General features: G+C 41.8%; 4 protein-coding genes across 7 annotated transcripts in view; 2 read left to right on the forward strand and 2 right to left on the reverse strand.

The window, feature by feature from the left end:
- Positions 1-23,276: 23,276 nt before the first annotated feature.
- Positions 23,277-24,368, reverse strand: phlda2 (pleckstrin homology-like domain, family A, member 2). Its single transcript, XM_084363763.1, has 2 exons — positions 23,751-24,368; positions 23,277-23,637 (listed from the first exon to the last, which is right to left on the reverse strand). Exon 1 carries the CDS (start codon positions 24,208-24,210, stop codon positions 23,794-23,796), a length of 417 nt encoding a protein of 138 aa, XP_084219889.1. The 5' UTR covers positions 24,211-24,368; the 3' UTR covers positions 23,277-23,637; positions 23,751-23,793.
- A 12,741-nt stretch (positions 24,369-37,109) lies between these two features.
- Positions 37,110-48,007, reverse strand: nap1l4a (nucleosome assembly protein 1-like 4a). Of its 4 annotated transcripts, XM_084365320.1 has the most exons (15): positions 47,861-48,007; positions 46,821-46,858; positions 46,133-46,205; positions 45,262-45,406; positions 44,661-44,747; positions 44,127-44,261; positions 43,974-44,045; positions 43,732-43,871; positions 43,343-43,488; positions 41,001-41,020; positions 40,758-40,877; positions 40,535-40,570; positions 40,276-40,329; positions 39,294-39,328; positions 37,110-38,929 (listed from the first exon to the last, which is right to left on the reverse strand). In XM_084365320.1, the coding sequence occupies exons 1-14, from the start codon at positions 47,995-47,997 to the stop codon at positions 39,323-39,325; spliced, it is 1,209 nt and encodes a 402-aa protein (XP_084221446.1). In that variant the 5' UTR covers positions 47,998-48,007; the 3' UTR covers positions 37,110-38,929; positions 39,294-39,322. The 4 variants fall into 4 exon arrangements, with proteins under 4 accessions (XP_084221446.1, XP_084221445.1, XP_084221448.1 ...); XM_084365319.1 differs by lacking the exon at positions 39,294-39,328; XM_084365322.1 differs by lacking the exons at positions 39,294-39,328; positions 47,861-48,007 and adding an exon at positions 47,742-47,778.
- Positions 48,008-60,527: 12,520 nt separating this feature from the next.
- On the forward strand, positions 60,528-69,169 carry th (tyrosine hydroxylase). Its single transcript, XM_084363975.1, has 13 exons — positions 60,528-60,691; positions 61,174-61,377; positions 62,944-63,118; positions 63,228-63,316; positions 63,445-63,512; positions 63,615-63,665; positions 65,164-65,309; positions 65,391-65,526; positions 65,926-65,995; positions 66,082-66,138; positions 67,549-67,644; positions 67,789-67,922; positions 68,544-69,169. Exons 1-13 carry the CDS (start codon positions 60,608-60,610, stop codon positions 68,701-68,703), a joined length of 1,470 nt encoding a protein of 489 aa, XP_084220101.1. The 5' UTR covers positions 60,528-60,607; the 3' UTR covers positions 68,704-69,169.
- A 2,416-nt stretch (positions 69,170-71,585) lies between these two features.
- Positions 71,586-72,089, forward strand: part of igf2b (insulin-like growth factor 2b) — an 8,304-nt gene continuing 7,800 nt past the window's right edge. Inside the window, exon 1 of the mRNA XM_084364907.1 lies at positions 71,586-71,788. Coding sequence (XP_084221033.1) covers positions 71,714-71,788 — 75 coding nt within the window. The 5' untranslated portion in view covers positions 71,586-71,713. The remainder of the gene's footprint in view (positions 71,789-72,089) is intronic.

Here is a 72,089-nt window from a genome sequence, read left to right on the forward strand (position 1 = left end):
TCTCATAATTCTGACTTTTTGTCCCATAATTTCAACTTTTTGTCTCATGTTTTCACTTTTTGTCCCATAATTTCAACTTTTTGTCCCATAATTTCAACTTTTTGTCTCCTAATTTCAACTTTTTGTCTCATGTTTTCACTTTTTGTCCCATAATTTCAACTTTTTGTCCCATAATTTCAACTTTTTGTCTCATAATTTCAACTTTTTGTCCCATAATTTTAACTTTTTGTCTCACAATTTCAACTTTTTGTCCCATAATTTCAACTTTTTGTCCCATAATTTCAACTTTTTGTCTCAAAATTTCAACTTTTTGTCTCATAATTTCAACTTTTTGTCTCATAATTCTGACTTTTTGTCCCATAATTTCAACTTTTTGTCTCATAATTTCAATTTTTTGTCCAATAATTTCAATTTTTTGTCCCATAATTTCAACTTTTTGTCCCATAATTTCAATTTTTTGTCCAATAATTTCAATTTTTTGTCTCCTAATTTCAACTTTTTGTCTCATAATTTTAACTTTTTGTCTCACAATTTCAACTTTTTGTCTTATAAATTTCTGACTTTTTGTCTCATCTCAGGATGGAGCTGGCCTTCTTGATAAGTTTATCAAGTCTCTTCCTACCTGCTGCCCAGAGGCTGCTGCTCCACCAGACTACTCTATAGACAATAGTGCAGGTAGTGTGGCCGAGTGGTCTAAGGCGCTGGATTAAGGCTCCAGTCTCTCAGGAGGCGTGGGTTCAAATCCCACCACTGCCATATGACAGTGTTAGTCATCTGTTAAATAGATGTTATTACACAATTCAAACATGTGCAGGGCTCTTCCAAATCCTCAGTCTATGAAGAAGAGTGTATACTGCAACCTATATCTTTGATAAAGACATTTGCAGCTGATTATGCTGGCAAATGCTTGTCTCACAATTTCAACTTTTTGTCTCATAATTTTAACTTTTTGTCCCATAATTTCAATTTTTTGTCTCCTAATTTCAACTTTTTGTCTCATGTTTTCACTTTTTGTCCCATAATTTCAACTTTCTGTCCCATAATTTCAACTTTTTGTCTCATAATTTCAACTTTTTGTCCCATAATTTCAACTTTTTGTCTCATAATTTTAACTTTTTGTCTCACAATTTCAACTTTTTGTCTCATAATTTTAACTTTCTGTCCCATAATTTCAATTTTTTGTCTCCTAATTTCAACTTTTTGTCTCATGTTTTCACTTTTTGTCCCATAATTTCAACTTTTTGTCCCATAATTTCAACTTTTTGTCCAATAATTTCAAATTTTTGTCTCATAATTTCAACTTTTTGTCTCATGTTTTGACTTTTTGTCTCATAATTTCAACTTTTTGTCTTATAAATTTCTGACTTTTTGTCTCATCTCAGGATGGAGCTGGCCTTCTTGATAAGTTTATCAAGTCTCTTCCTACCTGCTGCCCAGAGGCTGCTGCTCCACCAGACTACTCTATAGACAATCGTGCAGGTAGTGTGGCCGAGTGGTCTAAGGCGCTGGATTAAGGCTCCAGTCTCTCAGGAGGCGTGGGTTCAAATCCCACCACTGCCATATGACAGTGTTAGTCATCTGTTAAATAGATGTTATTACACAATTCAAACATGTGCAGGGCTCTTCCAAATCCTCAGTCTATGAAGAAGAGTGTATACTGCAACCTATATCTTTGATAAAGACATTTGCAGCTGATTATGCTGGCAAATGCTTCATGCAAGTTTGTGGTGGCTGTGGCTCAGGGGTAGAGCCAGCGTGGTGTAATTGAAGGTTGCTGGTTTGGTTCTCCTCGTCTGTGGATTTTGTCTCAAAATTTCAACTTTTTGTCTCATAATTCTGACTTTTTGTCCCATAATTTCAACTTTTTGTCTCATGTTTTCACTTTTTGTCCCATAATTTCAACTTTTTGTCCCATAATTTCAACTTTTTGTCTCCTAATTTCAACTTTTTGTCTCATGTTTTCACTTTTTGTCCCATAATTTCAACTTTTTGTCCCATAATTTCAACTTTTTGTCTCATAATTTCAACTTTTTGTCCCATAATTTTAACTTTTTGTCTCACAATTTCAACTTTTTGTCCCATAATTTCAACTTTTTGTCCCATAATTTCAACTTTTTGTCTCAAAATTTCAACTTTTTGTCTCATAATTTCAACTTTTTGTCTCATAATTCTGACTTTTTGTCCCATAATTTCAACTTTTTGTCTCATAATTTCAACTTTTTGTCCCATAATTTCAATTTTTTGTCCAATAATTTCAATTTTTTGTCTCCTAATTTCAACTTTTTGTCTCATGTTTTGACTTTTTGTCTCATAATTTCAACTTTTTGTCTTATAAATTTCTGACTTTTTGTCTCATCTCAGGATGGAGCTGGCCTTCTTGATAAGTTTATCAAGTCTCTTCCTACCTGCTGCCCAGAGGCTGCTGCTCCACCAGACTACTCTATAGACAATAGTGCAGGTAGTGTGGCCGAGAGGTCTAAGGCGCTGGATTAAGGCTCCAGTCTCTCAGGAGGCGTAGGTTCAAATCCCACCACTGCCATATGACAGTGTTAGTCATCTGTTAATATGATGGTATTACACAATTCAAACATGTGCAGGGCTCTTCCAAATACTCAGTCTATGAAGGAGAGTGTATACTGCAACCTATATTTTTGATAAAGACATTTGCAGCTGATTATGCTGGCAAATGCTTCATGCAAGTTTGTGGTGGCTGTGGCTCAGGGGTAGAGCCAGCGTGGTGTTATTGGAAGGTTGCCGGTTTGATTCTCCTCGTCTGTGGATTTTGTCTCAAAATTCATTTCAACTTTGTGTCCCATAATTTCAATTTTTTGTCTCATAATTTCAATTTTTTGTCTCATAATTTCAATTTTTTGTCTCATAATTTCAACTTTGTGTCCCATAATTTCAATTTTTTGTCTCATAATTTCAACTTTTTGTCTCAAAATTTCAACTTTTTCCCCATAATTTCAACTTCTTGTCCAATAATTTCAACTTTTTGTCTCAAAATTTCAACTTTTTGTCTCATAATTTCAACTTTTTGTCCAATAATTTCGACTTTTTGTCTCAAAATTTCAACTTTTTGTCTCATAATTTCAACTTTTTGTCCAATAATTTCAATTTTTTTGTCTCCTAATTTCAACTTTTTGTCCAATAATTTCAATTTCTTTGTCTCCTAATTTCAACTTTTTGTCTCATGTTTTGACTTTTTGTCTCATAATTTCAACTTTTTGTCTCATAATTCTGACTTTTTGTCTCATCTCAGGATGGAGCTGGCCTTCTTGATAAGTTTATCAAGTCTCTTCCTACCTGCTGCCCAGAGGCTGCTGCTCCACCAGACTACTCTATGGACAATAGTGCAGGTAGTGTGGCCGAGTGGTCTAAGGCGCTGGATTAAGGCTCCAGTCTCTCAGGAGGCGTGGGTTCAAATCCCACCACTGCCATATGACAGTGTTAGTCATCTGTTAATATGATGGTATTACACAATTCACACATCTGCAGGGCGCTCCAACCTCAGTCTATGAAGAAGAGTGTATACTGCAACCTATATTTTTGATAAAGACATTTGCAGCTGATTATGCTGGCAAATGCTTCATGCAAGTTTGTGGTGGCTGTGGCTCAGGGGTAGAGCCAGCGTGGTGTTATTGGAAGGTTGCCGGTTTGATTCTCCTCGTCTGTGGATTTTGTCTCAAAATTCATTTCAACTTCTTGTCCAATAATTTCAACTTTTTGTCTCAAAATTTCAACTTTTTGTCTCATAATTTCAACTTTTTGTCTCAAAATTTCAACTTTTTGTCTCATAATTTCAACTTTTTGTCTCAAAATTTCAACTTTTTCCCCATAATTTCAACTTCTTGTCCAATAATTTCAACTTTTTGTCTCAAAATTTCAACTTTTTGTCTCATAATTTCAACTTTTTGTCCAATAATTTCGACTTTTTGTCTCAAAATTTCAACTTTTTGTCTCATAATTTCAACTTTTTGTCCAATAATTTCAATTTTTTTGTCTCCTAATTTCAACTTTTTGTCCAATAATTTCAATGTCTCCTAATTTCAACTTTTTGTCTCATGATTTCAACTTTTTGTCCCATAATTCTGACTTTTTGTCTCATCTCAGGATGGAGCTGACCTTCTTGATAAGTTTATGAAGTCTCTTCCTACCTGTCTACCGGTCTGTGTTTTTTGTCTCATAATTTCAACTTTTTATTTAATCTCATCTCTGACTAACACTAGATGACTAACACTGGCATATGACAGTGGTGGGATTCGAACCCACGCCTTGTGAGAGACTGGAGCCTTAATCCAGTGCCTTAGACCACTCGGCCACACTACCTGCACTATTGTCTATAAAGTAGTCTGCTAGAGCGGCAGCATCTGGGCAGCAGGTAGGAAGAGACTTGATAAACTTATCAAGAAGGCCAGCTCCATCCTGACATGAGACAAAGAATTTGAGACAAAAAATTGAAATTATGAGACAAAAAATTGAAATTATTGGACAAAAAGTTGAAATTATGAGACAAAAAATTGAAATTATTGGACAAAAAGTTGAAATTTTGAGACAAAAAGTTGAAATTATTGGACAAAAAGTTGAAATTGTGGGACAAAAAGTTGAAATTTTGAGACAAAAAGTTGAAATTATGAGACAAAAAGTTGAAATTTTGAGACAAAAAGTTGAAATTATTGGACAAAAAGTTGAAATTGTGGGACAAAAAGTTGAAATTTTGAGATAAAAAGTTGAAATTATGAGACAAAAAGTTGAAATTTTGAGACAAAAAGTTGAAATTATTGGACAAAAAGTTGAAATTGTGGGACAAAAAGTTGAAATTTTTAGACAAAAAGTCAAAATTTATTGGACAAAAAGTTGAAATTTGGATTTGGATTTGGAAGAGCCTTGCACATGTGTGAATTATGTAATACCATCTTATTAACAGGATGATGGATAAGATGTCAGAATTACGAGACAAAAAGTCAAAATTATGAGACAAAAAGTCAGATTTACGAGACAAAAAGTCAAAATTATGACACAAAAAGTCAAAATTATGAGACAAAAAGTCAGAATTATGAGACAAAAAGTCAAAATTATGAGACAAAAAGTCAAAGTCATGAGACAAAAAGTCAAAATAATGAGACAAAAAGTCAGAAGTATGAGACGAGAAGTCAAAATTATGAGACAAAAAGTCAGAATTATGAGACAAGAAGTCAAAATTATGAGACAAAAAGTCAGAATTATGAGACAAAAAGTTGATATTATGAGACAAAAGTCAGAATTATGAGACAAAAAGTCGGAATTATGAGACAAAAAGTCAAAATTAAGAGACAAAAAGTCAAAATTATGAGACAAAAAGTCGGAATTATGTGACAAAAAGTTAAAATTATGAGACAAAAAGTCAGAATTATGAGACAAAAAGTAAAAATAATGAGACAAAAAGTCAGAATAATGAGACAAAAAGTCAAAATTATGTGACAAAAAGTTAAAATTATGAGACAAAAAGTCAGAATTATGAGACAAAAAGTCAAAATAATGAGACAAAAAGTGACTTTTATTCATTTTGAAAAGCATCATAATCATGATTTATTCTAATCAAGGCTTGTTTTCATCATTTTGTTTCGTGGCTGGCAGAATTGGACTGAGCTCGTGAGTCCAGCGGCTCTTTATCCTGAAAACAAACGGCCGTTGTTCCAAAATTACACACAAATGTTCCACTGGGACATTTTTCAGACTATATCGGGGTTTTGTAACAATGAGCAGCTCCTGTGAAGACCTGAGGAGGGAACTGACACTTTCATCAGAAGCATGTAAATCCAACACTGTCGAACTGTACCTTTCAATTTAAGCCGACATGAGACTGATCATCTGATAGAATAAAAGATGGACTTCCTGTCATGGGCAGAAATCAGTTTTGAATCGCTATCATTGTTTAATGTTTGAGCTTTTATCCCTGCAAATTTCAACATCACTGAGCCAAACTTAGACATCAATAATCCCTTTATTCTCTGTCTGTGAGCCGCGGCCTCTCCGCCCTCTCCTCCTCTGTATTTCCTCCCCAGGTAGGTGAGCGGGGAGGCCAGCTGCTCTGAGGCGTGTGCTGCTTGTTTTGGCTGAAGGGCAGCGGCAGCAGCAGCAGTCGGGTCGGATGTTTGCTCTGCGGGCTGCAGCTCTGTTTTGCAGCTCGGGCAGGCCCGGCCCGAATGAGGCAGAGACAGAGGACTTGTCTGGACTTGCCTTTCAGAGAGCAAACAAGAGAAGATGGAGAGCAGAGGGAGGGAGGCTGGCAGTGTGGAGCAGCCTGAGGCTAATGTGTCATGTGTCTGTTCCTTCATGCAGGAGAAGATGACAGGCTGTCAGGTGAATGATTCAGTGATTTACTGATGATCCTGATTTCAACAAAAGTCCCTTTATGAAGTGAACTCTGTGCAGCTGTTTGTCTGTTTCTTTACTGGTGCAAAGTTAAGACAGTAATTAAAGTATTCCAGTTCATTAAACACATCTACCTGCGCTTTACTTTACTTTGTAGCTTAAGATTTCTCTTAAGCTACTTAATGCTTCTGACAAAACAGTCTCCACTCAAGGTCCACCTTCCTGCTTCATCTGGAGCTCTCAGCCCCGTCACATGAGCTGAACTTTATGCTGTATGTTATACTTGCACTCCACTAGTTTTCAAAACCAACTATTTGTTTTACTCTTACTTTACAGCTAGCTTCCTTTTAAAAAAAAATATTTTTACATACACAATACGATCAGCTTATCAAATAGTGATATGGATTCAGCTAATATTGGATATTTAAAGTGTATTTTTTATTAAAATAGGTGTAAATAGCTCTGTAGTCCAGCAATAATCACTGTTACAGAGTGTCTAAGGTCTCTGAATACTTGCTGACACTGAGTCCCTTTTAATGCTCAGGCCGGTGGTTCTCAAAGTGAGGTCCTGGGACCCCCTGGGGTCCTTGAGGGGGGGTTCAATGGGATCCTCAGGAAAAAGGGAAATCATTTCTGTAATACAACAGAATGTATTACACTGATGTGAACGATCGCTAAGAGCTTGTGTCCACTTAGCATTTTACCGGGTCAACATGTGAGACATGGATGTTGTTTAAAGGGGCACAATGTAGCTTTGGGAGAAGAAATTCAAATCAAAAAGTCAAAATTATTTGATAAAAAGTTGAAATTATGAGACAAAAAGTCAAAATTATTTGATAAAAAGTCAAAATTATTTGATAAGAAGTTGAAATTAAGAGACAAAAAGTCAAAATTATTTGATAAAAAGTCAAAATTATGAGAAAATTTCAAAATTATTTGATAAAAAGTTGAAATTATGAGACAAAAAGTTGAAATTATTTGATAAAAAGTTGAAATTATGAGACAAAAATTTCAAAATTATGAGACAAAAAGTTGAAATTATGAGACAAAAAGTCAAAATTATTTGATAAAAAGTCAAAATTATTTGATAAAAAGTTGAAATTAAGAGACAAAAAGTCAAAATGATTTGATAAAAAGTCAAAATTATGAGAACATTTCAAAATTATTTGATAAAAAGTTGAAATTATTAGATAAAAAGTTGAAATTATGAGACAAAAAATTCAAAATTATGAGACAAAAATTAAAAATTATTTGATAAAAAGTCAAAATTATTTGATAAAAAGTTGAAATTATTAGATAAAAAGTTGAAATTATGAGACAAAAAGTCAAAATTATGAGACAAAAAGTTGAAATTATTTGATAAAAAGTTGAAATTATTTGATAAAAAGTTGAAATTATTTGATAAAAAGTCAAAATTATGAGACAAAAAGTTGAAATTATTTGTTAAAAAGTCAAAATTATTTGATAAAAAGTCAAAATTATAAGACAAAAAGTCAAAATTATTTGATAAAAATTTGAAATTATTAGATAAAAAGTTGAAATTATGAGAAAAAAAGTCAAAATGATTTGATAAAAAGTCAAAATGATTTGATAAAAAGTCAAAATTATTTGATAAAAAGTTGAAATTATGAGAAAAAAAGTCAAAATGATTTGATAAAAAGTCAAAATTATGAGACAAAAATTCAAAATTATTTGATAAAAAGTCAAAATGATTTGATAAAAAGTTGAAATTATGAGAAAAAAAGTCAAAATGATTTGATAAAAAGTCAAAATTATGAGACAAAAAGTTGAAATTATGAGACAAAAAGTCAAAATTATGAGAGAAACTAAAATGTATTAGATAAAAAGTTGAAATTATGACTACTTTGACTTCAGATTCTGCTTCGTTCAAACAACTTAAATCAGTTAACCTGAATTAAAAAGCTTCTCAAGGTCATCTGATGAGTGTTTTTAATGTTTTCACAGTCGTATTTTTTTCTTCTTCTCTTGTTTGAAGGAAGGATCGACATGTCAGAGTCCAGATAACGCCCTCAGGTTAATGATGTAAGCTCACTCAGTTTGATTTAATTCAATCCAATAATTAATGTGACGTGTATCTGGGCCTTGAGACTACAGCGCTCTGAAACATCGTCTGTATTTAGTGTGTGATCATCCGTCTAAGTTTCTTTATTTCATTAGTGTTCACTGACCATGAACAAACTCCACTTCCTTATAAAGATGAAAACCAAACTCAGACTTTTTGTTTCCTCGTTAAACTCCCGATGATTCAAAGGATGAATCATTGTGTTTCACTATAAAAGGAAAACTCTGTAAGGCGAGTGCTGATTTGTTTGCGGTGGCTGTCGGCGCTGCCCTGCCTGTCTGCTGCCGTGCCAACCCGCCCACAGCATGTGATGTGATCGTGAGGAAGAAAAGGATGCGGGGTCGTCTTCCTGTGCAGACAGGTAAGACGCGACCTGTTAAAACACAGACGTGAGGAGGTCTCCTTTCAACCTCCCAGGATGCATCCTCAGTTGAGAGAAAACATTAAAAAACCGTTGAGGCGTGATGATGGACGGCCTCTCGCTCTGTTCTAATGTAAGAAAATCACCACCGAGCAGCAATTACATAACTTTCAATCACAGTTATTACCGGCTGCACGGTGTCACGCCGCCCGCCTGTCAGGTTTCCAAGTGGAGCTGCTGCTCATGTCGAGTCTTGTCCCGGTTTTTACGAGACACACACACACACACACACACACACCCATCAGCACCTCCCTGTAACTCACAGTCTCCTCGGAAATAAAAAAGGCCACCGCGTCGCGTCTGTTCAAACACAACGGAGATCAGGTGTGACTGCAGGGAGAGGGAGGATCGATCGTTTTTAATCGCTTCTCTTAAACTTTTATGAACTGCCGTGTCACTGGAGGAGTGACCTTTGACCTTTAGAGCAATGCGGGCAATCCTGCGGTCGCATGAGGATGTATGGTGTCTAAATATAGTCGTGGCATCTATGTATGGAGCGCAGTGCCGGGGTCGTGTTTGTGTTCGAGCCTGTTTGATCGTGTTCCTCTGTGTGTTAAAGCTGCTGCTGACTGATCTCAGCTTCCTGCTTCCTGTCTGCGTCTCACTGTTTCGTCCTTTCAGCATCGGTCAGTAACTGAAACTCACGGAGGACTGATTGTTCGAGCTGCCGCCTTCGTCTCTTCTCTTCTCCGTCCGTCAGTCAAACAGTTGCTCATGATCTAATAAACCGGAGAGTGAAAGCTGTGACATGAGGTCACAGCTGGTGTGTATGCTGAATGTGTGTGTGTGTGTGTGTGTGTGTGTGTGTTTGAAATCCTATACGCACTTGCTTCCTATACTTGCTACCAGCAGCAACATTAGCTGAGAGTTGACACAGTGATGTGACACAAGAGAGTCTGCTGCCAGCAGGTTGTTGTTGTGTTATTCAAACAAACACAAGCTTGTCTCCGGGTCGAGGGACGTCACACGACAGCATGAAAACCAGACGAAGAGACGTTAAAATGAGGCGCTCTCTTCCTGAACAATTAAAATACTTTTATGGTCGTGTAAGACCTCAAAACAAACTATAAGAGCACGTCTAACAAAGTCCAGAGGTCCAGGAAACACTCCTGCCCTTGCATCTTTTGATAAAGATGAGTTAAAGGATTGCTAAAGGATAAGTTGAGCCAGGAATGAATATTCAGTCATTATCTCTTCACCCACATACTGATGGAAAGTCCCACGAAACATTTCTGGAGCAAGACAGAGCTGGAGCATTCTCCTGAACAGCTGAAGGAGACGGGAATTTTGTTTTAAAAGTAACAAAACAACTGAAAAAAAGATGAAATGGCTCCGTACAGCTCACACAGCGTAATCCAAGTCTCCTGAGATCCCAAACTGATCTGAAAAGACTTTATTTACAACCCTTGACATGTTCTCGAGCAAAGTGCATGTAAAAACTATCCCTGTCTGCTTATTTTGCTGTGAAGCTCCAGATATGTTTCATGGACCAAAAAAAAACGTTTTATCTGCTCGAGGGCAAGTAGATAGTTTCATTTTTGATCATTTAGGTTCAGAATGAGTCCACACAAAACTGAAACTGTGTTCGGCCCCACGCTCGATCATACAAGCCACAGCTTCACGGCGTGTAAAGCAGCTCGCTATGGAAAGATAATAAATTGCGTTGCACTTACACAAAGTACAGACACAGTACACACTGTCTATGCACCCTGCAGATATTCTACAGTAGAGGTCTTTGTTGCAGGGGCCACATCCTCTGCGACGAGATCCTGACCCTAGTTAGAGAGACAAGAAGTGTGTGTGTGTGTGTGTGTGTGTGCATGAGTGCATGTGGCCTGCCCACTCAGCTCTTCCATCCATAGGCCCAGATTCCAGCGGACCTCCCTGCTCGGGTGTCGGGGTTGGAGAGCAGGCTTTGAAGGAGGCTCCAGTGACTCATTACCCAACAATCCACCCTCCCTCCATGTCCTCTACACCCCCCAAACATCTCCATCCTCGCCCCTGCCCCTGCCCCGGCCACCGCCCCTGCCCCTTGTCCTCTGGCACAGTTAGCCGCAACACACACTGACACACACACACACACACACACACTCGCTGATCGTGAAGAAAAGAGATTCTGTTTCAGTGTAACAGGGATTGTGTGGATCGAACCGCTGTGAAAGACTCCTCTGTGTGTGTGTGTGTAGATGTTGTACTGTACGTCAGTGTGCATGCATGCAGCTAATGCATCGACTCGTCTAATACTTCTCAGGTTTTATCAACATGTGGAACGAGTTTTACCAGACGCAGATCTCAGTTTTCATATGTAATCTTTTAACTTTTCATGTATAAACCTGACATCCTAATCTGTGCCTCCAGATCTGCTGGAGCTGTTTCTTCATGTTTCCTTGGGGGGTTTGTGTAAACCTACACCTCAAACTCCCGTTCCCACAGCCTCACACTGGTCATACCCCCACCTTTAACTGGTGTGAACACACATCTGCGACATATCTCGTGGGGGGACGAATCCAGACATCTGCGCCCCATGTTTTAGCAATCGGGTCCGGGAGAAGTGTATGTTTTTAACATACTGCTGGGTGTCTGTGTACGAGCGTGCTCATTAGAGATGACATCCGTAGGAGGTGACATCACTCAGCCTTTCCTGTCTGGAGCACAAAGAGCAAAATTAGATTTTTAAAATACGTTCTGCTTCACCAAACGTTCCTCTGCATCCATGGGAAAATGTTTTCAAGAAAGCTTGAACACATTGCATTCATAAATGAGCATGAAGTGTAATGTGAAACTCCCGCCTCACAGTCTGCGCTCGGGCTGATTCAGCGTTAATCACGAGGCAGGGTGGAGAACAAGTGGAGTCGGTGAGGCGGCTGTGCAGCGCAGGGCTTTCAAACCTCTCGTCCAAAATCAAAACTAAAGTAGAGTTTCTAAAGAAAAAGTCAACAGTTTGCTAAATTAAAAGCTTCAATAACCACAACTCAAGATGTAAGTTGTGTTCCTCTTGGCACATCATAAATGACTGTGTGATGTTAGTAAGGGTGAGAAAGATTAAGGAAGCTGTTGTTGACGAGGTGCCGACAGATGTAACAGGTCTGTGTCAGTGCTGTGTTTACATTGCTGGAGTGCGCTCGTGCTGCATTTTAAGCGTGCTGTCTAATTTGATTCACGCTGACCTCCAACACAACCGTAGCCCATTTGGCAAAAGGTTTGCCACTGTGCTCAGTCGCAGGGGCAGCGTGTGGACAGAGAGGACCATTGTGAGTCTCCCTGCTCCTTTGGGAAAGACCCTTGAGCCATGACAAACAGGATTTCCTCTTATTTCAGGCTTCAGTCTTCCCATGTCCGTCTTCTATGGGGGATTTATGGAGCAGCTACTTTAGTGTCACATAAATTCAGCTTCGGGCAGCGGCCGGGTTTGACGAGGTCGGAGCGTTGCTGAGTTATGTTCTGCTCAGATTCGTGTGACAAAAGTTTTCGCAGCAGACACTTTGACCTGTCGTAGCATGTGAAAAGAACAGGTGTATTTAATGACAGATATGTTGGCGAGGCCCTGTTAAACACGATGAGTCATTAAGGTAATTAGTTCCCCCTGTGCCTCTCCTGGCTCCTGTGAGAAGGCCCCACAGTCTATTAAAGACGTTTAACTATTCAACTAAACCACGAAGCAAAAATAAAAAACACTTTATGTGGACTGTGCTGGAATTATCAATGGATGAGCAGCAGTTTAGCTCAAATTAAAGCTTTATTAGTGTTGATGTGCTTCATGTTAACTGATAATCAGCAGCTAGATCCCAACTGTACACTGAATTACTCTACCTATCATTATATCAGTATTTAACGGTGGCTGCTCACCCCTACAGGGCTCATTTTACACCGACCTTGAGTTGTGCCACAGGACTTCTTTTTCTTTTTTGGTTGGTCATTGTTCTGAAACCATCATAATTAGATTTGATTAGATTTCCATGGGTACACAACAGCCTGAGGTATAAATAGCAACTATTATTAGAAACAAAAACACTTTTACTTTGCAGTAAACTAATCATCTTACCCCGTTCTCCCCTCGTGTGAAGGAGGCCGCACATTAGCTGCTAAAAAGCTACATTTCTATATATCTTCTTATCTATGTATAAGGAGCCGATGGTGACAAAATACAAACAAAAACACATAAAATACAGGAGGAGTTATTGAAATACATTTGTAAGTTGGCCTGAAACATGACTCTAAATTAATGCTAATGGTGCTCCAGCCATTGCTATCGCAGTATTACTAACAGGACTGCTAGTTGCCCTAGTTTTATATAGGCCAGCTAGTAGCTAGCTAATGCTACAACTGTCTACAAAGTTTTTTTTTAAACCTGTATTAAACAAAAACTATGGTTTACTTTGCCATGATAGAGCTTCTTTTCAGCCGTGTAGCCATGCTTTGAGATCTCAGCATTTATTTTGTTGAATGCAGTATTATCAGAACTGATAGCTGATGATCAGAGCTGTGAAAGTAATAATACCCAGGCGGTAATAAATCTAAGTCGTCCTGTAATAAGAAGAAAAAGAAATAAGAGAAGCACATGTGAGACCTGGTGTTTCCTTTGTTTCCACCCTCCTGCCCTCCATCCATCCATCCATCTGTCCACCAGATCAACATATCCACCCACACAGGCGTCCAGTTCCTGGTGCGGCTGCTGAGAGATCACCTCACCTCAGTTAAAGGTATGCAGACTCGGAAACACAAACCTACACCCTGATCATCAGTGTTTAAACACCCTTTGAACAATACGCCCCTGCTGCGTCCTGCTATGATTGATGGAGACATTTGTTGCTGGGTCAATACCACGCTGCTGAAGTGATCAGGGAGCCGGAGCCAGGCAGCGAAACAATACATAGGACCTGGGACTAACAGGAATGCATTGTGTGAGAATCTGTAGTCTTATAAAGGGACTTTCCAGCTTCCCCCGGCCTGCTCCTTGTGGCCTCATTACACTGAAAGAGACATTTTCAGACAAAACAGCCCCTTAATCTCCCAGTTGTACACTCAACACTAAATGTCCAGTAAAATATAGCGTTTTCCAAATGTTTCTCGCACAGTGTTGCAGTAATAAATAAATAAAAAGTAAAAATATCATCACTTATATGGATAGTTATTGAGTCCTTAAATGTGCTGAAGTATCAAAAGGACAAGTGAATTATAACATGTATGTACGGTTATACTACGTGTTGATGTTTTTTGTTTTCTTTGCAATTTACAGCCAATTAAATACATTAATTAAAAAAAGAAGCTACTTTGCCTCTGATGCAGCGTTAAATCTGCAAATTAAGTAGCAACTAAAGATATAAAGTAACTGTTCTCTCTCCACAGGACTCTCTGAACAAAGGTAAATAACAGATACGTCTCTCTCTCACTCTTCTTTTGTTATAAGTAATAACATGTAATTATGGAATATTGACAAAATAGTCTTTGGAGACGGATGAAACTAATTAACAATGAAGTAATTAAAGTTTGTGGTTTCTTCAAAAAGCAAACAGTGATTTCCTGAACCTCCAGCGCCGACTGTTTTGTACACAAAATGCCAAAACCAGAACCTAGACCAACCCTAACGGCAAAATAAATGTTGCCAGTCTTTGTTTTTTTTTTTAAGGTTGCATATACAATTTAATGTTGTGAAAACGCTGTGTTTATGTTCTGGTTAGGTTTGAGAAAACATCAAGGAAATGTTGAAACACAGTCGTGAACAGTGGTCTCTGGCTCGGCCTAAATCCCCCTCTACATCACCACACGGTGTGTCCGCAGATGACTGTGAGGAACTAGGATCATAATTAACTTATAAACATCTTTCTTCAACTCATTATGGTTAAAAAAACACCGATGAGCTTCCGATGAACAGATCGTAAAACGCTCTTCTCATAAAGGTTCGTCATTCTTCATTATGTTCCATTTCTTTGCTCATGTCAAGACATTTCCTAAGAATAAACACAGAGTCAAAGATAGATTGATAATCATTTAGCCGACTGTTTGTGCAGGGTGCAGTATCCCTGCTGAGTTACCCGTTGATTAGATCCTGGCTGATGCGTTGTTGGCTTTGGTGCGGCACCGGGGGAATTCCTGCGTCCATTTTTTTTTTTTTTCTCTGACTCGTAATCTTCTCTGTGCTGGAATTTTTTCCTCCCTCCCTTTATGCGCTCATTTATCTTTATCTTTCTCTTTCGCTCGCTATCCTCTTGTGCAATATCTGCAGTGAACTCATTTCCTCCCGCCCTGATAGCAGCTCTGGACCCGGGGTCATCATTACAGGTTATTACAGCCATTTATTTCACCTTCAGTTTCGTGTCAGGTAGCGTCCATCATGTCGGAGCCTTATTTGGTTGCGGCAACAGTCTGACGTAACTGTCGGTGAATCATGTGACAGACGATCGGGCGCCGTGCAGTTATTAAGTTGCACTTTGAAGACGCATCATGACATATCATGACACGGTCTGACCCGCACTTTGCCCTCAGATTTAAAGTCTTTTTGCTTTGTTCTCATTTGATTTCTCAAACTAGGCACTCATGATTATATCAGCTGCTATTTGTGCATAATGAACAAAGAATCTGGAGGATTAATCAAAAATCTCATCCATTATGGGTTCATCTTTTCTCCAGACATTGTATCACCATGCATCACTGACTCTCCACACACACTTTCTGCAGAGATGGTCAAAACAGACATTTACTTAAAAGTCAAGGATTTGCCGTTCTGTGTGATGTCTAACATTAGACTTCCAGGCTGGGAAATGTAATGTTATTGTAATCTGTTCTTGGTCATCTCTTCACACACCCACTCAGGCAGGTGCTGGTAACCAAACCCCCCCCTCAGGAGCCCAGTTGTGATCAGACTCATGAACCCCAGCTGCTCGGCTCCACCGCTCACAGTCTTATCATCGTCCTGCTGTGATCCGCATCTCTCTGCTACACACAAGTCGAAGGATTTGGTTTCGCCGTAATGTAATCAATTACCTCTCACGCAGTTTCCGTCTTACTCATCCAGTATTGTTTTGTTTAACACAAAGGGGAAAAGGCAGACAACAAAAACAGGAGTAATCCAAGAGCCAAAAACACACAACAATGAACAAACCGCAAGGACTCAGGAAGCAAACGCAGGAAAACACGACATGTCGACAGGACGAGGAAACACATGAACCAAACAAACAAACAGAGACTGAGGGGAAAACACTGGCTCAGTATACGGGTGGTGATTAACTAATGAGACACAGGTGTACAAAGAAAAAGGGCAGGAAAACAGACAAAGGGAGGAAGTGGAAAGTGACACACGAGGAGAGAAAATAAAACAGAAAATAACTCAACCAGAAACTGAAACCATGACTGAGTTTCTAAGAAATCGTATGTTAAGTTCACAGCTTTGAAAAATACATGAATATGTAAAATATCTCCAAATGGATCAGCACACGTTTTTGTGAGACAGTCGTCTTCCCAGGTGACGAATCCTCGTGACTTTGGTGAACCTGACCTTTTATTTCTTCACCATGAGGGAGGGTGGCATTTTGTGATTTTGAGCAATTGCTTTTAAATTTGACACAGATGTTCATAACCACCTTCAGGATGAGTTGCAATAACTTCAGTGATCCCCTGACATTTCATCGACCTTTAGAAAATGTCATTTGTCCAACATTTTGCTCTTTTCCCATCAGCCTCAGCTGTACTTTGTTCTTAGTGATAAATAGCAAATATTTGCATGTGTGAACATTATACAACTTTAAACAGCTGATAAGACAGACTCTTGTGAAAACTGCTTACGTGTAATTTAATTGTATGTTTCCGTAACTCAACAGACAAACAGTTGCTACTGCTGTAGCCGCGTTATTTTAGATCACACTACCTTGCTCGGCATGACCCGCCCTACTCTGCCTCTGATTGGCTACATCCTGTCCGTTAAGTAATGCGCATGTGCAACTCTCACCAAAGATTGAACAGAGGCGAGATGTCTCACTCTGTGGCTAAAACAGAGCGTTCAAGACACAGTGTGAAAAGGGACGCTGCAGCAATGAACCATATGAGAAAAATAATGTGTTTTTAGAAAATTAAAGTATGTAAATCTATTCTACTAGGACCCCCAAATAAAAGTATGAACCTGAAAATTAGCATAATATGACCTCTTTAAAAAGCAGAAGCTAAAACGTCAGGTAGGTCGGACCATTGTGCAAATCAACCGCCACTCGTCTACCCGGAGGTGACTGTTGTTGTTGGCGCGACATCACAGAGATCCGGTCTGTTAGTGTGAATACATGGTAGGGGAAGGTAGGTCAGTCTAAGCCCAAGTCTAACCTCTAACGTCTGGATCTGATACTGATCTTTGCCTCCCACTCAGGCCACAGAGTGCACGTGGAGCTCCCTCGTCCTCGGCCGTCCGCCCCCTCGCTGCCTTGTAGACATTCCTGACAGCGTCTCCTCTCTCTGTCTGAGGCTTCTCTCCGGACAGCTGGGTCTTAAGCAACATGATCCCACTCAGCAGTGCAGCCCCTGCCGACACTTTGTGTGTGCATATATACAGCATGTGTGTGTGTGGTTGCGTATATCCAATACAGACGCATGTCTTACATATGAGAGGTGCCACATTCGTAAGATTCTCACTGAAAACAGGCCTACAAAGACAGAGACTCCAGCTATATTTGGGAAAATATCGCCTTACTCTGACATGTGTTGAGTTTCTTGTTGTTGTAGGTTTTTTTTCTCGGAGCAGCGGAAGTGGTCTGGACGTAGAGAGCGATTGGGTTGCATCAGGGGAATGTCCCACAAACACAAAATGACGAGTCAGACCCTCTGCTGATATTTTGTTGTTGTGATCTGCGACAGGAGGGTTTATAAAGATGTGTTGAGTCTGAGTGTATAGGACATAATATACACTAAGTTACAGGTTTGTGATTGTGGGACGATGGACCTGAAGATGCGGGTCTGGAGATTTCTTTCCCAGTGACTCAGCAGACAAAAATGGATGTCTGAAAAACACAAACACTGTTGACATGGCAACAGCCGATTAGGAGAATGACGCCTTTGTGGCTAAAAATGAAGGGGGGAGGGGGGGATCGGTCAATTTTATCCACAACACCAGATCTGGGAATCGGATGACCTTAACTTGGATGAAGGAATGATGAATGGGAAACAGCAGTGATCCGTGGAGGGCTGGACGGTCATCTTTTTCCTCGTTGGAAGCCCGATTTCGATTCTCAAGAAGTTCTGTTTTACCCCAGTTTCCTCGCGACTGTTACCTCAGGCGTGGCCTCAGGGCGTGTGTCGCTCTCTGCTGAGGTATGCTCTCAGGTATGCGCTCACCTGAGCCATGCGTCACAAGCTGAAATACCGAGGGAGGTCATATTCCTGTAAAACAAGCCCATGAATAGCACATCTCTGAGATAATGCCATTCCTATGTTTTTTCAAAATACCGAGTGAAGTGCTGCAGGCCTGCAGAGACGGCTGCTGTGTTTGCTGCTCGCCACAGAGACACGACACAGATCGTGGAGGTTGTTAGTAATCAGACAATCTCTCAAGGCCTTGCATAATATCCTGGTAGCCTCCTGCTGTTTGGGTTTTAGGAGGTTTATATTTACACGAAGCACGAGTGTTGTGTCCTGACCCGCCTGCGTCAGATCGGTCTCTGACGGTAAGAGCGAGGGAGGAAATGACACAACAGGTCAACGTGAAAACAAAGACACGAGTTCCGACATCATAGCGGCTTACAGGAAGCAGGGCGATACCCTCAATCAGCGTGGAGAGCCGCGCCGATGACGCATACGTGAATGAACTGACGAGTCGGGCTGTGGAGTGAAGTGGTGTTAACGTGTCATCAAACTATGCAGCCCTGAAAGTGCTATAACTCTCTGAAATGCCCAGACATGCTTTTTAATGAGCTGCAAGGCCGCACAAGGTGAGATTTAATGTAAAAACAGACTCGTCATCACGACCTGAATCACAACTTGTCTATATTTAGAGTCTGAACCTCCCAGCTATGAAATCGAGAGCCTTTCATTCTCCGATCCAGAGGAAGATGATTCCACCACGGTGAGATCTTCACCTCCTTCATCCGTATCCTTTAAATCCAGAATAACCTCTGATCAAGGAGTTGTTAATATAAACATCTTCAGGTGTTATCATGTGATCTCAGTTTGTCACTTTCAGTCATGATATAATAAGATCACGAGAAGACTGAAGATGAGATGTGATTGAAAGATCTGCAAAAGCGAGTAGATGGACCTTTGAGATCAGAGCCAGCGGGTAAAACAGGACCACAACCAGGATTGTTTAGAAATAATGAGGTCTGTCATGGTCCTGTCATTTTGTTTCCTCGTGGTCTTCACCAGTCTGCATCTTCCTCTCTAGCACTTTCCCTCCTTCCAGTGTTTTTCTGTTCATTTCCCTCACCTGTGTTTTCTCCACCTGCTCCTCATCCCCTTGTTAGTTTTGTTTGTATTTAAGCCTTCGTGCTTCATTCAGTCAGTTCGTTCCCGTGTTCATCTTGTTCCTCCTCCGGTGTTTTCTCTCCCCACGGTGTGTTCCTGGTTTTATGTTCCTTGTGTTTTTACTAGTTTGTACTCTGCTCTTGGTTGTGCTTTGTTTAGCTTTTGTTTCACCATTAGCACTTCTTGTTTTCTGGATCTTGCAGCTTGTGATTAAAGCTTGTCTTTTGTTCCTGCCGGCCTCCTGAGTGTTTACTTCAAACCGTGACGGAGGTCAAAACTCCTCATCTGACAAAACAAAACAAACCCTGTACACTCATCATGAAGAAATCTCTTGGTACTTTTTGGGTGATCTGATTATTTATACAATGGAAATCTTAAAGCCTTTTGACCTGAATATAAATCTGGCAGCACAAATACATTTTTTAAGAGACGAAGAAGGTGATGCAAGCCCTCCGGATACACGGAAATGTAACAGACAAGGAATGAAATGCTAAATAATATTAAAATCGTTAAAAAAGTCAACACAGCAACACGTGTGGCCAATGAAATGACACGCATAATACCACAACAAACAACAAAACGACATCACATAAAATGAGCTATTTCAATATATGTACATGATGTTAGAAAATAGATATCCATACAAGAATATTGTATTTTTTTCTGTGTCTAAAAACAATCAGATGTAACTAACAAGGAAGAGTTTTATTGAAATGCTCCACATCTGGTCAAATATGGACTCAATATACATCATGAGGACAAATGTTACACTAAGATACCAGATACATTTTATTTTTTATCATTTTTGTGGTCGAGAATAACCTCGTCTCTTGTCTGCAGATTTCCAAGCTCCATATTTTTTTCTAGAAAACGAATAAAAAGTGTTGCTGTATCCGACTCTGACTCACTCCCATTAAACTAAACCCAAACCCACTCCTTAATCCTTTCCCTGCTCTGTGTACATTACAGTACTCTGATGGACTGAGTCTTTTGTCCCGCCGTGACAAACAATATAAAAGGTCGATACAAAAGTTTAATATCTGCGTATGGATTCACACTGACGTCCTGAGATGTTGTTGAGTTGAAGCCGTTGAGGATGTTTGTGTGGGAGTGCAGTGAGCTCTCTCCGAATGATGAAATGGGAGTGAGACATGTTCCCTCTGGCCTCCAACCTTCACCTCACAACACCCTGCTCAGCTGTTGCTACACACACACACACACACACACACACACACACACACACACACACACCCCCCCTCGGCTTGTCAGCAGCGCATCTCCTGTTTACAATAAACGCCTCTGAATCTGACATTTTTGTCCTGCTCGGTTTAAAAAACGAAGATTAATCGAAGATGTGTATATGGGTCGTGGCCCTGCTCACACACACACACACACACACACACACACACACACACACACACACACACACACATCTTCTCTATTTATTGCATTTATCTTCTCCTTGAGAACTTAACAATGCCTTCAGTGTTGCACAGCCGTGCCCCGTCCACATAATGACGGCCTATGGAGCGATGACGCCGAGGCTGCGAGTATGGCCTGAGTGTGTGCCAGTGCTGCGTCAGAGGATGTTTATACAGCCTGAGATCAGAGGGGTAGACTCAGTGTGTGTGTGACTCTCTGGGTGGTGGTGTGTGTTTGCTGTAAAGAAGACAAACCTTACACTTTGTGGCCAGACGTACATGAGGATTATGACGCATTTTATCATCCTCAGAGTCATGATAGATGCAAACAAGAAGCACTTTCCTCCATCGAAATGAAGAGTGTGCACTTGGTAACACAATCCCCTGTGTGGCCCTTGGCTCGGGGCCCAAAGGTGCGTATGTGTTTGTGTGAGATTAAAGTGGTGCCAATTTGTGAAGCGGTATTTTTAGAGAGGAGGCCCGTCCGCTCCGGTAATGCTCCTCAGATCAGTGTAACCCTTTGATGCGTTCATTGTAGTGCGATCCTACTTCAAAGCTGCACACATGGACGGGACGGGACGGGAGCGGAGGAGGAGGGGCGGCGACTCCACTATACACTTCATTACTTGCAGGCCCAGAGATTCAGCTTTCGGTCACCTCTGACCTTTTGGGCATTTGTGCACATAACAAACTTCCAATCCATAAGATCCTCGAGCGGAGGTATTTATGTGCAGGAGGGCTCTGCAGGTCAGAGAGGACACCTGGCTTGAAGATCAAACTACAGCGTCAGAATCAGATCAGCTCAGTCTTTAAAATAAAAAAGCATCTGATCGGACTGACATTTAACTTCTTCATCCAGCGGTGTCACTTTATCTCTCAGTGTGTTTCATCGTACACCTTTCCTCACAGGAACTAATTCAGAAGCAGTTTTGAGTAGCCTGCAGGCTGTTTACATGTCTGTCTTTGTTTATGTCTGATTTCTGTTAATGTCATACAGTCACGAAACTTTACAGGTGCGCTGATCCAAGGTGAGTTTGGTCTACGAGCTGTCACGATATCAGATTTTTGATCATCCTGGACAAAACAAATTCACGATATTATGGCGATAACTATCTGAATCTGAAGAGAAGATGCAATCAAATCTTTCTTTATCTTTGTTTACTGTGTGTTTTGTCTCCTTTTTGGCAAATAAATTAAAATTAAAATACAATTGTTGAGGTGGAGAGAGTCTGTAAACATAACTGTTAAAAAAAAGTGTAAATAAAAAAAGCACAGTTACTATCAACTACTCAATTACTAGTGAAAAGCCAACCAGATGAACTCATAACTAAGAGTTTCAAAGGCCGAACATATGTTATCTCATGTGTGATATCTATATCTCATTTTTTAATATCAGTCACCATATTGAGACACCTCTCGTTTTGTCTCAAGTAATAATGTAGTAATAAATATTGAGCAGTCATGTTTAATTTCTCTAAGTTTGATCATAAACAGAAATAGACTTTTAAAATGGTTTATATATATATATCTGTTTATATAGTGTTTGTATAGTTTTTCCTTATTTGAACTTGTTTTTTAACTGTAAGTCCACATTTATATCTTATTTAAAAAAAATGTTTTTCTACTTGTCTGTTTTTGGCATTTGGCAACCTCGCAACTCTTATTTTGAAAGGTGCAATAAAAATAAAGTCAGTAAAGTTAATAAAGTTAGTGCTCTGTCTTCTCTGCGTATCCAACCCCATGATTTAAAGGTTTATTGCTTCTATTTAGTACAAATACATTAAATAAGTCAGAGATTATGACACATCTGACATATTAAATGTAGCCTAACCAGCAACTGGCTATTATGTTATAAAGATAATTGTTTCACGTAAACCTTTTAATCTCTCTTTTATGAACCCTGTGAGGTTTTCTTGAGCATGACTGAAGCCGTGCTGACTGAGTTTACAACAGTAATCAAATAGGTGTGTAACTTGGTGCCACATCAAACCACTCAAACATGATAACAGGGCAGTAAAGTGGACTTCCTGTGTGTGTAAAGAACAGAGGCGTGTGATAAGGATGAACCCAACAGGACCACCTGTCAGAGAAACAGCCTGAACGTCAAGTCAAACCCAGTGTAGACTCTCTGTGTCAGCAACACCAGACGATAAAACAGAATAAAATGTTTAAATCTGAACTTTTTCAGCATGTCCATCCCATCTGAGGCTCAAATAAAACCCACCACACCCTGTAGGCAGTTAAAGGTGTGTTCAAAGGCGCCACCGTGTCTTTTAAGCGTCCCGTGCCTCTGACTAAATCTGTCCGCTTATCAGTCATGACTCAAGTCGAAAACCCTCCCAGTGACAATAAAGAGTCACATTCCACCTGACAGCAGAGAGGAAAGGGACTTTCCTGTCCTCCACTCCCTCTTTACTGCCGCATGTCAGGAATTTACTACAGAAATGCTGCTTCTGAAGCGTCAAACATGAGATGACTGACACTGTAATGATGTCATAACACGCTAACAGACCTGGAAACCAAGTGGGAAATAAAAAAAATAACCAGAGGAGAGCTTAACTTTATGTCAAAAATGCATGATTGTTTATTCAAATAAATACACACACTCAAACACACATTGAAACAGTAAATAATTTAAAAACAAAAGACAAAAAAGCTGTTTGCCAGTAACATCACGTCATATTCTGGAAAACAAATAAATTAACATCATGTGTTTTTCTTTTTTAGGAGACAGTCCCTCCCAGGAGAGCAAACTTGAAATAGTTTTGACAATTCAAGGGTTCAGTCCTGCGTGTGTGGAGCCTCTCAGCGCCTCCGCCTCTCTCAGAGAGCTCAGTCCCGAACAATCCTTCATCTCCGGACCGGACGACCTCGTCTTCCTTTTTGGTCCGCGTATTATTTCTGTATGGTCCACATTGACACTAGAGAGGAGATTAAATAAGAAACACGTCATTAGTTTCACGATTCTCCCGCTGCGTTATTTTTACTCATATTTGCCATCATGTCAGCTACATGTCACGGTGCGTCCGCTCACCATATTAGGAGTGGTTTAAGTGCCGGAGTGCCCTCCAGCCGGCTCAGGGCGCCCTCGCCATGCGCCTCTCCTGCTGTCCGGGCGACGCGCTCTCGTTGTCCTGCCGCGTTTTAAAGTCCTGGATGGCCTTTCTGTTCTGGAAATCAATCAGAGCCATGGTGATCACCGCGTTCCAGCAGTTCTCCTCTCCAGAGCACCGGAAATCGATCTCCTTATTGTCTGTGGTTACGATGGTGAAGTAGACGAACTTGCCGGTGCGCTCCACGCAGTCCACCTTCTTGATGGACTGCAGCTTGAGCTCCTTGCCCTTGGAGCGCTTCTGCGTGTCCGCGTAAATGTTGAGGCTGTCCGTGGTCAGGACGCACGTCTTCCTCTTCCAGAACTGGAGCAGGTTGTCGCTCCTCTTCTCCAGCTCTCCCTCCTTGAGGATCTGGCTGATCTCCTCCGCTGACATTTTCATCGTTTCCGGCGGGCAGGTTTGTGAACTCCCTGCTTCCCTGCTGCGTCGTCCGAGGAGCCCGAGTGAGGAGCTTCTCCACGAGCCGTGTGGTAATCCAGAGTGGCGTTGTGAATGAACCAAGGTAGCAGAGGACTTTTTATAGTCAACTCTTGCCCGAGCCCTTCCCACTTGACGTCAGATGATTTGGGAATGCATCAACAGTTGCCAGTGGAGTAATTCAAGGCTGTGTGGGCGGAAGCTGCGGCGCAGGCGGGAGGGGAGAGAGGGCAGAGGAAGTCCTAACGTGGACCTAATTACACCGCCAGCATGTTAATTACTAATCCACATCCTGCCGAGGAGATTAGTGCAAATATTTGCCCAGTGCGCATTAAGTGATTCAGTCTAATATGGTTAATTACCAGATGTTGCGCAGAGAGAGAGAGAGAGACCCGAGCACATGCGTAAAAATCAGCCGGCTGCTCCTGTAAACCATTAAGATCATCATTCATCTCAGATGGGTTTCTGAATTCACCCATAAAGTTTATGATCCAGACTTTTTCCATGACTGCCTGGTAATTCATTCCCTTTATAATCCTTCACTGCGCCAACGAGCTCCCTGGTGACTCCAGACTAAACCTGCTACATCTGAGTGGGTTTTTTCTTCTTTTTTTTTTTTACATAAACTCTGCTATTCCTGTCTGAGGATGTCAAAATTCACCAAAACAGCCCACAAGCACAGTTTCCACTCAGTGAGAGGAGGATTCATCATGTCAGCAGCTAAAAAAAAAGGGAAAGGTTACAAAGTTTAGTTTTCCTGCATTTTAGAGCCCAAAACACAGAGACAGAGAGCAGCCAAACATTTATTTAAGTCTCCCTGCTGCCGTCAAATATGAGTTCACTGAACTAAACTTGATTATTTAGTCTGAAGTCTCAGGAGGGCTGAACTTTTGTCTTTGTATGTTCTCAGTGTGAGACGGAGGAGAAACGCTGCTCCCTGCACTGCTGGGAGGGTTATTTTAAAAAAGTATTCGGATACAGTTACTAATTTTCAAAAATGTAGTCAGTAATCTAAGCCAAGTATTACAATATTCAACTAATGTAACTTAGTAATAAATGACTTTGATTTCATCTTAATACACTAAAAAAATGCAATCCACTGTTTTACTAAATGTACCTGTAATCTAATTACATCCTTTTCCTGTATTTTAGAATACAGTTACCTTTAGTTGGTATCCTGATTACATTCATTCCTTTACACCTCCAAGCCTTCACCTTGTTTTCTTTATTACTATAAAATCAAGGCTTTTAAAGAGAAACTTAAACTTTCCTCAAGATATAAAAAAAAAAGCTGCCGAGTCTTTGGATAGTTTTTGTGTTTTATTAAAAACTTGAGTCGTAAATTAATTCAACTCATGATTTCAGAGTCGGATAAACTCGTGTTTATGAGGGACTTGAAATGTGAAGTTGAATCAACTTTAAAAGATATTTGACTTTAAGTGAAAGACAAACGTTGAGCTGATTCCTGAGAGCGTTTAAAGAATGAAATGAGAAAGGTAAAAAGAAAGGTCAGCCATTGTTCAGGCCATAATGAAAGCTACACTGAGTGAGTCAGATGCCCTTTGATATCAGTGAATGAGGTGTGTCCAGCTCTGATATTATCCTCCCACGCTGAGCCGCTTCACTAACGACTGACCACGGTGTCACTCTGTCACTGCTCGGGCCTGGTCGCTCATGTCAGACCGACGGCAGCAGACTTTAGATGAGCGGATCGCTCTTCGAATGATCGATACTACGGATATAAAGTCTCGATTTGAACATTGATACTTGTACCACATCCTGAGCACACAAACCTTCTTTTTAGTGTTGCAATATTTGCATTTCCTCTACAGTGAAGCGATCACCGTCGTGTGTTTAACATAAATATGATCAAGTAATTAACAGAGAATAAATGTGTCATGTTTAGCAGATTATTTGGTGGTGATTAAGTAAAATGTGACATTAGCTGCTTTTAACGATACAAGTGATTGATATCTGGTGCTACTTTGCACAGGACAGAAACCAAACTCTGTGGTCTTGGCCTGTATGAATCAGCAGGAGGAGGTTGTGGTCTTCCCCCTGCAGCCTGCTAGTCCCGCTGAGGGATCACCACCCACGCACACACCTGACCCCCCAGAGTCCAGCTCAGATCATATCACTTGTGTCGCACAGTGGGCGAGCGAGCATCAGGCACCCACTTCGGGCCCTCCTGTCCGCCTCGCTATCAGTCTCCTCTTACAGACATTTTTGGAAACATCCCCCTTCAAGTTTCCCCTCAGGAAGTGACATAGACAAGACTCTCCACACACACACAGACACACACACACACACCAGTTGTTCCCAGTCGTCCAGTAATTACTCATATATCTGGGTGACCTCAAACTTCTTTTCGGAGAGAACCACCCAGAAGACACGAACGCCGCTGTGATCGTACAGACATTTGACAGCACCAGAGGCCGTAACCATGGTGAATCACTTCAAACCGAGCGCTGCCGAGCAACCCTGACTGACACCGGAGCGGGATGTGGCGACAAGTTTAATCCTCCTATCTCAAAGAAGAGGAAACCACATGTGTGTGTTCCGAGTCCAACAGCTTCTGTCTCGACCGGCCACTTTGTTTTGGGGGCTTTTCTCTTTGTTGCTTGGTAACACGCGTGTGTGTGTGTGATGTGTGCGTGTGATGTGTACATGTGTGCATACATAGGTTTTTGTTTGAAGGAAGACTGCGGTGGAGCCTCACAGACATGCCCAGGCAGTGACTCAGCAGGAGGTGGAGCGCCTTACTTTTGGAGGAGTTTGCTTGCCAAAGGCGGCCAGGTGTGTGTGTGTGTGTGTGTGCAAATGTGAGTGGCTGAATATGTTGTGTCTATCCTTGTGTGCGTGTGTGTGTGTAAGGATCGTAATTAATTGCAGCAGTAGTGTTCATGTTAGTACGTGTTACTGAGGAACAGCACTCCTGAATCTCAATAAATCTCACTTAACAGCTGACGTTTCTGCAAACCACTGATACGTACACATTAGCAGACGGCGTAGCTCACATACCATATTGACATTTCCTCAAAATGTGTCATAGCAAGTTCACATTACGTGTTGTTGACCTGCTTTCTTCTCTGGAAGTTTAAAAGGAAGGTGGTGGAGTTACAGGCGAGAAGGCTGCGGAGCCACTGACCACAGTTCAGGACTGTGTTTCAAACATCTGTCAGCGTGAAACCACTGGATATATTTGTGCTCCAGATCTGTAATTTCTCCCATTAATCTCACACATTCAAAGTGATTCAAATCAAATGGAAGTTTCTCAGTTTCTTCGTGGGATGGGTGTCGTGGTACCTGGTGACCCGACACAGACGCGAAGGCAAGTTAGCCACTAAAAAATGGCTGAAACAGGCGACAAGAGGAAGAAATACGCTTCAAAATGAGATAATCATAATAATTTAAGCTATAACGTGATCTTTCCTTCACCCTAACTAAGTGATTTTTGTGCCTAACCCGAACCAAAGCATGAAAATAGCCTTGTTACAACATAAAATAGAAAATTTAACCTAAAGAAACGTAAAGTTTTAACATGTCCACGGTTTGCAGAAACGTACATTGCCAACAGTTATCCTGCTGGTTGGTTTGCCCCACATCGTGACAGCTGAGCTTGAAAACATCATAAACAAATGTGCCAGCTGAGTAACAGCAGCAACAGCCAATGCGTCCCTGTTTTCCTGGTTTTTCCGGCTTGTGAGAAGGTACAAGTATTTCTGGAGGGAGTCAGACTTCGTGATGGATCTCAGGAGGTGTGTTGTGACAACCTCGGGGCTCAAATCAGCGATCTCACCGCCTCCGCTCAGACAAAACAAAACCCACAGAGGGAGGAAGTACAATAATGTGTCACCAGCAACAACCGAGGAGGGTTTTGATTTGTAAAATAAAGATAAAATGCGAGTTACTGAGCACAAGGATTAAACAAAACAAAACAATTACAGGATGTTCTTGCTTCAGCATGTGATAGAGCTGTGCAGCCGGTGGCACATGGGTGTGACAAGACAGCAGGTGGAAGGACCAGAAAGGCCTCAGAGTTTGTTGGTCGTGTCGGGGCATGAAGCTGCTGAGTGTTTATTTGTGAGTCACAGCACGCATAACACATAAATACAGAGAAAGTCAACTCACTGACCTGCAGGAGTCCCTTTGTTCAGCTTTAAAATAAGACTGTGTGTAAGAGATTAATATCCTTCTTTTTGGGGGATTTGGCAGTTTACATGAAACAGCAGCACAGAACAATGGAGACTAGATAAATCTACTTTGCAAACTAGTTAACAGGTAGTTGTATTTTCACATATAAACAGCAATAATTGCATTTATTTGTCTAACCACTGACTCTGCAGCAGCTAAATGTTCAGCTAGTTCCTAACTTCGTCCTGCTGTTTGGCGCTGAGCAGGTAAACAGTCTATCAGATGTTTTTGCCAAAAACAGCTGACTGCTGCGGGCAAAACCACACAACAAGAACAATGACAGTGAGCCGACAGTTGACAGCCGCTTACAAAAAACCCGAAACAATAAGTTGAAGGAAGTTGAAACGCTCTGCAGAGCGAGGATGAACTGCAGAGTCGGGGTTGTCCGTGTGATCCATTGCTTCTAAAAATATCGATTATAGCCGCTTTATCCTTTTAATTGGACTAATAAAGATTTAAAGTGTCTGATGAAAGAGTGTCGTGCCAGGACGGCAGCAATAAAGGTGGAGATTAACTATTAACAAACTGTCACACCCAGCAGTAACACTGAGAGCACACAGAGTTCAGAGACTTGAACATCCTGAGTACAAACGCTGAATAACCTCAACTTGGTAAAAGTTATATAGAACAGTGGATCACAACTTTTTCGAGTCGCGACCCCTCAGAAAAATTAGGTTGTCGCTCAAGACCCACCTTTACTCTCACAAACACACTTCAGAAAATACATGTTAGGGGAAATTATATGACTGGTGCAGGCAATGTGACATAAAAACTAGAGTTTTTAATAACACTGCTTATACTTTCATACTTGATAAATAAGACTTCAGGAAATCTAAAAAAAATAACTGGAGTTTTGCATTTCTGCTTAGGTCTCGGGGAGTACGGCTTTATATGTGAACGACAGCAGTAAAGAGACTTTTGTGGCTCCAGAAGAAGAAGCTGCATGCAATCAGATACATATCTTCACGCAGTGGCTAAGTTGCATTGTGGGTAGTAAAGTAGGTGCCAGGTTTTGAAAAGGAAGACGAATGCGTGGAATTAAAAGCGGATATCTCCGCTCATGTTTTATGATTTTAATCAGTTGTTTTCAAACTGTCCGTAGTGAGTCCAACAGTGTGATAGCAGCTTTACGAAACTGGGCACCCCCCATTTTTTTTTAAACATATGCAGTCGTATCTCTGAGACCTGTAAACACACTTTAATGTGTAAAACTGGCGGAGTTACCCTTTAAGAGTAATTTGTTAACCTCCCTCAGGCAGTGAACTATACATAGTCAAGCTAACAATGGGCAGCAGCAGTATGGATGAGCTGGCTGTGATGGGCCGCTGACAAGTACAGCAGAGCCGGCAGGTAACAGCTGCATACTGTGACACGTTTATGACGCACACACACACACACACACACACACACACACACACACACACACACACACACACACACACACACACACACACACACACACACACACACACACACACACACACACACACACACACACACACACACACACACACACACACACACACACACACACACACACATCCTCCTCTGCTCTTTTGCTCTTTGGTGACATGCCCTTGTGATGAGACTCCGCAGCTATTTGAGGCATTGTTCTGATAAGCCCTGTGTGTGTGTGTCTGAGGCCACGCTGGCATTCAGCAGCGTGGGAAAAAGAACAAATGGCTGATGAGGGCAGCGAGCAGTCGAACACACACAATGCTGCAGGAGGAACCGTCGTGGCGAACAATGAAAACAGATCAGACGCTCAAGAAGCACGGGACGGTTACTGTATGATGGCCGAGTTAAAGATGGCATCAAACATTGTTGCTGCATTAAGGTGCTGCGTATCATTTTAACCCTCGTAAACCCACATTTCTGTTGTTCCATATCTTTATGTTTTGCCTTATAAAGTTGTCAAACATCCCCCAAATCAGCACAATCAGAGTTGCTTGCATATGTCAGCCAATAAAACTTCTGTAAACTATAATAGGTGAATTTTTTAAACTAATTTATTAATATTGTAGCTGCTTGAGAGCTCCTTTATTGTAGTTTAATCTTTAAGATGTATCATAATTGATCATATATTTTGTTTAAAAGAGTAACTTGCAATAGTAAAAGTGAACTGAAACAATATAACTTACAAAACTAAATAGAGAAATATCTTATAAATTGTAATATAATATTAGATTGGAGGCATTGGATTGCACATGTTTTATTATACTGGGACTGGGATCTCTATGTGACTGGACTCTTCTCTGGACTTCACCCTGTGTTATGATTACAAACACTAAAGCTTAAACTAATAAAAATTAAACTAGAACAACAATAAAAACAGGAGTGAAAATGAGCAAACCTGATCTGGAAAGCTGAACTGAACTGAAAACAAAAACACACAAAACGTATTTTTCTAAAATGTTGTGAACTAGAAGCTCAAAGTCGAACACGAAGTCGAGTACTTATCTAAAAGTAACCAGTTACATTCCTTCGCTGGCCTCATTACCCTGGTATGTGTTTCCTGTTCACGCAGAGGAATCTCTCTCTTAATTGTCACCGCATATTAAACACCGAACTGAAATCATTGTGTCCGACTGTCAAAAAACACGACACACAGGTGTGTGAACTATGTGACTTGTGATAACCACGCTTCCTTCACACGCTAATGAGCCGTGCGGAGTCACTCGGGTGACAGTCAGAAGATGTGATCCAGCGAGCCGCTCTCAGAGTCTGAGTCCAGTCTGGTGAAGAATGGCAGGTATGCAGGTCTGCGATCCTTCTGCCGGTGCCAGGAATGCAGCGTTCACTGTGCCGTCTGCATAGCTTCACCGCGGCTTAGATGATAAACCTAAAGTCTTTCCATAGAACCTAAACTAATCTGCGTTGGGGAGTAGGGCCACGGACCGGACTTTTTGGGCTTTCAGGCCCGTGCCGTCCAACTCCACAACTCAAAGAATTGCTGGTTTGTCTGCTGTGGACTAAGACGATGTCTCATTGTCAGATAATCCACATAAAGCCAGAAGTGACAGTGAAAAGTTGATGAATAACTCGGGGAATTCTCCCATATGCTTCTACAGAGTTTGATTATGATGAATCACCTCTTCCTCCCCAGATGAGGTGAAAACCTGTCATGGTTTTTGTAACCTTGAAACAAAGCGGAGCATGGCCCTGCATTTATGTAACCTAATACCTGTCCATGTAATCCAGGTATGACTGGCAGCTTTATCAGCTCTCATGAAGGAGCGTGATTCAGGTTAAACACGCCACACCTAGCTCGCTATTCATTCACTGATTCATTCATGAATCCGGACTGAGGTGTGCTTCCCCTGGCGCTGCGCTGTGATTGGGTGTGAAGCTTGCTTTCCCACACATACCAAGGCTAGAAAAATAACTGGTGATAATGCAGTAAAGCCAATTAGATTAGCTCGGTAACAGTGGCCATTGTTTATAGATATTCATGTTAAGCACAGATAGATAAGCATAAAGGAACAAAGTGTGCCCGGTCACTCGACTGTGGCAGATAGCGATATAAATCTGCCGTTGGGTTTAGTGGTCTGCTCAGGTTTGACACCACGCTGCTCAGAGTTCCTCTCCACACTGCTTTTTTCTCCCACCATCCAAAGACATGCCAGTCGGATAGACCGGACGTGCTCCAGCCTTAAAAACAGGTTCGAAAAATGAATGCACGGACGGGATTTTGGCCAAAAGCTGTCACAATCCCTCCGCATTTCCACAGTTTTGGCTTGAGACGGTGGGAAAAGCTGTTGTGAAACCCACGCTGGAGTGTTAGTCACAGCCTTGTTTGGTCTCTCTCCTGGAGATTGTGAACTGCTCTCTCCAAGGACGCTGAACACAGTTTCACATGAGCCCTCAGCAGTGATTAGCAGGTCTTGTTTATACGAGGCAGGTGCTGTCAGGAGAGGTTACGGTGACAGCTGAACTGTTGCATTTGCATGTTTGTCCTAACCAGAGAGGAGGACTAGAAGCTCTTTTGGTTCAACCTTCTTGCTAATAACTGAGTGAACAGGCTCGTTTGTCTTTTTACTCCTCATCAATCAAAATCAAAGTTCAGTGGAGATCTGAGTGACCTCCCTTAAACAAGACTGAGAACTTACAGCCATGCTAGCCGTTCTGTGAGGCTGGGTTGTTTGAGCTAAATGCTAATGTAAGCATGCTAGCGTGCTCACAGTGACAAAATGTACATGTTAAGCAACTGACAGCACGACCGGGCTTGTTAACCAACTTGTGCTGCCTTCCGGACAACTCAGACCTCAACCTCCTACAATAAACCGCCACGTAAGGAAGGGGGCAGGATGTAGTTGTGGACGACAGTGTTTAGAATATTTGAAAGCGTTTCCAAGTACAAAAATGAATAAAAATGTATAATGCCGTCTGTTATCCTCATCATTTTCCTCCTTTGTTTCGTTTATACCATTTATGCTGTGAGGTTTGCGCTGCCGATTGCACAACTGTGTGCACACTTGCCAAAGAGATGTCATTTTGGTCACGGTCTGCCAAGATCCTAACTTTTGGCATTCTGCACCTGGAACGCCTCGAGGCCGGAAGTTTGGAAAATCCAACTTCCATCTTTGTCGCAGAGTCAGTTTAGTGTGTTAGGATGCAAACATTTGCTGATTAGCACTAAACATAAAGTAAAGCTGAGTCTAATGGCTATGTTGCCGACCCTCATTGGGAGTCTTCCTCTGGGTACCATGAACATCTGTGGGACACCTGATAGCAGTGTATCCAGCAGTTGTTGGGATATTCTCTCCTAGCTCCCACTGCCTCTCATATTGACGAATCTGGATCGTCATACTGCGTGACCCCCCTGTCCTCTTCCAGGTCACCACAGTTGAGTGGAGGTCATGTGCTTGGCGATGCCTTGGCCTGCTCAGTCGTCCTCCTGGATCCACACACTTCACATACATTTTATATCATTTCCTGGTATCAGATATTCTGTCAGTGAAATTCGTAAACTGTTATTTTGTTGTTCTGTTGTGTACATGCGACATCTACTGCATGTCTGTCCACCCTGGGAGAGGGAGCCGTCCTCTGTGGCTCCTCCATCGTTTTGTTCCCCAGAGGACGTCGCTCACTGTGCAGATTGTAAAGCCCACTGAGGCGATGTGATTGTGATTTTGGGCTTTATGAATAAATAAAATTCATTTGATATTTCAGCCAAAGCGGTGGACTGACCGGCCGTCAAAAAAAAGGAGCTGATAAACTGATGTAAAGATCAAAACGTGTGTTTTACCATCAGTAACATTATCAGATCTAAGAGGTAATGGGCTCTTTATCACACTGCCAGTTCAACTCATTCAGTTGTGCAGACCGACCCGGCGTCAGCAGCATAAAGCGCCTCTCTATTCCCTCCTTTTCTCTGGAACTCAGTCTGGCTCGCATCACTTCCGACTGGGCGAAGACGATACAAAAGACCCCACAGAGACAAACTCGTTCGCGGACAACAGCGTGCGCTCACGTACTCGGAGAGGCTCTGCCAAAAGCACCTTGGGGCCAAGAGTGGGCCAGCGGGTGCAGCTGCAGCTGGGAGGAAGAAGACTGCACCTCTCACACTCCTGCTGGACGAGGATGAGACGATGGCAGGAGGCGTCATTTAGGGATAATCCCAGCAGCGTGAATACTTTCCTTTGTTCTGCTGCTCTGGTCGTATCCACAGCTCACAGATCAGTCCACCAAACTGATTTCTGTTGATACGTGTTAAACGTCCTCTCCAAGCACATACGCACTCGACAAAAACATCAAACCGCTGAGGAGCTGCGTGCTGAGGATGTCAAAGAGAGCACATAAGATAAAGCCTCACTGTGGTGGCTCTTTTCCTGTCTGTCAGCGGGAACACATGAGTTGACTTGACATTTGTCTCGTGAAGGGCCAGCTCTGTTTCACCTTCCAACGCTGCAGCTGGGCGCTACGCTTGGGTTCACTTGTCGTCTAAATGTCCAAAGACAAAAATACTTGTCATAATACAGACAGAAGCTGGTGTAACGGAGCTTCGGGAGGCAGAAAGACACATCGCTTCACTGATCTCCTTTTCTAAATACATCGATTCACGTATTATAATTTGCAGTGGTGGAAGAATCGCTCGTAATTTCACTTAAAAGTGCAAAATGTAAGATTTTTTGTTGAAAAGATCACAAAATGAATGGAAATTATCAACAGAATGTAAAGAAATAATTGCCTACATTACCCACAATGCAACTTAGCTACTGAATGACATCACTGGAGGCAATTTATCAGGTTACATGCAGCTTCGTCAGGAGCCAAAAAAGTCTTTATCCTGCTTTTTTCCCCCACATATGCAGTACTCCCGAAGACCTGTAAACACACTGTAATGTGTAAAATTGGTGGAGTTACCTTTTTAGTAAAAGTAACAATACAACAGTGTGGAGGAAAAACTCAGCTACAAGGAAAACTATGAAGTATCAGCATCAAAATATACTTTAAGTGCCAAAAATAAAGGTAGTTGTTGGGCCGAATGACCCATTTCAGAATAAAGTGTGTTACATTTTTCAGTAACCACCGTATTTTGTGTATGTTACTGTCAGCAGGCGAGTGCATCGGCCCGACAGCACCGAGCGGTTCCATTTCTCCGGCCATGTTGTGGAAAGCACAGAAATTATTAAAGACACAATTGGACTCCCTGTTACAGTGAAGCAACTCTCAAACCCCCCACACAGCAGCCGGGGCATGAATAGCGTCTTGTTCACATTTCTGTAGAGCAGAATCTTAAAAATTACAAAAGGAGGCTGGTGAGAGATTACAGTTTATAGTTCACTGTCGAGGACTGAAGGACCAGAACATAAAAAACATAATTATGGATTTAGTGTTGACAGTGATCTCGTCCTTATCGTGAACCTGATCTAATCCAGCCCTCTGTGTTCTCACCTCTGCTCCCATGAAGACAGAAAACACACAGCTGTTAAGTGTCGCTGGATGAAGTGACAGGATAAGAAAGCACCCGTCTTTCAGCACTCTGCAGAAAAAAACCCTGGGTTGCTAGGACACAAGTGTCGCCATCCTCCTCCTGAAACTTCAGAGCACTCAGCCATTATCTCCCACAATGCATCACAAGGGTCTCTCAGTGGAGGGTACACGCTTTCTCTATCTAGCAACACAGAATTCCAGACATTCTGGTCACCTCGCCTGATGTTGGGCAGACCGTCAGCAGATTCCTCCGGCCTGGAAACCACCATGCTGTCACAAAGTCCCCATGGTGCTGATGGGTGAAGACCAAGGTCAGTTCCAGCGTTTTCAGGCCATCAAGACTGCATGTTTGGCACCAAGCTACTGCTAATTATTTGCCAAATCGTCATCTGATGCCTTATTGTAAGGTCAGTGTGTGTGTGTGTGTGTGGCTACTCACTGTCCAGTCACATTGTGCTGCCGACAACAGCATCTGCATTCAGCCAGGCGAAGTGATCCCAGCACATAGTGAGCGTACAGCAGGAGAGATGCTGGGAGCCGGCCAGTAAGACCAGTCTGTTACTGACAGACCAGTGAGAGCCTCGCTCACGTTTTACTGAAGACATCTTGACATTTCACAGCAGGACAGCACAGGTGTCAAATAATAAAATGATCATCTGAGTAAAAGTATGAATTTAGGATTAAATAATACTAAAAGTCCGATAATATTTGATATTAAATTCACTCAAGTAACAAAAGTAATGCGTCTCTGATGCAGCACACAACCTGCAAAATAACTAGTAACTACAGTAATCAAATAACTAATGGAGTGGAAAGTTCCCTCCAGTAGAGAGGAACTATAAAGTAGCAGAAAATACTCAGGTACCTCAACATTTCCTGAAGTACAGTACTCGAGTAAATGTACTTAGTTACATTCCAGCTAACAGCAGCCTGGGACACTTGAATGTAACAAAAACATTAACAGGGATGCAAATTTTAAACAGTTTCTTCAGCAGCTTAACAATCGATTATCAATTAAACATTTAATTCCATCACGAAACCGTCGTACTCACCGACGTGATCTGTGTTCTGAGCAAAATCAGAATTGGCTACATGAGTTAAAGGGACAGATAAACACCAATTAACTTGATTGATAATATAATGACCTCATTTTAAGTGTGGAGCTCCTATTTGTTGCCATTCATCATCCGGCCAACAAAATCGAGCCCGCAGAGGCAACTAACTGGCTAAAATGCATCAATATCAGTTTGTCTTTTGAATTTTCTTAAATGATAAATTAAATATATATTATATTTAAATGCATTTTCTCACACCAGCATTTTGTATTTCATTTTGATGTCATGTATTTCTGCCCATCTCTGTCGGTTACATTTTAAAACGGTTATATTCTCGACGGTGATGAATGATTAATCATCAAGATCCCTTATTGTTAATGTTATTAGTGACCTCTGCTATTTTCCTACTGTTACAAGTCAAAATGTCTGTTGTCATCCACGTGTGTAAAGAACATAAACATCTTACTTTTTACTCTCATAACCCTTCACCACTTCACTAGGGATTCAAATCACGGATAAAATCTGAACACCAGCGTCTCCAAACCTCCACCAGGTCACAAGATTCATCTCAGGAGTTTAAAATATCAAAATATATTGTTCAGAAATACATCTACACAAACTTAATGTTCATTTTAAATCTTCACTCTTGCTGGTAAATCCAAAAAGACACACAAAAAACACATTTCCATGTCGCACAACTTTAATAGAATATTTTAACTAACTCTGTACAAATTGAAAAGAAATATTGCGCAAGTAACAAATTGTGAATAAGAACCAGTTAAGGCCATTGCTAGCACACGGTCCAATGTGGTAGATTTGAAGATGTCAACCGTGGCTCGGAGAGATCCGTCTAATAAGATCTACAATCGTTCTTTTTAAAAAGAGAGAAGGGGTGGGTATTATCTTTCGCTGTGACTGCTGTCGTAGACCAGTCACCAGGCAAACGTGTCCAACCGACCGGGCCAAAATCCAAGTGCAGTATATAAAATACATTGGCAACCTCTTATATTTGTTTTTCCACAGACATTCTACTGAATCATTAGACAATAACAGAAATATTTATATATTCTTAAACAACTTTAAACGCAGAATTAGATTACACTGTGTTAATGACAATTGGCAAACAATTTAATAAAAAGAGAACGTGTGTTTCGTCTTTCGTTTTTTTTTTTGGCTCGTTGGCAACAGAATTTACATTTGATCCAAACACCCGCCCGCTGTTCTCCCATCAATGACTTTAAATGACTTTAGTTAAGAGCTAAATACATACCACGAGTGATATCTTATAAAACAACCACGACAGGTTGCAGGTTTGCCACTTTGTCTGCTTCAATGCGTCACCTTTTAGGGGAAATATTAGCCAGAATGGGTTGTGATGTTCGGGCTGGGGGAAATCCAACCGACGTGGACGAAAATGTCTACTTTCATAATGTCTTGATTTTTTGATCTGTTCTTATTATCCTTTAGTGAGTATTGAGAGCGTTTCAGGGGTGGTGGGGCGAACAGGGGAAGAGAAATATCTGACCGTTTTTGACGTATGACCTCTTGCTTGTCACATGATTTCAATTAGTGTTAGGTGTCCACTCAAGTGCTCCGTTTAAATGCTTGTTAAGCCCAATACAGCTGGGCAGAGGTGAGCAGCACTGATGCAGGACACAATGTTTGAGACTCATTTTGACGATAAAACGACATGACTTGGCAGTATTTGTGTTTGCTGACCTGCTAAGCCCAAATAAGAGAAAAAAAAAAATTAGCTTGTTACTGTCGCTGGGCCTTAAAGAGTTCCTAAAATGCACCCCCCCTCCTCCTCCATACAGCTGCATGACACCAGAATAAATAGTCCAATGACATGACAATGAACATTTAAAAAAGTAAATTAAATTCAAAATGATACATTGTTTTGTCTCTTAAAAAAAAAACACCATAAACAAAAAGAAAAAAACACTGCAGCGACCCCAGTGAAAGATTAAGTCAAACTTGTTCAGCAGTTTCCTGGTAAACTTATACTTCTCTTGTTGGCATTAAAAAACCCTGAGTAACTGATCAATTTCCATGAAAACTAACATTGGGAGCCATTTCTTTCCTATCTTTTTTTTTTTTTTATATCCTTATGATGATGTTCTGAGGTTCTTGGCAGTAGTAGTGACCTACTCCACCTTTAATCAAAACAAGACTGTCCCCTATGTGATGCCATGGTGTGTTTAGTTAGTCGAGTCACTTCCCGCTTGGAGTTCGAATGAAGCCAAATAAAGAATAAAAAATATATAAATGGGTGAGATGGGCGCAAGACAAACGAAAAAGAAGTCATGCACATAGTAAAAACGCAGTTTGGTTTGCGTTCTATTGCGTTCAGATGAGAGTTCGTAAAAGGGCAGAGCCTGCAAGAGTAGGAGGACTTGCTGATTGGCTAAGAACTGATTTGACGGAGAGCAGGTCTCCGCCTCCCCTGATCACCACGGTTACTGCTGTTTGCATTCGGCAGGCTGGGGCTGTTCTTTCTGTGGGGAGCAGACGGAGAGAGATCGGATTAGCAAACGAGACGACAGCTAATAAAAGCTACTAACTAGCAAGTAGAAGAAGAAGCTACCAAGAGAGCAGACGCTAGAAGAAGAAAGTAACTTTTTTTTTTTTGTTACAGCAAATGGGAACAGTGTTAGAAACCTGGGATGGGACTACAGGAGGAAAATCAGATAGATGGAAAGAGAAAGGAAGAAGCCGAGTCTACCCAAGATGTGAGTTGAGGAGCCTAAAACATCTCGCACTACTTGGAGAATCGAGGATGTAGTGAAAGAGAGAGGCAGCCACAATGATAAAACCAAAGTGTACAATGAATATGGGACGCCATCCTTATTTCTCCCTTACCTAGAAATGCATGGGGTGAGAATGATTGATTATGCCTGTAATGGAGGGGGGATCCAGGGAAGGGAGAGACAACAACACGCACAAGTTTAATCGTCACATTCGGGGAATGACATCGTGAGCCAAGTGAAACATTGCTGAGGTTGGTGAGAATGAGCGCACTGAATTCCTGAAGCAAAATTAATAACTGCACAGGTACCATGAGGGGGAAACTCACCACAACAAGCTGCTAGAGGGAGTCATTCACAGACAAAGCAGCATTGTGATGCTTACTATCAGACTGGGAATAGCTCATAATGCATCGCCTCAGCCAAACCACATAATAAATGGCTCCATCACCGGCTGTTATGTCATAATTTGTAGCCAATGGCTAGAAAATGAGAACACCTCTAAGAAATGTCTGAGCTGGTGGAGATGTTTCATGAATACATGAAGAAATGCTCAGATTCTTAACATCGAAACTGGCAGTACAGCTAGAATACATTTGTAGTTTCATTATAATTTTCAGTAAACTGTTTGAACCAAATAACTGTTCGTCTTTTACGTCTGTAGCAGCCAAATGACATCTAATGTCTGTCCATAAAATACCACCATCAACACAGAGAGTGAGTGAATAAGTGAGAGATACAGAACCTCCTGGATCACTTTCATCCCCTGTGGGAGCATTTATGATGTTGCAGTTAATTACAAGCAGCACTGGACAAGAAGAAGCGTATCAGATGAAAACAGTGTGTTAACGTGTTTCAAACATCGTCAGAAAACATTTGCAATGACATCTTCTCAGCGTGTCCATTACCAGGCTGGAGCGAAATAAACTCGAGGTGCAACACAGCACTCAAAGCTTAACCAAGACAATAAGAGCGTTTATCTCACTGAAGTGCTTTAGCATCAATACGATGTTCACTGAGCTACATGATGGTGCTCACTGCACCAATAAAAGCACTCACATTGGAAAAAGTTAAAAAACAAAAACATTCATACTGACCTTGGGGTCAAAATCTCCCTCATCATCGTCATCATCACCCTCCTCATCTTGCTCCTGACACACAAAGACAAGATGATTATGAGATATTCAGAGAAATATTATCAAAGCCTGACTGATATGACAATATAAAAGTATTGTAAAGTATTTACTGGGCTTTAATTATTATTATTGTCACACAGTTTAGCAGTGTTGTGTACGGTGGTGCAGTTGTGGACCCAAGTCCTGTGTGACGTCAGATCAAATTCAGGACTTGACTCACCTCTTCATCTCCCTCTTCCAGCTCCTCCTCTTCAAACTGCATAAAAACAAACATATAAAATCGAGAGTAAAAAACACACCCAAATGTGGTATAACAGTCATGACAAGTTTAGCTTAAATGTCCTACTCCTTTTTTTTTCCAGTGAGCAAACATCTCATCTTGTGGCTTTTTCCCTGCGCCCAACTATAACAGCGTTAGTGTGTGTTAGAGGAGAAACACTCACACTCTCGTCATCTTCCAGGGCCTCTCCAGTGAAATACAGCACTGCTCTGGGAACTATTCTCTCACGGAAGAAATGACCTATCTCAAAGTCTGTGGCTAGAGTGAACTCAGAGTCTTCGTCCTATAAAACAGGAACACAAAGAAACCATTTTCACACGGCTACAAGTCTCACAGATTGATGTTAGAGGCAGACGCAATAAAACGGGTGGTGATTTTTATTAAGAATAAGCTACATTGTACTCACCATTTCTCCGTCTGGTGAAGCTGTAAGGGAAAGAACATACACAACTTCAGCAATGAACACCACAACACTGCTTCACAATGACCACAGTAGGCAATTAAAAGGGATGATGTAAAGTGGAAAACGGGATTTTAAACAAAATATTCATTTTAAAATTACCAGCTGAACCGACTGTCACAGGCGGACACCACCCCGTAATTTAACCAACATCTGAAAGTCCATTTATGGCAACAAGGATGCTCATTATTAGTGACATCACAGCGGTAGAGCTCGTCAGCCAGATAGTGACAGGTCCTTAGCAAACAGCTGCGCTCCGCTGACTAAAGGTGACATCATCCCATCCTTCCTCCTCTTCCAACAATGTTGCAGTGGAGGAAACTGCTGTTGCACGGCATACAAGGTTCAAATCTTCATCTGAACGACCTGCTTAGTGGGCATTACCTTTACACAGCAGTCTTTACTGTATTACAACATCGAATTTTAAAATAAAACACTAGTTTTGTATGATTTTTTTAACTATTTCTTCCCATCAAAGGACACAATGAATTATGAGCAACAACTGACTACACATTTAAGGAAAGTAAATGTAAACTAGCATGAGTCAGACATGAAGAGGAGACACTTAAACATAAACAAAATCATGATCAGTTTGTTCTGAGCTGATCATCTAAGAGTTAAAATGTATCAGTGCTTCATGGGAGACAAAGAAAGGAATGACACCATTTCTTAAATACCTCTCGATATATATCTGGTGTTTTCTCACGGACATCTCGTGTTCGTTATTTTCTGACATACTGCACACACAAATACCAATACATCCGCAGTAAGCTCATTTTGGTCTTAATCTTCTTAAAAGTGCAGGATTCAAATGAGTTTGTGCAACGATCGGATCAATGTTATTGACCAAAAACATTCTTATAATACTTGCACACATATCCTGGAAGCAGAGAAGCGACCGATTACAAGAAATGCTCTTCCTCTGACAGCAGATGCAGATAAGATACGTTGTGTTTATCTGGTTTTGTTGCCGTTGTTGCGAGAAACATGTCAAGATCTAATTTCTTAAGAAATGTTGTGGTGTCACATCAAAAACAGCATTAGCTGCGTCATCTACTTAATGAAAACTTCAATCTTCAGTTCACACATCCACTGACTGCTCACCAGTCAAGGCAAAATAACTTTTTGTGTCTGTGTGTATGTGTTCACATGATTAGTGAAAGGATGGCTTATGGCTTAATCACTGATAGACATCCCATCCCCAGAACTGCACACCTGAACACACCTGACAAAGAGCTATTTATATTCACCAGTCATGAACTGAGGCTGTGACTGAACCAGTGAGACAGACATTTGCTCAGCCAATGAGTGATCAGGTCAACTTCTCAAAGTCAGAATGAGTCCAGGCATGTCTGAAGGGTGAGTTGACTGCACAGGAAACACAGCGGTCATTAAAACAACTTACTGACTGATCCTTTGAGAGAGAATGGCTCATTTTAAGATATCTGACTCAAAGACAACCATCGATGAAAGACTGCAGACTTCTAGACAGACCTCACCCTCAGCTTTGATGGGTGTAATTGTGTCTGTGAGGTTACCTAATGCCCCAAATGTTTCATCAGACAGCATCATCCTAAAAGGCACCAAGCTTAAGAAAGATTTAAGACACAGACACACTCTTACTGTTATTGTTGAAGAGCACTGCATCTGTGATGAGTCACATTTTAATCCATTTATTCTTTTGAAGCTCTTTGAGGTGTTTACTCTTAAAATATGTGCTATATACTGTATAAACTTAACACTTACAGATTGTTGTTTTGGGTGAATAAACTGTTGTTTTGTCAGCGGTCTCACAACTTTGCCTAAAGCTTTAGATCAGTCATCCTTGTGCCAAACATTAACTGACCCCACAACAAACTCCTAAACTCTCCAAGCAGGAAAATAATGGTTAAACCAGAGTTGATGTAAAAGTTCAACGGCCCAGTGAGCACAGCTCAACATCAGACTAGTACACACAGCAGTGACAGTGCAACCCAACACAGTTTAAGAGTCTGGCGCCACCTGCTGCTGAACTCATCTTAATGCAGTGATCATGGTGAGACCACATGGCTTGCGTGTTGCCTCCCTGCCTGCAGATTAACCTTCGAGCAGGTGTATTTGTGAGTGGCTCTGCCTCTCACAGCTGTCAGCGATTCAGTGTTTGCTCAAGAGGTTTGTGTAGCTATGAGTCTGAATATTTACTACGATGTGAGATGCAAACATAAGTTGTTAAAGGAGGTAGGAGTAAGTGCTTTGAATGTAACATTTAGACCTCCAGAGAATCCAGCACATGTTGTGTGTGTTCTCACCTTTGACGGGGTTAAAGAAGTTGAAGAAAGAGTCGTTGGGGACCTGTTTGGTAACAGTGCGGACAGTGCCACGGCCTTTATGCTTCTGCTTCTTCTTAATGGTTTTCACCGTCACATCCTTCCCCTTGTGCCAGTCTATCTGACAGCTAGAGAGAGGAGGAGTGCAAAAGAAAAAAGTGAGAGGCGGCAAAAAGCAAGGACGCAAAAAAAAGGTAAAAGTTGGAAGAAGTGCCAAGAGGAGGCTGGTATGTGGGATGTAAAGTCAAGAGATTAATATAGAAAGAGTGAGCAGAAATGTTTTTACAAACCACACAGTCTCTATTTTTTTTTACATAAACCTCGACATGTGTCAAAGCCACAGTGTAAAAAACACATGCTTCGGTTCTTACCCTTCACAATCAATGATCTCTGGTCCCTCGAATGAGAACGGGTCTGAGGCATCAGGCTCTGACTTCATCTTGTAGACTTTAGTGAGAACTGCATTGTTGAAGTAACCATTGGGCTCAAAGTGGAACTCTAATGTGAAACTCTGTGGGGACAAAGACCAAAAGAGATGGATCATTTCACTCAGCATTTTAGTGCCATTAGGTTTTTAAACTTACTTCATTATTACAATATGAGGATTACTGACCATCGGCTGCCCAGGCTCAGAAAACTTCACTTGAATATCTTTCAGGTGCTTTAGGATGGGCTCATCATGTTCCTGGTGGTACACAAACAGTTAGATTAGAGACACATGACACGGCTCAAAATGTGTATGACAGCATTGAGCATTTAACCGTACCTGTAGCATGTCACTGAGCATGTCCACACTCTTGAATATGGTGAGCCAGAACTCAGGGATGCCTTTTGGGTCTTCCTCTGGTGTGGCTTCCTCTTTCTTTGCATCCTCAATAGCAGCTTTTTCCTTTACCTCCTCCTGCAGGCAGCGCAACAGAGAACTCATCAAAAATCTGTTTTAAACAAAACAGCTTCAACAATCTAGTTTGAAGCTTTCAAGTCTTGGTGACATCAAGATCCTTTACAAGACGCATATCTTGTGCGTAAAAGCAAACACAAGACAACGAGACCCATCAGTCACACAGTCATCACAGTTTGTTAGTCTTGGTGATTCTCATTTAAATCACATTTCCCTCTTTCCCTTGCATTCATATCTTCATCCACCATAGAGAGAAAAGCTTGTTGCTAAATATAAAAAGGTTTAAATCTTAATGAAGTAATTTGGCAGGTCTTTTCCTTCACCGTAAAACAAAAAAACAAAACTCAAGAAGTACAAGAAGAGGTGATCATTAGACAAACAAATCAAATGAGTACTTACAGCTAGCTCCTCCTCTTCCTCTCTGTCGCTGTGCCACTCGCACTCTTCATCTGTGGGTTCCACTGTTCCTGTGACAATGTCTCGTCTCTGTGATGAACACGCACAGTTAATCATTTTAGAGACGGATCTGGAAATATTAGCGTGAAATATCTGTACATGAACGAGCATTTATTCAATCAGGATGAATTATTTTCAGCCAGCAAACTGAAATCAATACCATTTGAGAGGGACACACACACACACACACACACACACACACACACACACACACACACACACACACACACACACACACACACACAGTAGAAACAGGTGCAGCAGGATTACAGCTGTCAGTCTTCCGTGCGACTAAGAATGGTTGAGTTCTTGTCACTCGCGCTGGAAATAGCCTTGACTGACAAAAGAGCAGTTGACTACTCGTTGTTGCAGTTTTCAATTTAGCACCAAGGAGGCATCCTCACTGGCCTCAGATCGGACCAGAGAGGACACACTTCACCATCCATTAGTGCAGGAAGCAACACAAGTGCTCCTCTTAACAAATAAGACACCTTGTCTTTGCTCCGTTAGCATAAACATAAAACAAGAACATTACTAAATGTACCTTCTCAAACAGCGGCTGGTAGAGGGCAGCATACTTCCTCTCTAGCTCGTGGACCTCCTCGTAGAATTTGGCCTCTATGTTGGCACACTGCACCTGTAGCCTTTTCAAAGCGTGCACTCGCCTCTTCACTACTTTGGGAAGCATGCTGTGAGATAGGAGACACATGAGAATTGATGTGAAGTTCGAATGAAAGTAAATATAATATTGTGATTGATGTTTTAGAAGTAAAACATAATCTGTAATTGTTAATAAACAAGTCCTCAACCTAGGATGTAGAAAGTAAAAACGCTTATAATAACAATAATCATCATTATGATCAAACTGGTTGTATTTTACATGTGTGTAATGTACAGTTTTAGGCATACCAGATGGTAATGCTATTTATACTACCACCTTGATTCCACTGGGCACGTCGCTGTTACATCATGTGTGCAACGTTGTTTAGTCTGTCCTCCACCCAGCTTCATATCCCAATGGGTGTGTTTCTGAGTGTCATGCCTGCTTGATATTGTTGACTTATTTATTTTTCCTTGATTCGTGTGCTTCTACCATGGGTGAGTAGGCTTCATAGTAACATGGTTTCATTGTATGTCTGTTTTAAGTGTGTTTATTGTTAATATTTCTAACTTCCTATCAGCTCCACCAGCTATAACATGATGCAGAAGAGCCCAGTGGAGTTGTAATAATCAGATCAAGAGGTACACTTGCCACCCTGAATAATACAGCACCATGTTTGAGTCATGTAGAAGTTACTGTCATTTTCATCTTTTGGCAAGAAAGAGACGACTATTATATCAATACACAACTGGCAATTGTAATCGTATTTGTACCTTCTATCTCACAACACAAACGCAGCACAATCTCCACTGACCTTTCCAAAAAGTGGAAGCTGACAGGTCTGTCCATCTGCCCACCTGGATTCTGCATCCCTTGATCCCCTTTACCTGCAGCACCAACACATAATATTTATGCAGGTATGCATCTTACATCATCATTACACAAATTACTTACAAGGGTTGTGCCTAGGGCTGCACGATATGGTCAAACATTATTATTATTCTTATTCATGATTAACTTTTACATCACAATTTTGATGATGAGGCATTTCTTCTGGTCTTTTGCCAAACAAATGTTTTATTACATCTGGAGAACAAGCTTTGCAGGGCAGAGCGTCTCTGCAGCGCTATAAAATGTCATTAAAAACACTGTTTTGTGACACATTTTATCTTTATATCACGATTGCAGTTCATGCGATTTCGATGATTTTGCGATTAATTGTGCAGCCCTAGTTGTGCCACACTTTTCATTCAAACTGTTTAAATTGTGGCTCACCACACGCTTAACAATAACAATATGACACAATCCAATACTATAACAGCGTTATTAAATAAAAACCACGAAACCTGACAAGTTCTGTTTTGTTTATACTTGTTAAGAGTTGTTGATCAAACTATTTCTGAGGTTATAATGTCATTTTTTAAGTTAGTACTCTTCTTTTTTCTACATCTATACGTGTTAAACCCTGACAGAAAACAGTTTAAGAATATGTTTGACTTTACCTTTATTGGCGTCCATTACTGAGTGGCAGCTCCTTCCTCTGATGGGACACAGAACAATTATTTTACTTGAAAAACACTCACAGTGATTGAGTCACTACTGACAGAACAAGTAACAGGCTGAATGGTTGTTGACACCGTCTATTGTTAAAAGGATTCATTTAATAATCCTTCTTCTTTCAGGACGTTTTTCATTATGACATTGCCACATAATCATCTGTGTTCAGTTCTTACATCCCAAACCGATTGGTTTTCCCAAAAGGTACAAACTAAAACAAGCGTCAGAGAGAGAAACTAGAGCAGCAGACAGACCAGCTGAGCTAACTTTGACTGATAAACAGCAGCACTGGTGTTGAGCAAGCGCAGGCCGATGACGCATTGACATGCTAACGGCAGCTGGGTTAGCGAGGCTATGGCAACCAAAGTTAGCTCCTCTCCGTTTTCAATAAGTAAGAGGACTATGGCTGCCGCTGACAGTCACAGTGGGACACCGATGGAGCAATATCAAACGACACTACACGCTTACATCGGTTAACAAACAACCACATACTAATAAACCACCTAGTATGGGCGGTGCCAAAGATCTGACAGCAGCTAAACCGGGCTAGCTAGTTAGCGAGAAACTCCGAGGCAACGTGCTAGGAACAATGCTCCAGCTAACAGCAAGCGCGAAGGTTAACACCTCACATTAACCTTTCCTCCTCGATCCGTACAAGCCAAGTCTAACAAAGTATACTACCGACTCGCTGAAGCAACAACGACACGCCTTTCAAATATGTAGATAAAACTAGCCGTTAAATGTGCCAGCTATGCTACTAGCCCACTGCTAGCCGCGTTGACAAGCTAACACAAGCTAGGTACCGTTAGCTCGCGCGCTAATAAAAGCCGCAGGAGTGACAGCAAAGTGTGTTGAAAACAGTTCACCGGCGATCCGTCGGGTCACTCGTAACGTTAGCGGCTAACGAGCCAACATGGCAGCAAACGCTCCCGTGTTTTTTGTTAACGGAAACGTCTGTGGCCGCCAGCTGTTGTAGCTTTCTTACCTCTTAGCTGAGCGGAATTCAAGCTGGTCGCGTCGCTCACGCGTCTTCGCTTCAACCTCCCCCCACGCGCGACCGACCGCACACACGCGCTCCAGCATCGTGGGCTCTGATTGGACGAGCCGGGTGGAGGAGGGCATTGGTGGTGCATTCAAGTGCCGCGTTGCTAAAACGTGAAGTGCAGGGGACACAAATAGTCTCACTCAATCACCCCTGCCCCCCTTAAAACACAGAAAAACAGACGAACCAAGCATGTAGCGCTCAGTGTTCACCGTCAGACACGCGGCAACATCTACTTCCTGTGTCAAAATCTGTGTGGGAATCCTGTAAAACATCAGACAGAGAAAATACAAAACATAAAGCCTATTTCAATCATCAAATGTGAGATTCAAGTACAGCAAGTTTTTCCAAAAGTCAGTGTGTTTTTGTCTCCATCTTGGTCTGAGTGTCCCCTTGGCCAGATGTTTTGATTAGAAAGGCCTTCATGAACTACAAGAATATAAATTATGTGTTTTCTGTAAGTGGATCATTGATTTATACAATGCATTAAATAAAAAGCACAGACTGGGAGAGTTCGGTGTGTGTTGGTAGGGTAGGGCGGGGAAAGAAAAGGGTGAGGTGATCCTGCAGATCTGCTCACGCACACTCCCGACCTGAGACAAGCTTGTTCAGGTGCACTGCGTCACAGACAAGCTCTGCCACACTCTGACTTCCTGGGAGAAGAAGAAAAAGAGTACAGCCGACTGAAAGGATAACAATGATAGGGTTGATCCTGGGACGAGGGTAACATCTGAAATGCTTGATTAACACGCATTATAGTATCTGCCGTAACGTCCTGACACAGAGGTCAACGTGGTCTCCCCCCAAGTAGCTCTCGAGGTGACTTATGAGCACATTTGGCAAGAGCTAGTACCATAGTTAGGAGGCTGCTACTACAGCTTGCACGTACGCACCCGCCAAAACTGGCAGTAAACCAACACTGCGTGCTTAAAGAGGTGCCCAGGCCTCTTTTTAATTTTACACCTATCCTTTAGAAACCCTCTGAATTCTGAACAGTGAACGCCACATGCCAGACAGCAGCTCATTTGAAATGCATGCATCATAATATGCAGTGATTTATTCCAAAGATGTGTTTGACGACTCCAGATGAATTCAGAAATCCTACGTACATCGTGTGATCCTTAAGTGATAATGATTCTGTCTTGCATCCTAAACTTTTGAGATTTTGGAGGAGTCTTTGACGCATGTTCTGAGCTCTTATCCAGATTATTAACATTTATTCATCTCTGCAATTTTGTACAAATCCTCAGGAATCAGACAGATTTATTTTAGACCACAAGAGGGCTTCATATACCCGTGTCTCACGGGAGACAGGGACTGTATAAGTGTCCGTACTTTAAAAAGATGCTCTTATATTGTAGAAAGTAGACATTCATCAAGCCTTGAAGGTTGTTTTTTTAAATAAAGTCTGCCACATTTTGCTTATGGAGACATTATAATAACACAGGGACAAATATGAGATATCAACATTAGAAAGCTGGCTGTTCGTCTCTCTCACATTGCTGTAAGAGATGGTCAGACAGGCTAATTATGATTGAATGAGTAAATCCAACACTGATAAGTCAGGTTAAAGAACAACATCCTCCCCTTTCTCCTGTATAAATAATCAAAGCAAGACACATAACCTCACAGCAGCTAGTTGGGAGTGTTGGGTGTGTTTACTTTTTATTTTTGCCTGAAAAAAATAGCCTTTCTGAGCTTGAAACAACACATCATCATTGAACAGAAAGCCACGATTGAGAAAGAGGCATCAACAAGTGCTTACAGTTCGTCTTTGCACGAATGAGGCAGTTGGACGAGTGCGATCATTTACCTGTTACGTCAGATAACATCAGTGCTTGTACTGTATCCAAGAGACGACGTGGAGGTTGATTTTAAACATGTGTGACAGAAAGTGAGGAGCAGTTATAGCTTCGAGTCATTCTCTTCAGAATTACTTCCTTAATTAGAAAGTCGACATCTCTTACATCATACACGTAGAAAAAAAAAGGTACTGATCCACTATTTCATGTGTTTTTGCTCCTGGAAATGCGCATTTTGTGGAAAAATAGCTCATTTGGGTAACGGACCAGACAAACCACTAAAATCTGGCCCTTTTTCTCTGTTTGCTATCAACCACTGCGTAGTGTACACATCTGAGAGGAAGTGACAGCACCGGAGCCCCTCAGGGTACGACTGTGGTGACCAGGCTTTGTGCCTGTCATAGCGTGACATTTGCCAGCAGGGTCTGTACGAACAGAAGAAATCAAATGTGATTGTGTAGCATTTGGGACGAGCCAGGAATCTAGAAACAAGTGTACTGAAATCGCTATTTTTGGTAACATAGGCTAATTGTTTTTTTTTTTTATGGAAAGTATTGTTAAAGGATAAGTACCGTTTTTTACAACCTGGACCTTATTTCTGGCAAAAGATATGGTCATTTACTCACCCAGATAACTTTGGTGTCATTCGGCATCGTTCGGACGAAATTAGATCCAGTGTAGCGGCGATATATCCATATAATGGGAGAGACGGGGCATCGACACACAGCCTCTATATAACACATTATCTGCCACGAAACTAGTTCATTTCATCAATATTTTGTTATGAAATGCTAGCGCTATTAGCCTCTGAGTCCGGGCTCGTCTATTGTCAACATCCGGGGTCTGTAGGCTGATCTACTACCTCTGACCTGGAAGATGTCGTCTCTGAGCTGCGCGCGCACCCGCGACAGCGCGCCTTGTTTACCTGTAGCTGCTGCTGCTAGTTTGACCCCGGATGTTGATAACGGACGAGCCCGGACTCAGAGGCTAATAGCGCTAGCATATCGTAACAAAATATTGATGAAATTAACTAGTTTCGTGGCAGATAATGCGTTATATAGAGGCTGTGTGTCGATGCCCCGTCTCTCCCATTATATGGATATATCGCCGCTACACTGGATCTAATTTCGTCCGAACGACGCCGAATGACACCAAAGTTATCTGGGTGAGTAAATGACCATATCTTTTGCCAGAAATAAGGTCCAGGTTGTAAAAAACGGTACTTATCCTTTAAATGTAGAGTGGAGCTCAGTGTAATGACGTTAACAGTGCAATATGTAAGAATCGGCCACCTGTCGAAATCACACAGCAGTTAGCCAGTTAGCTCGGTTAGCTGTACAGCGAGTTGTCCTATTAGCCGACGAGGCTGTGGCCAAACGCAGCCTCTGAGATTGAAGGAGGCCAGTTTGAATTATTTACCGATGTGATCTACAGCGGCTACAACCAGGACTCCAACTCCAGAAGGAGAAGAGCGAGAGGGAGGTCGGGCATCAGTCGGTGCCTGAGCTACTGAGTACTTTCAGAGTAAGTGGTATTAGCTAACTCTGGAGGAGAGAGTCGGCTGCAGAGCCAGACCTGGAGGAGTAAACACCCAGAATCACATGAGATTCTGCTCTGATCCGAAACAGAAGGAGAGCTGAGAGATTACTTTTTAACTTTGGGGTGTTACGCATCATTCATTTATTCAATTAAAAAAAACTCTCTCCCGTAAACAGTCGACAAAATAAAGTGCATTACTGTATTACCTTGTAAAAAACGTTCTGTGGGTTTGAACTTTGTTGGAAACATTTGGAATAATGTGAGTAGACGCCTCAACAAAATGCATCACAAAGATCCAGTAGTTTGAAGATATTTCAATGCAAAAAATCTAAAATATTACATATTTAAAGCTGCTGTACGTGTGTCCTGATTGGATAAAGTGGGCGGGGATACCAGAACATTTCTTTTTTCTTTTACTGCATGAGTACGGGGAGGAGAGACGTGGATTACTGACCAAACACTCTAAAACAGTGATTACTGTTGGAATATAAAGCTAATTTATTTTAATACAAATATCACTTACAGCAGCTTTCACCTTTAATTTTTGTTGTTTTAATGCCTCTGGTAGTTTTGTGACCCTCCGCGAAAGTCTCTGTCAGAGTGATATTGTTTGGACAGTTGTAACACCTGCACCTCTCACATAAAGACAGACTTTACAGCTTCAGCCTGTCAGTGAGTCCCCGACTCCTCAGATTACACCTGCACTCAAGTCTTTTGTACCCACTCTGCTCCACTGAGTGGGCAGAGGTGCAACACCTGGCTGTTCAAATGTTGTGTATGCTGGTGCATCTCCACCTGTCAAGTCAAAAAGGGCTGTTTCCAGCTGTGTGTACACGCGTCTCATCGTGTAACTCTCATCACGCGTGTGCATTCTGTCAGATTCATACTTAAAAAGGGAAATTTGCAGGTCCACGCTCTCATCATACATCAGTCTTTGGAATTGCAAGAAATATCACAAGGAAGTTCACAACTTCCATGACTCCTCCGCCTTGATGACGTAATAATAATAATATGTATCCCTAAGGCAAACATGGCCTCTCTCTGACCCATTCATGTATAGGTCATATGCATGTTATCACTAAGAGTAGTGTAGACTGCTCTCTCTGTCGCAGTTAAACAGTACAGCACACACAACACTAAAACAACATGTGCACAACATGTGTCTTGTCTTAGATTTTTCTGTTCCTGAGTATCAGCTAAATAATTTATCTTTCGTACTGCGCCTGTCCGTCCTGCTGCCCCTCCCCAGTTGCCCTCGTTGACTTTTCTCCCCGTTTTTACAGTTAAAAGGTTTCCAGTGACGTCTTTTCTTTATCTCGTTTTTTAATCATGCCTTGATTTCCGCCTGGTAATCAGTTTGAACTGAGACTTGTCTCTCAGTCCCTGTTGGAGACTGACTTCACTGCTGTATCTTAAAAGAAATAATAAAAAATGATACATTTTTAACCAATGCATGTTCACTCCATCCTGCTTCTGCTGTTTCTGGTTTGTTCCCATGCCACAACTCCAAAAACACACAAGTTAGCAGAGCAAAGACTCAAAAATCATCGACAGGTGTGAATGTGTCAGATTTGATGTATCCGACTGATGACATGATGATAAAGCTGTCTCCTTGCTTTGACGGGCTCGGGGCCTCGTGACCGTCAATAGAAATACGCGTGTAGAAACAATAAAGAAATGATTGAACCTCTGCGTGTTAATTGTCTTCACTTTTTCGTACATTGATTTGCCATTTCCTCAGCATTGATTGGTTGAATGTGGAAATGTGTGGTGCAGACAAATCTGCAGAATGATAATTTCTCGATCAATACTTTTACCTTTGAAAAAGAAAAGAAAGGTGCGCATGTTTCTGCTCTATTGGTCTGATATACCGTAAGAGTGGTCTGGACTCAGACAATGTGGTCGAGTCAATGCCCTTGTTGTAATTCATGTCCTTTGTCTTTTCTTTTCGTGCCCTTGTTTCTCACTTTCACAAACACCACACAAAAAGAAATGAGAAAGAAAAGAATTGACATCCTCCTTAAAGTGGATATCATGATAGCCCCGGTGTTTTTTACCGCTGATTGAACACGTAGCAACAGCGTCTATGACGGCCCATCTCATCCCACTGGGGTATTGGCTTAGTGAATGAAGTGGCCAAACTCCCAGATGGCGGTATTGATATGGCTGGGAGGACAGGGCAGTGTTTACGAGCCATCCTGCCCCTGCATCCTCTGTCCTCCATTAAGCCCCTCTCCTCCTAACGCATGGGTAATGGCCTATCTGTGCACCATAATCAGACAGACACACACATACACACTGACTGTAAAAAGCCATCAAAATAAGACACACAAACAGGCGCACACACGGCTAGAAGCCACATTGACACAGCTGCAGCCATTATTCACAGGAGGTGGTCTTGGGTGAAAAATGGCAAGCGGAACTACTACATCTCGTCCGAGGTGGCTGCGTCAGAAGGCCCTGCGTGCGTAACAAATTCAGCAAAGCCATCGATCCAACTTATGGCAGGCTGAGCTCTCTGCTCGCGCTTTACGCGATTTGAGTGCAATTTACTTTCATCTGCACCGATAAGCAATTTCAATCATAACATCTTGTTTTTGTTGTTTTTTTTCCTATTTGTTGTCCTCTGCTGTCTCCGTCGTTCTGATTCTGCAAGGACAGCTAAACCTTTTAGCCACCAACAAAAAAAACACCCCAGTAACACGTGTACACACACACACACACACACACACACACACACACACACACACAATGATGGATTTTGTGCGTTGACAAAAAAAAAATGTAAATGTCTGTTTTTTCTCTATAATTTCAGCATCAACATTTTGACAACAAAACAGAGTTTTATATAATTCTGACACTTCAGGACTTTCTCTCAAGGGCATGCTCACTTTCATAATTTTCATTATTAATGGAATTAGTCTGAAAGTATATCAAGTATATTTGGTGTTTTTCATGTTTTTTTGTCTCTATACTTAACTAGAACTTCACAGTAGTCGTGCAGTTGCATGTGCATTAAGTTAAGGTTTCCTCTCCACTGAATGTATCTCTATCCTGCAGCTTACCAACTTCAGATCCACGCATTCACCTGAAAATAGAGAACAGATGAAGTTTCAAAGTCATTTAGTCAGTATCATATCCTAGAGCCTACATCTTAAGCCCAATAGGTTAAGCAATTAGGGGGATTACACAGATTTACTGTACATTGTGATATTGGCATTCAAATGCTTACAGCCCCAACCTACAAAAAATATGCACATCTACAGGGAATGCCCAATGTCAACTACTGGGATAATAAACAAATCCCTCTTCAGGGAATTAAACTGAAATGTGCTTTTACAAACTCTCAAGTCCCCGGTGAAATGAAGGAAAACCTGCAGGCGTCCGGCTATTTGCAAGGCAAGCAACACTTGCAGAAATAAAGACGGCCCTGATGCAGGTAGCCTAGTTGACTGGGGATTTTTATGGTCACTCAACTTGGCTGAAGAATAAACACAATTTCCCTCAACTAGAACGAAATTAGGGCAGCAAATAATCTCAATAGGGCCTAAACAGACCAGTGTGTCCGGCTGGCAATCTATCAGGATGAGGTCTGCAGTTTGTCGGGGACAGATTCAACCTGGGTGCCATTCCCCACCTCTCTTGAGCCTTCACAAAATGTATTTTGAAAAAGCACAGAAAAAAGCTAGCAAGAGGGATTTGAGTCAAGATTGTAAAGTGTAAAACTCTTTCTTGCATGTCACCTTATGCGTTCAGCTCACAGAGGGGATCGTGACATCGTGTTGACAACATCGGTCCAATGTCTATTTGAATCATGAGCAGTCAGACACATCTCTTACAGATAATCAAGTCAACATGATTAATGTAAGCAGTTGTCAGTTTTTGCGCACATGTAAATGGATTAAAGAAGCGGAAAACAGCTGACAGTATCGCTGACAGAACAAGCTGTCGTAACGCAACAGGTGGGGTTTATCTGAGGCTCCAGCTGCTTGATTCTCGTCATGGCCCTCCAGGCTGCGGGATGACAGGGGCCCATTAAGGAAAGGTAAATCTAATCAGGAGTCTCTCCAGCCACAGAGCTGTGTGCCACTGCTGGAGGGGGAATGGCCGATGTTACAACGTCATTATGCTGCTTCTGTGACCCCGGCACAGGGAGAACTGTTGGATAAGACTTTAACATTATCTACAGGCAGGTTTATGTTTCTGGACGCTCAGGCAGGTCAGAGGTGAGAAGTGCTGAGTCGTAGGACGGGCTTTTTCTTTGGACACTGTCCTCAAAGTCAACGTGAAACCAAATAGATTCGTATTTTAACCGATCTTGACGTTACATCTGGATTTTTCCATGATTCCTTTCGAGCCCGTAAGCTGGAAATAAACTGATTTGTGCTATTTGTGACCAGTGAGTTCTCAGACCACTTATAGTGATTGATGGAAATCATTGTTGAATGACTTGTAACTCCTGATGTGAAATTTCTATCCTGCTGGGCATATCCGACATGACACACACAGCAGATATGTGGATGCATCCGGACCACAATCCGACTTATCAGATATGACATTTGGAAAAGAACAGGCTGCTTGAGAAACAAAGAGCAAGAGAGAGGCGTAACACATGTAGCCTGAAGCAATGATAATACAGGGAAACATCAATGAATCGCCTAAACCGCTTTAGCTACTGCTTGTCTTTAAGTGTCCATTTGTAATTAACTGCTGGGAAATTTGAAATTCATCACCTTTTTTCAATTTGGTGTCTTAACTGTCTAAAAATCCTTGTTTCTGTATCATCATAACCTGCTGTTCCTTTTCTGAATGTGCAAGAAATTACAGGAATGATTTGTTTTTCTCAAGAAGGATAAAACAAGATCGGTTTAATCATCGTCCTCGATTTAGACATTTAGAATCGACTTCAGTCGTAATGGGATCACGTTAAATTACATTTGCACATTGTGTGAATGAACGAACGACGAATAAAAAACCAGGCAGACTTTGGGTCCCAGTGTTGGCAGTCTGAAACCATAACAGGGTCACAGCAGTCTGCTGGTAATGCTGGTAATGTGTGCGGTCGTGTCACAGCTACAGCTGTAGTTACCGGCCACCGTGGCACCAGCGTGATGATGGCAGTCGACATCACGGACCATTGAGCATCAGGCCCTCAAACACTCGCCCACCCCAGGAACACTTTATGCCGCCGCTGTCAAATTACACATGTAGACAGAGGCATTGGAGAAGCACTCTGTGTGATTAGTCATTCCACTTGGCAGCTGTATTTTGACACATGCAAAAACAATCACAGTCATCGCCAGTCACAGATGCTCAATGCTCTGTTTAAAAGAGAAAGACGGGGAGAGAAAGACCTACGTGGGAAAAAAATGAAGTTGTACTTTGTTTGAGTACTTAAAGATTCCTATTAAATATGTAATTATATAAAATTTCTTTATATATTTTCTCAAACCAAATTATTACACTTTGGTTTGGACTTCACATTTGATCACATGATTCTCTTTCAATCTTAAGTAATGCATCTTTTTGTTCTTATAAGTGTTGACAAGCTACAGTTATTGACAAGTTATTGATTTGTTAATTTGAAACAGTGGGGATTGTTCTTACCCGAACCCCAGTCCTAACCCAAACCCCAACACCAACCCCAACCCCAAGCCCAATCCAGACCCCAACCCCAAGCCCAATCCAGACCCCAACCCCAATCCAAACCCCAACACCAACTCCAATCCAAACCCCAACACCAACCCCAACCACTACCTCTATCCCAACCCCTGCCCCAACCCAAACCCCACCTATTTCAGAATTGGGTCCCCAGCTTGTTTTTCCCATGCCAGTCCATATCCTATTTGATTCTGGGTGTTAACTCCTCCACGTCTGGCTCTTCACCAGATTCTCTCCTCCAGAACTGGATAAATACCACTTGGTACCACTTGGCAATTACTCCGGTGATCTGTGCCCCCTATTTGTGCGGAGTATGAATTCAACACATGGCCTCTTCGTATACTGAACCTTTAAGTCTAAGAATGACAAGATTTCTCCATCAAACTTTCATGCAAACATTCACTCTCATCAAGCAGACAGAGAAGCTGTAATGCATTTTAATATTCATCTAAAAGACACAAGATACACTAGTGGATACAGTAATTCACCAAGTACTACAAGCTGATATGCTCATTTTGAGGCTGTTTACCCAACATTAGTCCGATAAATAGGACATTTATTTTGTGTTTCCTCTTCTCTTCATCAACTGGATGAGTCTAATGACCCCCACAAAGGTGACCATCATTGTTCAGCAGCCAGGGAGAGAAAAGAAATGTGGAGGATGATGAATAATAGCCCAGCTGGTCGCGTTAGCTGCAATTAGCCCGTCTGAAGTCCCACAATTATGCATGGAAAAGCTGACACTCACAATGCCACAATGCTGCCTCTGAATCAATACATAATTGTAATAATTATCGTCCTGATGTCATTTGTGGACACGTCCGACACTTCCAGAAAAGAAGATGGAATTGGATAAACACAGAGGGTTGAATAGTGGACAGATATCGCATCATCAAGTGCAACATTTCCAACAAAAGGCAGCCTCGATACCTGGTATGATCAGTGAGTGGGGTCGACGAGTGACGAGGCGGTGAGTCAGCCTGACCGCACACAACCAAAATGGCTTCCTCTGCATTCGAAGGGTAGGAGAGGGTGCATGTCATGATCTGCTAAACCTTAAACTCAGAGAATTTATGAAGGTAATTCACACGCTGAACTTTATAATATCCTTTATGTCCTTTAACGCAGTCAAATGCCCTCCTTGATATATATACATGTAGTATGATTTCTTATTCAAGCATTTTTCTGGAAATTTAATTATCTTGAATTAATCCATGACACGAGTGACACCAGTGCCAGTTACCCAGCAACATGAACTAACCAAGTACATTTTTGAGGTACTTGTACTTTGGTTTATTTCCATTTTCTGTTACTACACTTTTACTACATTTCTGAGGTAAATGTGTACTTTTTACTGCATTACATCAGGTAGACCACTGTGGAGTTACTATTTACTTCTCAGGTGAAGATTTCTTGGGGGTTTGTGACCCAAACTTAGGAAACATAATAAAATATTTCCAGCCATGTTTGTTGCGACAAAAACAGATATTTTAAGTCAATCATCAACCACATGATGTTTTTCAAACCCTAACCAAGTGGTTCTTGTGCTTAAACCCAATCACAGCATTAGCCCAGCATAGTCACAACATAAGATTTTATCTAAAGAGAGAACAAAAAAGAAAGAAAGAGGAAAGAAACATAATTCCAACATTTATTCTGGTGATTGGGTTTGAAACAGGCCACATTTCAATAAAGCAACAATAAATAAAACGTTTATTTTTGATGTTTTAATAAGTTATGGTGAGAATTTGTATTCAAAATCCAAAAAACCCTTCCACCCCTTATGAGCAGCCTTATAAAGGGTTGGAAGTTGTACATTTGAGCTGAGCTTTCTTTGGCATAGATAGCAATGAAAATGAAGGGAGGGAAGACTGGGAAAGCTTTCTCTCTGGGTGATTACAAATGACCTGTAATAGGCTATGGACTTGATAAAGAGGGCTGACACAGGAAAGCAGACATTTGGAGGGAGGAGAAGGAGCGATATCAGTTTATCTCGATCCTGATTCAGCCTGTAGCTCCGCTGCTCGTCCTCAGACCAACAGAATCTAGTTGAGCTTCAATAAACCTTTGCTGCTTTACCATCATTAAGTCTCTTGGGGTTTGTGCGTATCCCATTTTCCCTGGACTTACTCAGCAAAGATACTCAATTTTGTAACAAAAGGATGTTATCTGTTACTCACAGATTTCTAAATGACAAATGCTTTTTTCTGGCCATTTTAACGTGACTTTCTCTGGGGAACAGATAATATAAATGTCTCTGATAATCCACATTAACCAGAGTTGTTTGTAAGATTTCTGATTGCTTTAAAACGCAATTGACATGGATCCAACAAACCATGAAGCTGATAATTGTTCCTGTCTCTGTATAAATGTCAGGCGTCCTCCCGTTGCTCAGTGTTTTATGTCAAACCACAAAAAAGGTCAATATAGAGAAGAAACATATGAAGGCTTCGTTTCTAAAGATACGCCAATTTATTAACAAAAATAGGCTTAAGCAGGGTGGAAAGGTTGTCTGTGCCCGGGGCTACATCGGTGCTCTTTAGCATTTCCAGCTTGTGTGTTCAGGTTGGGGGAAGAGTCAAACCGCGGTCCACTTGCCTTCCCTGCACCCGTGCAAGGTTGCTGCTGTGACAGCATGTGGCCAGAGGTCCTCAGATAATTCTCTTAGCTCTGCTCGCCCGTGGGCACCGTACATCACTTTTCACAATCATGTTAACCACCAAAGTCCTCGGCCAAAAGCGGTACAAATTCACTTGATGTGGTTGTTGCTGAGGTAAGAAACAGACAGAGCGGACTGACCAGAACAAAAAAAAAAAGTGTTGTTCTCGCTTTCCTTGTTTGTCTGTGTGTGTTTCACAATTAAATCTAATTTGTGAGGAGCTGTGGAGATTCGATTGAGCTGATAAAGTGACTTAATTTTCCACAGTGGACTTTTCTCTGGTCTAACCTTTATGAGACGCCCTCAGGTCAAAGCTCTGATTATAGTTTAAAGATGACTGAAGGGAACCGAGCAGGTGGTTGTTACCGCACAACTTCTGTGAATGTTAATCAACACAGATGATTATAAATATACATTGTTTAAGACACAGACTATCAAAAATTGTGAATCTTTCCTTTATTTATTGTTAAAAATCATAACATTTTTCACTGAAAAACAGAAAATAAATGCCCTGTATGTGCTTTATACATGGTTTTACTGTGAAAAGGATTAATGTACACAATCTTTCAGCTTTGGGTCAAATATCGATGCATTCCAGATGTTATCCCGTTCATTTAAGTTGAATCTTGCATAAAGAAAGTTAATTTTCTTTGAAGACTTTCTATTTTTTCTTGGAGAATTAAAGCTTTAAAAAAAGGGAAATCTTTGTGAATTTAACTTTTCCCTCCTAATCCTCAGCTCTAGCTACGTTTGATTAGAGGGATATTCTCCCACATCTGTATATAGACGGCTCCAAGTTTGTGGATGTGTCTGATAGGTTCTGCGCATTGATTGATTAGAGCGGGTCTTGTGTGTTTGACGTCAGAAACTGCAAACAAATGACCCCATAAAAAGAGGGAACCTGTCTGGGAAAAAAAGAAAAGCTCCGGGCGCACAGCACAGCCGCAGAGGTCCAGAGAGCGTCACTGTCACTTCAGTCACACTTTGACACCAAACACAGAAAAATACAGAAGACTTCTGCGCCTGAAGATGCCACTTTCAAGCAGCTCCACGTCCTCCACAAAGAGCATCCGCAGAGCGGCATCCGAGCTGGAGAGGTCGGACTCCATCACGGTAAGTTCACACCAGCCAAGTTTGTTTTATTAGTTTCAGTTATAATGGACAGTCACACATGCTGCTCCCAGTGATGTGTCTAAATTTTATTCAGAGGTCCGCTTTAAACGGTTCTATTGCGCGCGGAGAGGTGGCGAGGTGACCATTACGCAGCGGCGCTGCCTGATGCGCACAGATCAAATCAATACAGAAAAAGACATGCAGCAATAAACCAGCAAAATCAGCCAAAATCAGCTAAAATATGTGCCGTGGCAACTCCTCAATCTTATCTATGTCGTAGGTTTACCTTGACTGCACTGCTGTTTTCATGCGCATTTGGAGATGTCCAAGCGCTCTCATCAATATCCAGAAAGATGTCCAAAGAGTAGGAACATGTCAGCAGGCAGTCCCCCCGCTCTGTTTGTGTGACTATGTGCTGTGACGGTGGTTTGGATCAAAACGAGAGAAGAGAACTCACGAGTTTGATTTCTCTTTTCAAACAGTCTCCCAGATTCGTCGGCAGGCGTCAGAGCTTGATCGAGGACGCGCGCAAGGAGCGGGAAGCCGCCGCTGCGGCGGCAGAGGCGGCGGAGGCCAGCGAACAGATCGTGTTTGAGGAGGACGACGGAAAAGCGCTGCTCAACATCTTCTTCACTTTAAGAGGCATCAAGACACCGGCACTGTCGCGGACTCTCAAGGTTTTCGAGGTAACCCGATAGTTCTTGTTATGTCATGATAAATATAAATCTGTGGGGCAAAAACGGGTGTGGAGGGCACCACCTTCTAATGAAGCCACCTTTATAAAGAGAATTAAAGTGGTAACTGATGGGTGATTAATAGCTAATATATAATTTATTGATGCATGATAGATTAATTTTTGGGTTGCCAGTTTGGTTTGTGGGGAAAAATCCCAGCGGTTGGTCTTATTTCTGTCTCTATTTTGAAAACAGCGCTGTCATAAATGCATATTAATATATTATATATTCTGTCACTCTGATAATCAAGTCCGCAGTCATAAATGCTATAAGTTGTGTAGGACCCCAAGGGTGCCTGGGTGTGTAAATGATCATCTACATGCCTGTACGTTAACTCACACTACAGCCTTTCTCATCCTTAAAGAAGAGAAGCAGGATTTGAATTTACTGCTCCTTTGATTTTACCCATGCTGATAAAAAGATTTGCCATTCATAACACTCCAGACCTGCATTAATAATGAATATCACTCACTCCTTCCTACATGTGTGATATCTTGTTAATTCATATATGTGACATCTGGTATCATTCAGAAACTGAGCGTGCCACGTTTTTAAATCTGTGAACCTCAACCTTATAACAGACGTCGTTAAGGATTTATAAGGAATGAAAAGTAAAAGTACAATTCAATACATGAAAAAGGGACAGAGAGGAGGAGTGAAGCTTGGATCTGATGACATCACAGGTCACCTCCCATTCCCAACGCTCCTTTAAAGCAAAGATGTAAAAGATGGAAAGTGGCTTATGAAACTCTGCTGGTTTGAGCCCGTCCTGCCCAGATCTCAGCTGCAGGTTAAGCAACTCATGCACGCTTTGGAACGAAACTTCCACGCCTGAAGCATTCCTGAACTTGGGTGCCCTGACCCAGCAAAAGTCAGGGCTGACGACAGCCTGCACACCTTTTCCTAAGGGTGCATGAAACTGCATGAAACGTGAAACAGAGACACGGGACCCAGCGTGAAAGCGGACACGCCGCGAAGGCCCCGAACTGACGCAACACCTCCTCCTTCCTCTACAACCTCAGCAGGTACATCATGCTTTCCCAGGGGTGGTGAGGTTGATGTTTACAGTCTAGGCTACACAAGGAAATACTAACGACAATAATTACTTAACGAGCTCTGACTTCGTCCCTTTTATCCTCACCACTCACAGTTATGAATGCTGCTGGCACAGTTTAGAGGAAAAGTTCACCCAAAATGGGAAATTCAGTCATTCTCTACTCACCCCCATGCCATAAAAACAGTTCACAGCAAAACAGCGTTGCAGCGCTCTCCCAAACAACCGAAGAAGATGGAGACTCATTGTGTCGCTGAACACAGCTTCACGTACATTTAATGTATTAACAGTTATATTTCGTCTGCAGCCCTTTTCCATGAGGTAAGTATAGTCAGAGGGATGTTTCACAACCTGGCAACCCAAAAAAAATCCTCTTACTGACTTGCAACTGGTCTGTAAGAGGTCTGGGAAGATGAACATGTTCAGTGTTTGTCCTGCTACGATGCGTGATGACTGTATTTCAGACGTTTGAAGCGAAGATTCACCATTTGGAGACGCGACCATGCCGGAAGCTCAAGGACAACCTGGAGGGCCTGGAGTACTTCGTCCGCTGTGAGGTGCACCTCTCGGACGTCAGCACTCTGATCGGCTCCATCAAGAGGAACACAGAGGACGTTAAAACCACCAAAGAAGTCAAATGTAACTGCCTCTAATTTGAAAAATATTCAAAAATTCTGCTGAAATAATCACAAAAAAAACAGCACTGAGCTGAATTTGTCCATTTGTTTTTGTTCTTTTTCTGCTCTAGTTCACTGGTTCCCAAAGAAAATAGCAGACTTGGACAAATGTCATCATCTGGTCACTAAATTTGATCCAGACTTGGATCAAGACCATCCTGTAAGTAAGGACTTCTCCAGCTGCATGGCACGATGAGAAACAGCTCTCTTTACTGGTTATGTCGTTTGGACCAGTATGTCATGACACAGAAAATGTGATCAGTGTTTGATATATTTGATTTGAAACAGGGCTTCACAGACCCCGTTTACAGACAGAGGAGGAAAATGATTGGAGACATCGCCTTCAGATACAGACAGTGAGATGCAATCTTTTTCCTGAATACTGCACATCTTTACGAGAAAGAAACCCGAATATACTCGATTATTTCTGATACATCTGTGCTTCTGTTTGTCCTCAGTTGGGAGCAGATTCCCAGAGTGGAGTACACAGAGGAGGAGATCGGCACATGGTGAGGGCTTTAAAAATGAAGGCGGTCGAGTGTTAAATCAAAAATATACGCTGAATTCAAACTGTCACTTGATTTTCGAACAAGCAGTTTGACCTTCCTGCTGTTTTAACGTCAGAACATCGAGCCGAGTCCGTTTCACCTCCTCTCAGACAGTTTGGTCGTGGTTTTGTCTTTTACTTTGGTGAATTCGTTACAGATGGAGGGCGCTATCAAAGACATGGCAGCTTGAGCTTGTCAAAGACATATATCAGAGAGCTAGCAAGAAATGAGGTGACAGAATTACTTTACGAGTCAGTGGATTTTTCACTCGCGTCATTCACTTCGCTTGGACAGTTTGAGCCAAAAGAAAAGGTTTTTATGATTAAACACAGAGATTTAATTACTTCACTTAAAGCAACATTATGTGAAAAATGTCATTTTGTGCAAGTTGGCGCCCCCTACAGTTTCTGAGTGCAACACCACTGTCATAAATACAGATCCCAGGTCTGTAACAAAGTGTCAGACCTAACGTAGGTGCTGACTACAAACACAACTCATCACATCATGACAATGTTATGCGTTTGAAACTTGGAAGTTACATAGTGCAGAAACAAGTGATAGGAGGGTTGGAGTGGCTGAGACAGAGACACTATTCACCCTGTTACAAGACCATCAACATGATTTTGAAGCTGTTATTTTAAGGCAAAAAGAGTCACATAATGTTCGTTTAAATAAAACAGACTAAACAGGAGAAAAACAAAATGCAGTGCAGAATATAAATGAATAAGCCAAAACTTAAGTTTAGTATATTAACAGTGGATTAGGTAACACTTTCTATGAAGTCCATGTCTATAAACATTACGGACACACCTATAAAGATTTCTAAGCAGTAATGAATGTTCATAATTCTTTATAACAATAATCATAACTCATTATAATGCCTATAATGCATTACAACACATCATTATAATGTATGTAAGTCCCTGTACCCACTTAAAGAATACAACAACCACTTATAGTGATTATAACCAGCTTGTACTGTGTTACATCTGCCTATAACACAGGGATTTCATCACTTCACATAAAGCACCCAACAGCCACTTACACTAACTTATAATCACATTCTGATGCTATAAAATGATAAGAACGTATTATAATGTACGATAATTTTAATACACTATGATCCAGGCAGAAATAGAGTGACCAGCAGGTATGAAGTATCAATACCTGACCTTAAACATCATAAAATGCTTCATAATCTGTGATTATTGTTATAAAGGCACACTTAAATGTATTGTAAGTATGCTTTAACGCATTATAGACACATATTGTGGTTTGATTATTGCAATATAGCATTATGAATATTCACGAGTGCTTATAATTAACACCAAACAGCGCTATAGGTGCATTATAAGTATGTTTATGACGTGTTATTATAGACATGGGCCTCATAGAAGGTTGAAAAAGACACAAGAAAAGAAGAAAATCTGAATTATTATGCAACTGTCTCCATAATCAGGAGGGAAGTCTACTCAACGCTGAGGGACTTGTACATCACCCACGCCTGCACTGAATACCTCGAGGCCTTCCGTCTGCTGGAAAGGCATTGTGGGTACAGTCCGGACAACATTCCCCAGCTGGAGGACGTGTCACGCTTCCTCAAAGGTAAGGATGAAAAGCAACGAGTGGAGCAAATGTTTAGTGAATACACAGTCCATCTACCCAGGGTTTTATTCTCTCTCTCAGAGCGTACAGGCTTCACGCTGCGTCCAGTGGCAGGTCTGCTCTCGGCCAGAGACTTTCTGGCCAGTCTGGCGTTCCGGGTGTTCCAGTGCACCCAGTACATCCGGCACGCCTCCTCCCCAATGCACTCCCCAGAACCGTGAGTACGACCGCGTCTTTGCTCCTCACACACAAGTCCGACCGCAAATGTTGATCAGGTGAGAAATCCTTCATGATTTAGAAAGAACTAAATATATCTTGTTACAATTTTTTATCCCTCTTCTCGCTTTTCAATTTAAACAAGATCACTTCTCAAGGGACAAAAGGAGAGTCTGGATTTTGGGGATAAATTTTAAGTCATCTTCAAATGAACGTCTGTCTTCACTTCACTGTGCTCACAATGTTTTTCAGTCTGTAACCATCACTGAGTTACGTAACCAGATTGAACTCTAATCACACAGTCTGTATTTAGTTAAAATATCTGCGCAGGGTTGTTGTTTTTTCTCCAGTTTGGATCAGATGTGCTCCAGGTTGAATCTTTTTCTCTTTCTCTCTTCAGTGACTGCGTCCATGAGCTGCTGGGCCACGTCCCGATGCTGGCCAACCGCACTTTCGCCCAGTTTTCGCAGGTGAGAGGCGGACTTATAGATCATTTGTTTTCCTCGTGTTGTGCTCTCTCATGTTCTGGTAACAATTTATTGATTATTTGCTGCAGAACCTCGGTCTGGCTTCACTTGGGGCTTCGGATGAAGATATTGAGAAACTGTCTACAGTACGTAACACCAGCAGGACTTAGGGACTGTACAAAAATGACTGAGCTGTTGAGAGGGGCTGAACCTTATTAGTAGTGTTTTTTCTTTGACCCCTCACCTTGACATAAAAAGAAAGAACACGCTGTCAACTCAGACCCAGATGGAGCATTCCCACATTTTTTTTATTAGCTCGTGAGAAAGCGATGGTGAAAAGCACAGTGTGTCATTTCTGCTGCTCACAATCAAAACAAAACAGAGGCCAGGAGTAGCACGGGATCATGGCAGGTGTTGATTTCACTGGTAAACAACCAACACTGCTGATGAAAATCTGTGTGAAAGACAGACGATGTGATGTGTTCAGTTTAGTCTTGTTCACGGACTTCCCTCGTCATTTTCTGACTTTTCCCGGCAGTTAGGCAACAGGCGACCAAATCAAACGCACCGTTACTCGAATAAAATTACAGATTTCTCCAACAAATGCAGAAGTGTTATATCTTTAAAGGCAAAACATTGGCTACAGATTTTCAGATCTGTAAAATTAGCGGCAAATAACTCCTGACATAGAGACATGACGGCCGTCCTGCCAAAACACACCTTTGAGGCTCATTTATGCTCAAGGTTAGAAACGGATCCGGATACATCTGTGTTCATTACGTCCGTTTCTTTCTGCACGTTTTCCCAAAAGCTTACGGTTACGGACCAACTGAGCTGCACCTCCAATAGTCGCAGTGGGGGGGGCGGTGTAGCAGTGTAGCCGATATTTCAGGTGACACACGACCACAGGACAAGAGGAAGGAGTATTTAAAAAACGCTGGAACTTTCTGCGGAGATGCGAGTCTGTGAGAAGTTTTAAACATCTGCATGATGTTACTTCGCCCGGGCACAGAGACAAACAGTTACTAAAGAACAGCTGGGAGGAGACCGGACGGGGATTAAATGTGAGCTGGACAGTGGCGAAGGAAGCGTAGAGGTCTGTGTGAGACCGATTTGACTCTGAGCGGCGCCCTCCAGTGGTTCTGTCGCTTCGCATTTATGCCAACTTGAAGGACGCACGGAAGTGTGGACAGTGACGGTTATATCGTATGAGACATATTTATCTATTTTCTTGCTAAAGGCAGCATAAATGAGCCTTTATAGTAAAAAAAAAAGCTCTTCCGGGGGGGTCATATTGTGATTGAGCCATTTAGTGTTTTGTTTTTTCCAGTAAATTCCAGTAATTTCTTTACAAAAAAAACATTAAATAAACCATAAATTCCAGCCTTCAGCCAAAAGGCAAAAAATACACAACGCTCCCCCTTTCTGGACCCCATCTCCCTCCCTGGTCATTTTTGTGCAGTCCCTTATCTAAAATGACATAAATAATGAATTCATCGTCCACCCCAGTGTCCTTCTTTATCCTCAGCTGCTCTCTTTATGTTTTTTCACACCAGTTATACTGGTTCACCGTGGAGTATGGCTTATGTAAGCAGAACGGTGAGGTGAGGGCTTACGGCGCTGGACTGCTTTCCTCTTACGGAGAGCTTGTGGTGCGTTTCCCAGCATGTTTCTCTTCCCTTCTGCAGAATGTTTTGAGTGATGACTTTTTAAAAAATGCAACATTCACGGCCAAGCTGAGCTGTCAGCTCATTCTCAAGCTTCTTTTTTTTTTTTTTTTTTTAACTTTAATTTAGCACTCGCTGTCCGACGAGCCAGAGACGAGAGAGTTCGATCCCGAGGCCGCGGCGGTGCAGCCCTATCAGGACCAGACGTACCAGCCCGTCTACTTCATTTCTGAGAGTTTTACAGATGCCAAGGAGAAGTTCAGGTACCGAGCCGTGCGTGCAAACACAACCAGAACATAAAGAGACAGAGAGAAGGAGGGAAAAAAACAAAACAAAAGGAGAGAGGGGTTATGTGAGGACAAGGTCAGAGAACAGGCAGCCAACCCCTGAGGCCACAAACTTTTGTAGGTCAGCCATAGCAGCCAGAAGACAGCTGTTACTAATGTATTTTTTCATACCAAGGCAAAACGCTGGAGTTTTATTTGGCAAACACATCAAATGTTGCCCTGCAAAACAAGTAGCTTTAGTGAGTGTTTTGACAGTATTTGGTCTCTTGTTGAATACAGCACTCTGCCACACTGGATGAGAAAAATAACAGCATGGTAATGTTTGTCATAGCATAGTAAATATGAAATAGAGTAGATTCTGAATGTCTTTATAATCCTGCTGATAAAAGCAGGATTGTTCCAGTCTTTATAGTGAATATGCGCAGACAACAGGGGGGGGAACTTCTTCTAGTCAATAAAAAGGGAAGTTTCCTCCGGCCAAGAGAAATATTTGGGTTTTTACGATTCTCAGACAGGACTCCTGAAATACATACATTCATGAGGAGTTCAAAAAGAAAATCCCATCTGAGGCCTTTTTCTTTTGTGTCTCTGTCAAAGGACGTACGTGGCCGGCATCAAGCGTCCCTTCTCGGTGAGGTTCGACCCGTACACCAGCAGCGTGGAGGTGCTGGACAACCCGCTGAAGGTCCAAGGAGGCCTGGAGGGACTGAAGGACGAGCTGAAGATGCTGACAGACGCCCTCAGTGTTTTGTCATGATGATGCCCCCCCCTCCCCAGCTGGCGTCCCCCACCCTGGTGTCTGTTTGCTTCCTCTCGCTCTGCGACGTCACCGGTCAATGTGTTCATCTCTCCTGTGCCGTACCTCCAGTATGATGCCGTTTCTGATGAGTTGTTGATTGTTTGACACCGGCTGGTTGGTGACAACATGCGGCGGGTAAAGTTTCCAAAGATGTTCAACGCCTCGCCGGATTTGGATCCATTCGTGAAATGATGGGGTTTTGCTGCTTTTAAAGGAAAAATGTGTAGTGCAGTGTTAAAAAAAAGCTTTATTTTCAAAATATGTGAATTCAGTATTTGAGTATTAACTCTCGGTTTTGCTCAGTTATTCTTGCAGTTTTTGTCCGGCAGTGTAAATGCATTATAAAAGAAATAATAAAACACACTTTCCATGTAATGTATCGTTGATTACTGCTTGAGTAAAAAGAATCTGTCGAATAATAAAGAATCGCACATTAAGTGTCTGCTGTCATGTTTCCATAAGTTATTGTTTTAATGATAATCTCATCAGACAGACCAACATTTAATGATGCTCGGCGACACGGATGGGTTTGCTTTTATCTGCCACAAGAGGGGGCCGTCCTGCCGGGCGACCCGCCTGATTTTAAAATCACAGCAGATACTTCTTGAGCCTATTAAAAGGAGTCGATCATCTTAATGTTCTCCTCATGTCTTCGACGACAGCGCGCTGTTTTACAACGTTATTAAATGTTAAAAACAAGCCGATAAACACGTGAACGACAAAATGAACTTTGGGGAGGTGGATTGAAAACAGCTCTTTTCGAAATACACACGTTTAAATTAGATGTAGTATTTATCCAGTCGGGGAAGAAGTATTTAAATACTTTACTTAAGCAAAAGTACCAATACAGCAATGTACAAATACTCTATTACAAGTACAAATCAAGCTTAAAAAAACAATCTGACTTAATTTATAGCAGCCAAATGAAGTTAACGTATTAAAGTAAAGGTTCTGGTTTGGTCCCGCTGACTGATATAGTCGCATATATGACATCATTAGATGTTTAATAGTGAAGCATCAGTGTGAAAGAAGCATGTGACAGTTTTAGATGCTGCAGCTCTACACACTGTTTCACACACAGGGACAGCAGGTACATCTGAGGGCTCGTGAGCTGATCGGACGACGGGAGAGGAAATAATTAAAACCAAAGTTCTGATACACAAATCTGTTGCCAGTTTTTGGACCTTTTCTCTAATTCTCAAGTTTCTTTTGGATCGTTTGGACATTTATTGAAATGAAACCATGAGAGAAGTTTAAAGGGAAAGTTGTTTTTGTTTAAAAGTACCCGGTGACTAAGGCTGTGAGATAAATGTCGTGCAGTATGTTTCCCTAAGAGGAAGTTCAAGCAACATAAAGCACAAATATTCAAGTAGAAGTTCCTCAAAATTGTACTTAAAGGTGAAATATGTCAGAATTCATACTCATAACAAATGCTGCTGAGTGTAGCTGCCGTTACCTGGGTAGCTCAGTTAGCCGTGCAGCTAGCGGTCCAGACTGGGAGTGTTTCGGTGTACACTGCTAACACAGGAGCTTTTGGACCGGGCCGGGGCTAGCTGGTTAGCATAATAACCAACAATACACAGACGTAACATCAAAACTGTCATTTCTCCACATTCTGCTGTTAATTTCAACTAAAATCCTCACACACTGTACCTTTAAGTGCAGCACTTGACCTAATGTGCTTTCTATCACTGTATTTTTTAAAAATACTGTCCATTAATGGTCCATACAAGCTCACCTCCACCTCTTTATACACACTACCTGGAGACAACAGAGGAAGGTAACTGTCCTGGACCTGAGAGGACAGATCTCGGGGAGCTCGTCCGGACAGAGCTCCTGGTGGTCAGCTTGTGGATCAGGTCCCTCGGCCCTCCAAACCTGCAGCTGAGAGCCAGGAGACAAACAAGCAGAGGTTCACCACCCGGACCACTAGGTGTCAGTGTGAGTCTGGAGAGACACAGGTCCACATCCTCACCTCCTGCACAACACTCACTTATATAAGGGCGCCCTCATACAGTTTCATACAGAAAGACAGCTTACTTTCACACTTTGACACAATTTTAATCTGAGTTTTTTGTTTTTTTTCTTCCTTGCCGGAGCCTTTAGCAGGACACTCAGCACCATCCACACTGGAGGACTTTATCGATCCGCTCTGTTATTAATATTAATGTTTAGTTTGTGAGAAAGCAAACGTCATCTTTTTCCTTCATCACTTCCTCCTGCCTCTTCATCACATGATGCAGCATTTCTTTACATTGACACTTGATATTCCTGCTGCAGTCAGTCACTGCTGCTGCTGCATCCTCCTCCTCCTCCTCCTCCTCCTCCTGCTGGATCAACCCCACTTCATGCTCCCCTTCAGGTGGGGAGAGCCTCTGACCTGTGTGACTAACACCTCCACCTGAGTCAAGAGCAAACCCCCCCCCGCAGCTCCTCAGCCACACTCCTTGCACTCTCATCTTAATTACAGCAGGGCGGAGACATTGACATTTTTCTTGGAGTCTGAGGAATTACGTCTATTCTTGTTCTTGTCTGCGTCCCTGTGTGTAAACATTGTGATTGTAGGTTACAGTGCGTAAACGTGGAAAATGCCTATGGAATTGTTCCATATTTTGTGACTCTCACTCTCTCCCTCTCTTTTTTTCTCTTTCTCTCTCTTTTTTTTTTTTTTTTGCCTTTTCTCCCTTTAAGCACTTTTCCATAAAACGTCTCTGGACCATTTTTTTTTTTTTTTTTTACCAGCCGTGAAGAGGAGGAGCGAGGGGGTGGGGTGTGGAAGTAAGGGGCGTGTTTTGGTATATAATACCTCTCCCTGAGAAGTTTTGTTCTGTCGCCTGGTCTTTGGGACAGCCTCTCACACATCATCTCAGCCGCACCAACTGGGAAACTAACTCACCTGCAATCTCTCCAAAAACCAAATAACCCCCCCCCTCACCCCTCCCGACGTTTTTGACTACTGCCATCTGACATGGAGACCCAGCAAAGACACGGACACCACTCACTTTGCCACACCTGCCGGAGGACGGAGAGCAGCAGAATGAAGGTAACCAGAGGGAACAAATAGTTTCATGCGCTCCGGTTTGTGCTGTGCGGGTCTTGACAGACGTCTGGCGGGGTTGTAACCATGTTGTAACCATGAGTGAGGAAAAAAACACCCCGCTCCGGGCTGCGCTGATGCATTGATCGCATCATTTTTTTTTTTCTCTTTCTGCTTTTTTTCTTTTTGGACATCTCTTTAAATCGCATGCAGCAGAGAAAGTTGAAGATGCAGACGTGACATGGAGAGCTGCGGGGAGCTGTGAAGCATTCGTGCAACAGGTTACCTGATAGGCAAAGGAGGAGAA

This window comes from Pagrus pagrus (genome assembly GCF_965226575.1).
Source record: "Pagrus pagrus genome assembly, chromosome: 10".
Classification (NCBI taxonomy): domain Eukaryota; kingdom Metazoa; phylum Chordata; class Actinopteri; order Spariformes; family Sparidae; genus Pagrus; species Pagrus pagrus.

Bases quoted from the DNA above. Each gene is read 5' to 3' on its own strand.
- phlda2 (XM_084363763.1), bottom strand. From the start codon at position 24,210: ATGAAAATGTCAGCGGAGGAGATCAGCCAGATCCTCAAGGAGGGAGAG.
- nap1l4a (XM_084365319.1), bottom strand. From the start codon at position 47,997: ATGCCCTCCTCCACCCGGCTCGTCCAATCAGAGCCCACGATGCTGGAG. The intron at 44,748-45,261 runs GTACATTTAGTA...TGTTCATCACAG, and splicing joins ACCAGCCGCTGTTTGAGAAG to AGACGAGACATTGTCACAGG. The intron at 44,046-44,126 runs GTACGGTTAAAT...GTGTACCACCAG, and splicing joins TGCTCAGTGACATGCTACAG to GAACATGATGAGCCCATCCT.
- th (XM_084363975.1), top strand. From the start codon at position 60,608: ATGCCACTTTCAAGCAGCTCCACGTCCTCCACAAAGAGCATCCGCAGA. The intron at 65,527-65,925 runs GTGAGTACGACC...TTCTCTCTTCAG, and splicing joins CCAATGCACTCCCCAGAACC to TGACTGCGTCCATGAGCTGC. The intron at 66,139-67,548 runs GTACGTAACACC...TTTTCACACCAG, and splicing joins ATATTGAGAAACTGTCTACA to TTATACTGGTTCACCGTGGA.